This window comes from Herpailurus yagouaroundi, unplaced genomic scaffold, assembly GCF_014898765.1.
Source record: "Herpailurus yagouaroundi ecotype Mexico unplaced genomic scaffold, PumYag 190, whole genome shotgun sequence".
Lineage (NCBI taxonomy): Eukaryota > Metazoa > Chordata > Mammalia > Carnivora > Felidae > Herpailurus > Herpailurus yagouaroundi.
The window spans coordinates 25,128,988-25,190,234 of record NW_024412421.1 but is presented as its reverse complement, the minus strand read 5'-3'; the positions used below and the strand labels follow the sequence as shown (position 1 = coordinate 25,190,234).

Here is a 61,247-nt window from a genome sequence, read left to right as displayed (position 1 = left end):
AGACACCAGAAACTCCCTTTTCAGTTAGCAACAATAGAGAAGTGAGGTTCCTCCATCCCAACTAACCACCCATCAAAATAAACAACAGTTTCATTCCTCTCTTGCCTTTCCCCTTTCTTGGACTTAGAGGAAAGACAGAATGAACCTCAAAACATAAAGAATTGCTGGATAGGTGGCACTTTAAGAAATAGCCATTTTCGGGGCACCTGGGTGGCTCAGTCAGTTGAGCGTCTGAATTCAGCTCAAGTCATGATCTCACGGTTCGTGAGTTGGAGCCCTGCGTTGAGCTCTGTGCTGACAGCTTGGAGCCTGATTCGGATTCTGTGTCTGTCTGTCCCTCTCTCTGCCCGTCCCCCATCACACTTTCTCTCTCTCTTTCAAATATAAATAAACATTAAACAAATTCTTAAAAAGTAGCCATTTTTATTCTTTCACCCTTCACTAGATGATGTCCTAAGCCCCCTTAATATTTTGTGGTTACAGCACCTGCTTTTTGCTAGATCCAAAGATCAAGTAAAAATAAAAACATTCCTGTCTTTAAGGTATTTTCTTTTCCACCCAGCTTTTACTGAGGTTTAATTGACAAAAGTGTATTTTCATTCTAATAGAGGAGATAAGTCCTGCCTAATTTATAGTGTTTGATCAAAGTCCTAATAATTCTTTTTTTGAATTCTTTGCTTTCCCACTTCAGATTGCTAGGTATTTTGATTATACAGTGTGCTATGACGCCCCAGACTGTTTTCTGTTTAAAATATCAGACTTCCAGGGGCACCTGGGTGGCTCAGTTAAGCATCCAACTTTGGCTCAGGTCACAATCTCGTGGTTCGTGGGTTCAAGCCCCTTGTTGGGCTCTGTACTGACAGCTCAGAGTCTGGAGCCTGCTTTGGATTTCGTGTCTCCCTCTCTCTGCCCCTCCCCCACTCACACTCTGCTCTCTTTCTCTCTCTCAAAAATAAATAAACACTAAAAAATAGACATATATCAGACTTCCATCACAAGGAAATCTTGAATGTGAGGATGCATATCGGCATGTTGTGGTCCTGTGGCTCAAACATATCTTGTAACATAACTGATGCCTACCCACAGATGCTTTTCATTGCAGCCCTCCCACCTGATATTCTCTGTCTGAAGTGTGACTGCATCTCCCAGTATCTTTTAAAATTTCCTGTTTGTAATACACGAGAATGACAACTCAAGTGGTATTCTACTGAGAGAGTCTTTGTAATAAGGGCCTTAAGCAAACCCACAAATTATAATTCTCTCTAGGGATTATAATTAGGAGGTGTGGATTTTGAGCTGTTGTGTAACCAGGTTTTTTCTATGCTGTATTTATGGGACATTTTGTTTATTCTCACTCATTTAGTCAACAAAAGGAGCCCAGCAGAACAACCTAATGAAAAGGTCTTGAGTATGGCTCATTTCTCCCTACCTTCATTGGGGAGGCTCTGTTGATTCACAATCTTTTAAGTGATTTTCCTGACACTTTCCCCCCTTCTCCGTATTCTCCATTTAGTTGAGCAACTTGCATCTTAAGGAAGAGAAAATCAAACCAGATGCCAATGGTGAGTAAAAGCTAGTTTGAAAGCACATGTGATTTCCTTTAGTATTTCTGCTGTGACATAACAACTGTCTGGAAAAAAAATTATATATGTACCAGGAAGGGGGCTGACAGATACTGGCAGTTGTTTGATTTGGGAATTAAACTGGACTGTTTTGCTTTGTATTGTCCTTGATATAAGCATGAGGATGCCTAACTGACTTATAAATGATCAAATTGATTGCTGTCCATGAGAATATACTGCCAAAGATTATTTGTTGTTTTTTCAAAATATTCCTCAATTTGAGATGAGAGAGGCAAAGTATGAGCAACCTGAGAATTAAACTATTGTTATTATCTAAAACCATATCTACCAAAAATCCATTAAATTTTTGTTGATGTACTTAAAATTACTGGCAGGGTGGAGGGAATAGGAACATTAACCTCATTCCAAATTTACTTACAATCTTTTTCTGTATATTTTTTGATAACGACAACATTGTTTGAATATGCATTTCTATTAATCAATAGTTTATATACATAGAATCCTAATGGCATTATAGCGTGTATACATTGATGAAATATGATTTCCTCTGTTGAACATCAAGGTGGTTTGTGATCATTGCCTGCTGTGATCATCTTTCTATAACATTTCAGAAATATTGATGATGTGAGGGAAAGTCACATTTGTTTGAGGTATAGTGAGAGGACTTGGAATAGGAAAGAATTGAAATGTTAGAAACATTGTTTCATACCTTTATTTAGGAACAATAAAATGTTTTTATCTGTGGCTTGGTTTCCTCATTTATTTTTCTGCTCCCCAGGCCTTTACATTTCTAGTGTCTCATAGAATTTGAATTGTCTCAGCTGTTGGGTATGGGATGTGATACTGAATGACGGCCACTTTGTGTCTGATAAAGGTGCTGTTGTCAAGACCAATGCTAATTCAGAGAAGGCAGATGAAGAAGAGAAAGGTAACACAGCCTAGAGCTATACCCACAAGGTTCTACAGTCTTAAGAGAATAGATTGTTACATGGCTTTGTTTTTATGCCCAACTTGGTTTGACTTTAATGGGAGTCACAGTGCTAATAAAAGTTCAACATAGTTGTTGAAAGAATTTTCATTGTTTACATTTTAGGGAAATTTTGTTTTGAACCACTGATGGACTCCAGCAGCAGGAAATATTCCCTGAATGATTATCTTGTACAGGGTATTATAAAAGAAATTTTAAGTTGCATCCCCACCGTCTAATAAAGTTAATGATATTTGGACATATTAAACATAGATAACAAGATAGAAATAGCTTATATGATATCAAAATATAAACTTTGTTAATTTCTGGGGGTTTTTTCCTATTGCTGTGATGTGTTTGTTAAGCTAATAATTTTTAATTTTCTATTGAGCATAGATTGGGGAGTAAATACTTAGGTACACATAGGAAGAATAGATAACCTCCAGAAAGGAGAGTTGTTTGGAATAGATCCTGGAGAGGGATATGAGGCCGAATTGCACGATAAAGTCCTAGCACAAATACATGTTACTGCTTAAAATGCCAATGGCAAGTAAATTCAGATGAATTCATGGTGGATTTCATGGCCTTTTAAAATTCTTTGCTCTCAAAACAATGAAAATTAAAAATAAATAATAAAAAATAAAATAAAACTCTTTGCTCTTTTTTTCCTGACAGAAGACAGAGCTGCCCAGTCTTTACTCAACAAGCTGATCAGAAGCAACCTTGTCGATAACACTAACCAAGTGGAAGTCCTGCAGCGGGACCCAAATTCCCCGCTCTACTCTGTGAAGTCCTTTGAGGAGCTTCGGCTGTGAGTATTTGTTTACTTTCTGACTCTCCCCTTTGTGTTTAGATAGAGATCCTAGTCCTATTATATATGTATTTTTCATCACAGCAGAACATTTTTAGCTAATACAAGTTTAATAAAAGAATTTAGCTGCTTTGGGCTATTAAGTAAAATTGCCAGGTAATGTGAATTGTGCTCAGTTTCACATAATTCAAGTATTGTTAGTTGTAAATAAAATGTGTGTAACAACAGTAAGAAAGAGAAAAAGAAATCCCTTAGATATTTGGCTTCTTTCCTCAACCAAAGAGACAGTGACTTTCATCTTTAACTGTTTTCCTAGGAAACCACAGCTTCTCCAGGGAGTCTATGCCATGGGCTTCAACCGTCCATCCAAGATACAAGAGAATGCATTGCCTTTGATGCTTGCTGAGCCGTATGTGTCCTGATACAACTGTATCCCATTTTTAATTTTTTTTTTTCAACGTTTATTTATTTCTGGGACAGAGAGAGACAGAGCATGAACAGGGGAGGGGCAGAGAGAGGGAGACACAGAATCGGAAACAGGCTCCAGGCTCTGAGCCATCAGCCCAGAGCCTGACGCGGGGCTCGAACTCACGGACCGTGAGATCGTGACCTGGCTGAAGCCGGACGCTCAACCAACTGCGCCACCCAGGCGCCTCATCTATCCCATTTTTAATATTCCATTTTTTAAAAATCATATTATTTTTTAAAACTATACTAGTAATACATGCTTATTTGAGAAAAGCTAGAAAACAAGGAAAAATAAAAATCATTTGTAGTCTCCACCCCTCACTAACATTTAGAGACTTCTAGACTTTTTTATGTAAACTTACATATCTATAGCTATACCTTTTTTTAAATAATGTTTATTTATTTGAGAGAGAGAGTGCACGAGCAGGGGAGGGGCAGAGGTGGGGGGGAGAGAGAATCCCTAGCAGGCTCCACGCTGTCAGCGCAGAGCCTGATGTGGGACTCAATCTCATGAACCGTGAGATCGTGACCTGAGTTTAGATCAAGAGCCAGACGCTTAAGCGACCAAGCCACCAAGGCGTCCCATACCTTTTTTTTTTTTTATAGCTAGTTTATTTTTTATTTTATCATGTGTGCAGTTGGGTAAGGGGTAAAGGGGGAGAAGAGAGAGAATCCCAAGTCCCAAGCAGGCTTCACACCTAGTGCAAAACCTGACAGGGGCTTGATCCTGTGACCATGAGATCGTGACATGAGCTGAAATCAACAGACACTCAATTAACTGAGCTACCAGGTGCCCCTATACCTTTTTTAAAAAATGGAACCATGGGGCGCCTGGGTGGCGCAGTCGGTTAAGCGTCCGACTTCAGTCAGGTCACGATCTCGCGGTCTGTGAGTTCGAGCCCCACGTCGGGCTCTGGGCTGATGGCTCAGAGCCTAGAGCCTGTTTCCGATTCTGTGTCTCCCTCTCTCTCTGCCCCTCGCCCGTTCATGCTCTGTCTCTCTCTGTCCCAAAAATAAATAAACGTTGAAAAAAAAAATGGAACCATATAAAATCTTCAAATGCTTTTTAAAAACTTAATTAGGGGCACCTGGGTGGCTCAGTTGGTTAAGCGTCTTAACTCTTGATTTGGGCTCAGGTAATGATCTTAGGGTCATGAGATCAAGCTCCGCATCAGGCTCTGCACTGACAGCTCAGGGCCTGAAGCCTGCTTTGGACTCTCTGTCTCCCTGTCTCTCTTTGCCCCTTCCCAGCTTGTGCTCTGTCCCTCTTTCTCTCAAAAATAAATAAACATTAAAAAAATTTTTTTAGAAACACACAATTAAAAAAGAAAACTTAGATGATCATCTTTCTGTGTTGATAAATAAACATTTATCATTCATATACACTATGATTTCATTAGATGGATATATAAAATTTATTGTGTCAAATATAACAGGCAAAAACCAGTGTTCTGAAAGACCAGAATAGGGTAATTACCAAGGTTGTTTTCTGGTGCAGTGCTTTTCACTCTTGCATAGGCATATGAATCTCATAGGAATTTATTAAAATACAGATTCTCATTTCAGTCTCCATCTGAGGTGGGGACTAAAGTTCATCTTTTCTAATAAGCTTCTAAGTGATTATGATGATGCTAGTTTCAGGCCACATTTTGAGAAACAAGGTTCGAGAGCATGAGGAACTCTTTATAAAAATAAATCTCTACAATATATATGATTATGTAAAATTATGCTGCATATAATTTAAATCCTGAAACTCCTTTTCCTATGGTCTAAAAGTACATATTTTGGGGGTGTGCCTGGGTGGCTCAGTTGGTTAAGCGTCCGATTTTTTTTTTTTTTTTCTAATGTTTATTTTTGAGAGAGAGAGAGACAGAGTGTGAGCAGGGGAGGGGCAGAGAGAGAGGGAGACACAGAATCGGAAGCAGGCTGCAGGCTCCGAGCTGTCAGCACAGAGCCTGACGTGGGGCCCAAACCCACAAACTGCAAGATCATGACCTGAGCCAAGATCATGACCTGACTTTAACCAACTGAGCCACCCAGGTACCCCAGACATCCAACTCTTGATCTTAGCTCAGGTCACGAAGTCAGCGTTGTGAGTTCAGTCCTGCATTGGGCTCTGCACTGGGCATGAAGCCTACTTAAAAAATAATAAAATATAAGTAAATAAAAAAAAGATATTTTAGGTCTGTATTTTCTTAACATTTTCTTTGTTCCATGTCATAATAGTGACTTTTTTCATGATGAATAATGTTGCTTTTTAGCTTGACACTTTGAACATAGAGATGAATAAATGGAATATTTGTTTCACATTGGTCATTTGTGTTTAGAGATCTTTTTTTTTTTTTTTTAAGTTTATTTATTTATTTAGAGATCAGGGGAGGGGAAGAGACAGGAGAGAATCCCCAGCAGGCTCTGCAATGTCAGGTCAGAGCCCAATGTGGAGCTCAAACTCATGAACCGTAAAATCATGATCTGAGCCGAAGTCAGACACTTAACTGACTGAGCCAGCCAGGTGCCCCTAGAGATCTTAATGCTTTCATAGATGCTCAATTTTTAAATCATCAATGTTAGAAGAGACCTAAGAGATCTATCTAGTACTATTCTTCATTAACAAATATGTATTGAGTACAGGTATGTAACAGATACTATTGTAGATCCTTGGATACATTAGTAAACAAAGCAGACAAAAATTCCTGCCCTATATAAGGAGCTTACTCTGGAGTATAGATCATTTATTTTTATTAAAAATAAATAAAATATACAGTATATAGCATGTTAAAAGATATAAGTTGTAAATGTAATTAATGCCACTGAATTGTACATTTACAAGCTGTTTTTAAAAAAAGGTGATAGGGCGCCTGAGTGGCTCAGTTGGTTAAGTGTCTGACTTCGGCTCAGGTCATGATCTTATGGTTCATGAGTTTGAGCCCTGCATTGAGCTCTCTGCTGTCAGCATAGAGCCTGCTTAGGATCTTCTGTCCCCCCACTCGTTTGCTGGCTCTCTCTCTCTCTCTCTTGCTCTCTCTCAGTAAATAAACGTACTAAAATAAATAAAAGTTAAAACGGTGACAAATGCTAAAGAGAAAAACAGAGCATAGTAGGGGAGATGAGGAATACCAAGGAAATGAATTGCAGTTTTCCCCAACTTTATATTATGAAAATTGTCAAACTTACAACAAAATTGAAAGGATTTTATAGTGAACACCCATATGCCCATCATCTAGATTCTGTCACTAACATTGTATTATACTTCATCACATATCTATCCACCAATACATCATTCTTTAAGGTATTTCAAAGTAGGTTACAATTCTAATCAAGTGTTAGGGTCGGATCTCATCAAGTAGATGATGTGCGAGCAAAGCCTTGAAGGAGAGGAGAGTTGACATGTTGTCACCTGGAACAGTTGCTCCAGGCAGAGTATAGCCAGTGCAGAAACCTTGAGATGGGGGCATGGCTGGCATGCTTTTGGGGCAGCACTGAGGCCTTTGTGGTGGAGTAGGTGATTAAAGGAGCAGGTAGCAGGAGCTGAGAACAGAGAACCACTAGGGAGCCAGATTGTAACACAGAAGCGTTTTCACTTTTATTCTGAATGAAATGAGGAGTGACATAAGCAGTCTCACGTTTTAAAAGAATCACTCACTGGCTGCTGTGTCAAGAATAAAAGATACAGAGTGTGCTTTGAATCCCACCATAGTCTTCTCTCTGTGGTGCTTTGTTTGTGGAGCTAGGATGTGTAACTCCACTGCAGAAATCAAAGCCTCCTTCTGTAAACTAAGCCTTATTCTTCATTGTGCTTAACTAAGAGAATACTTGAGATTTACACTCCTAAACAGTTTGTTTTCTTGTGCAGCCCACAGAACTTAATTGCCCAGTCTCAGTCTGGCACTGGTAAAACAGCTGCCTTCGTGTTGGCCATGCTCAGCCAAGTAGAACCTGCAAATAGATACCCCCAGGTAAGGGCTTGGTAAATTTGGATTTTCTGCTAACATGTAGCTAGAAATTACATTTGATGGAATAAAAGCCAAGGTGCTTATTACTTTTTTTTTTTAATTTTTTTTTCAACGTTTACTTATTTTTGGGACAGAGAGAGACAGAGCATGAACAGGGGAGGGGCAGAGAGAGAGGGAGACACAGAATCGGAAACAGGCTCCAGGCTCTGAGCCATCAGCCCAGAGCCTGACGCGGGGCTCGAACTCCCGGACCTCAAGATCGTGACCTGGCTGAAGTCGGACGCTTAACCGACTGCGCCACCCAGGCGCCCCGGTGCTTATTACTTTTTACATAAACCAGAGCCCCTTGTGGAGCACAAGCAATATGGTTGATTTTCTAGTAGCCACATACATCCTGTTCTTTCTCCGTGGTTTGCCAGTTCTGGGATACTGCTGACAGACTTGGCACCTCTACTTGCAGGAAAGTATCATCCTTTGGAAAGTTCTGAGAACTTTCTGAGTAAGTGAAAAGGAAGCTAATGTCCAACTGGAATTTCAGATCCTTGCTCATATGGGGGGTTTTATATTCCTGTGGCCAATAGCTATTTTCAACGGTCTTTACCCAGCCAGAGGTCTGACCCTTCAGAATTCTAGCTTATGACTTTGCAGCTTAAAAAATCAAATGGTGTGCACTTTAATTTACATACCCTTCTTCAGCATCAGCTGGAGGAATAACTAAGTCCTGACGGTAGTTCCCCACTGCCCTTGAGATCTCACTGTACACTCTTTCCCTGCCAGTGTCTGTGCCTCTCCCCAACTTATGAGCTCGCCCTGCAAACAGGAAAAGTGATTGAACAGATGGGCAAATTTTACCCTGAACTGAAGCTAGCTTATGCTGTCCGAGGCAATAAATGTGAGTATGAATATGTGATTCTAATTCTTTAGGCTAACCACTTCTATTTTATTTAAAAGTTTATTTATTTTGAGAGAAAGAGCGTGCACAAAAGTGAGGGGGGTGGGCAGGGAGTGAGAAAGAGGGAGAGAATCCCAAGCAGGCTCTGAGCTGACACAGGGCTGAAACTCATGAACTGTGAGATCATGACCTGAGCTGAAGTTGGACACTTAACTGACTGAGCTACCTAGGCTCCCCTAACAACTTCCATTTTAAAAATTTCAAATCATACACAGTAGGTGAAATAATAAAGATAATTAACACATATGCCCTTTACGTACATTCAAAAACCCAGCACTTTGCCATATTTACTTTATCTGTATGTGTGTGTGTTTTGGGGGGAACCATTTCTGAAAGTATATTGCAGATGTTGTGGATCTTTATTCCTAAATACTTGAGCGTGCATCTCATAAGGACATTCTTCAGCATACCCACAAAACCCTTATCACAAGAGAGTTAGCAGATTCTCTAAGAACTGGTATCTAGTCCATTTTATTTTTCCCCAAAAGTGTTTCTTTGTGGCTGCTTTGTTTTTGAACCAAGATCAAATTAGTGGATATGCACTCTTTCAATCTAGAATAGTTCCTGTATCTTCTCCCCCAGTACATTTGACTTTTTGAACAGGCCAGACCAGTTGCTTATAAAATGTTGCACATTCTGGATTTAATTGCCTAGTTTCTTTTTAATGTCATTAGAAGAACAAAAAATGTTCTAGAATATGAACAATTAACTCTGGCATTTCATTTTTTTTTTAATTGATTGTAATTAACGTACAGTGCTATTAGTTTCAGGTATACAATATAAGGATTCAACAATTCTTTTTTTTTTTTTAAGTTTATTTATTTTTGAGAGAGAGCACACAAGTGAGGGAGAGGCAGAGAGAAAGAGAGAGAGAAAATCCCAAGCAGGCTCTGCATTGTCAGTGCAGAGCCCAATGTGGGGCTTGAACTCACAAACCCTGGGATCATGACCTGAGCCGAAGTCAGACGTTTAGCCAACCAAACCACCCAGGCACCCCTGTGATTCAACTATTCTCTATTTTTCTCAATGCTTATCAAGATAAGTGGATTAAATGTAAAAGATAACCCCTCTATCTATTTCACCTTCCCTCACTCACCACCTCCCCCCCACCAGCAAACACCAGTTTGTTCTCTGTATTTAAGAGTTTTTTTTGGTTTGGAGCTTTTTTTTTTCCCCCTTATTCAGGTTTCCTACTTTTGTTATACAACAAATTAACAATATTTAAGTAATTAAAAAAGTCTTGTTGAAAGTTTGGCTAAGTCCTGTGAATCTTTACCACTAAAGAAATCTACTTTCTGTGACTACAGAAATCTACTCAGCGTACAATGTCCTAATACCAACTTAAAATTGTTTCTAAAAAGTAAATAATATTATAAAATTTAGTGAAAGATAATAAGACATTTAAAATTTTTCAATTTGGGTTAGAATGGCAGAGGAGTCTGAATAACTTTTGTGGGGGGCTGTAATTGGTTTGTTGAACAGAAGTAAGAAGGGGCATTTGTTGGCTTTGAATTGACTCAACATTCACATTAGGGCAAAATTTTGGCTGTTTAGAGGAAGCTTGCATGTGTCTGGTCAAGACTGTAATCAAAGGGCTAAAAATTATAAGTGCCATCTAATTCAAAATGAAGAGCCAAATCTTCTAAGGTCCAGACTGCACAGTCAAGAACATGCTATGGTCCACCATGCCTTGTCTGGGGAAGCACTTTATCTAATAGAGGCATTTTGTGTTTCTTTGGGAAAGCAAAGCCTTTCATGATGAATCCTGTTTACTGACCTGGACAGACAGTGTGTAGAGGCAACCGGCTTGTTTGACGTAGATGCTAAGGTAGCTGAGGGACGGAGTGCACTGGAGAGAGTGCTGTGAAAGTAGTCTGCTTGGGAGAAGTGCCATCCTGGGCTGGGGGAATGATGCTGACAGAGAAGAAATAAAGATAACGACAGAGCCTCCTTGAAAGAGAACTGGATGACTACAGAGAATGGAAAAGAACACTACTGAAGAGGCTTTCATCTTTTCACTGTGTATATTCTTACCTTATCTGTTCAGCATTATTAAATACTGTAGTGATATCATAACCTTTCCTTAAAACAGTAAGGCAAACATAAAAACAGTTGCATTAAAATACATCATAGCTTTAGATTTTTCTCAGAGAGGAAAGCCGGCTTTTCCATGGAAATACCCACGGAAAACATCTTGTCTCCACAGTGGAAAGAGGTCAGAAGATCAGTGAACACATTGTCATTGGCACCCCTGGGACTGTTCTGGACTGGTGCTCCAAGCTCAAGTTCATTGACCCTAAGAAGATCAAGGTGTTTGTTCTGGATGAGGCTGACGTGATGATAGCTACTCAGGGCCACCAAGACCAGAGCATCCGCATCCAGAGGTAGGAACTCTTGAGCCAAGAGGAACGTCTCAGCCTCCTGATCTACAGCATCTTCTCCTTTTACTTCAAACACTTCTTCTTGCTCCTATCAGGTTCTTTACTTTAGTGCTTCCAGAAGTATTTGTTTGATAGGCCATTTGCTCCTCAGCGCTGACCATGGGTTGAGGAAGGAGACTTAGGGAATCTAACACCAGCCCCCTCCCTGCCCCATGGCTGCTCTTGCCTCCTCCCTGCCGTTCTCCTCCCCCCTTTTGCCTCTTTCCCCGGCGTGTAGAGCATCCAAGCCTGGGGTGGCTGTCTTCTGTTCCTTCCAGGGAAAGACTCGGGGTCATGCCACATACCTGGGTCTTCCCTTGCAGGATGCTGCCCAGGAACTGCCAGATGCTGCTTTTCTCTGCTACCTTTGAAGACTCTGTATGGAAATTTGCCCAGAAAGTGGTCCCAGACCCAAACATTATCAAACTGAAGCGTGAGGAGGAGACGTTGGACACCATCAAGCAGTATTACGTCCTGTGCAATAACAGAGATGAGAAGTTCCAGGCCTTGTGTAACCTCTACGGGGCCATCACCATTGCTCAGGCCATGATCTTCTGCCACGTGAGTAGCAGTGGCAGCAGCAGGCCTGCCGGGGGAGGAGCTCCACTGGAGGGTGTGCCTGGCCCTCCCTTCAGCCAGCTCCACCTCAGTGCTGAGGAGGACTCGGTGTCCTCTGTGTGGCCAGAAAGGAAATGATGGAGCACCTCCACCTGCCCCAGGGCATATTCTCCTCAGACTATAATGAGTTATGAGGGAAAGACTGTGAAGAATTGAACTTTTCTTTGGTCCCACCTCTTAGACATACCTTGGGAAAAACTCCAGATAACATCCAACGAAATGATTATATACCATTAAGAATATAGACTATTTGAGAATGAAGATATTGGCTCCTACCACACTCTTCCTAGCTGAACACTAAGATGATTTAAGTAATGCATCCAAAAAAAATTCACATGGCTAAAATTGTCTTTGTAAAATTGGTAAGCCTACCCTGGTGGCTGAACTCAGCAGGCTTTCACGTATTTTAATGGAAACAAGCCACTTTTTTGCAGGTTTGTTTTTGTTTTTATTTTTCCAGGCATCTCCATTTAAAACCATTCTTTTCACTCCAGACCCGCAAAACGGCTAGTTGGCTGGCAGCAGAGCTCTCCAAAGAAGGCCACCAGGTGGCTCTGCTGAGCGGCGAGATGATGGTGGAGCAGAGGGCTGCGGTGATCGAGCGCTTCCGAGAGGGCAAAGAGAAGGTGCTGGTGACCACCAACGTGTGTGCCCGCGGTGAGCAGAGAATGTGCCTGTTCGCCAGGCTCCGGATGGCGAGAGCAGGGCTCCCGTACGGGACGCTCAGATGGTTCGGGGGAGTCCAGCTGGGATTGGTGCTGACTTTGTTTTCTGGGAGAGGCTGGATTCCCCCAGCAGATGAGAACTTTCACAGAAGCCAGGAGTCCTGATGTGGTGGAAGGAAACAGGCAGTGACTGGTTTAGAGTGAATGGTGCCTGCTCCCCTGGGGCCCCCTAGTGAAGTTTCGGCCGCATCTCCAGATTCTTGTATCTAGCAGAGGCTCTTCTAGCGATGTCATAATTTTGTTAGCACCTGCCAGAGTTCTGTTTTTCCCTCTGGATTCTGCTGCGTGCCCCCGGTCCCCGAATCCCAGAGCTGGCCTGCCCCAGACTCTTCCTCCACCTGATGCTGGCGTGTGGCAGCCTCGCCTGGTGGGTGGTGGTTTTTGTTTCCCGTCCTGACTCCACCCCTCTTTCGTGCAGGTATTGATGTTGAACAGGTATCTGTCGTCATCAACTTTGACCTTCCCGTGGACAAGGATGGGAACCCGGACAACGAGACCTACCTGCACCGGATCGGGCGCACGGGCCGCTTTGGCAAGAGGGGCCTGGCAGTGAACATGGTCGACAGCAAGCACAGCATGAACATCCTGAACAGAATCCAGGAGCATTTTAGTGAGTGCCTGGGAGTGTCCCCTGCCAGGGCCCTTTCCTTAGAGGGGCAGGTTCTCCTGGGGCCTCCTCGAGAGGCCTTCGTCCTTGTCACATTCCCCTCCTTTCCTACAATATGGAAGTTCTCGAAGAGCACACCTGGTGAGTTCAGGTCAGGAACTCGAACAACAGCGCCCCCTTGGCCAGGCTTGAAGGGCCTAGGGCTCTGTCCCGTGCTCAGGCACCAGGAGCCCGTGGGGTTTCATGAAAGTTTGCTGTGGCCAGAGGCTTGGCATGGGGGCAGAAACCTGTCTGCCTCCTCCCTCCCTGCTGTGCTGTCCCTTCCCTAGGTGTGTGTGTTCATGATAGCCCCGTGTTGATGTCTCTGTGAATTCTCTTTTTTTCCCCAGATAAGAAAATAGAAAGATTGGACACAGATGATTTGGATGAGATTGAGAAAATAGCCAACTGAGAAGCTCCGTCAGTCACCAGTGCCCACCCCTGGTGCTCCCCCTGCACGGGAGACTGGTGCTTTCACGGCACAGGCCTCGACAGTCGCCACAAAGAAGAGGAGGCAGAGGAGAGAGAAACTACCTACCTCATTTTAAATTACGTTTGGACTAGACAAAAATTGTGCAAATGATGGGGGAAGGTAGAAAAAAAATGTTTACACAACTCTTGAAGATTAGGCGTGAATACACAGAAATTTACCTTTTGAAATTCTGTCTTGTTTTTTGGCCAGCATTTTCCCCATCTAGATGCTGTGGCTAATCACTTGTTCACGATCTTTGCAGCAGCCCCTGCCTATTCTCTGGCCAGGAACGTTAAGACCAGCCTCCAGACAGAATAGAGATGAAGAGGGACACAGATAGAGGCGCCTGGATGGCTCGGTCGGTTAAGTGTCCGACTTCAGCTCAGGTCATGATCTCAGTTTGTGGGTTCAGGGCCCGCATCAGGCTCTGTGCTGACAGCTCAGAGCCTGGAGCCCACTTTGGATTCTGTCTCTCTCTGCCCCTCTCCTGCGTGCACTCTGCCTTTTTCTCAAAAAATAAATAAACGTTAAAAAAAAAAGAGAGAGATAGGGACACAGACACAGAGAGAGAGAGAGATCCCAAGTAGGATAGGTGATAAGCCAGCCATCATGTTTGGAGTATGGCATGAGGCCTGTGAGCTGGGGGTGGGGCACCTTATCTGAGTGTTGTCAGCCCCGCCTGCCCTGTTGCCCACAGCATGGACCAAAATGCCAACCTGGGGCTTTTGGTGTATGCAGGTTTGTGTTGCAGGACCACGACCTCGTGGTTTTCATCAGCAGGTGCAGTCTGTATATAGTGCACATCTGATTACCAGTGGGTCCGTTGCCTGTGCTTGAGTAAGGCCTGTGGTAAAGTCATAGTGGAGAGTTGGTGGTGGCCCTAGCTTGCCACACAGCCTGGGCTTACAGGCACTTGCAGCATCTTTTTTACATCCCAGGTGTCACCTTGACCCCTTCATCAGGTCCCAGGCAAATAAAAGGTGATCTAAGGTTTGGATCCTCAGTGAAAATTATGGCTTCAAATTGCTAATGACCAGCCTCAAGGCAGTTCCACAAGTGATCAGCAATAGTGTGACAAATAACTGGCTTTGTCTCCAGATCCCAGAAGGCAAATTTGTCAGAGCTGGGAATGATTTCAGATATTTGGTGTCTTGATTGTAAAGGGATTCTGAAAGTCTGAGCTCACAGTTCTTGGAATACAAACAATGCAATAAGGGACTAGATGGACTAGCCATTTACCTGTGTAAGGCAGGAGTAACTGCCAAGGATTTGGCTTCCTTCTTACTGAGCATCTTTGTGTAGAACAGTTAGAGCAAATACTAGTAATTGACATTTCCTACCTGGCCAAGGCTGATGGTACCCACAGAGATACAGAGCAAAGATGAGATGAAACTGAAACTCCAGCAAAAAGGACTTCTCTCCAGCTCTTTGACCTTGATACAGAACTAGGCTAGGCCCAGGCTTGGAAGAAGGATTTTCTGTGATGAGAACTGTTCCAATCCCAGATTATCCTTTTAAGTGTTTCTTTGTTTTAGGACCAGATTGGTTACCTGGGAAGGGAAGGGGCCATTGCCAGCCTCCAGATGGTTCCCTTAATCTGACATTACAGATACTACAGAGACCAACAGACTGCTAATCCTACTACATTTCCCCAGTTGGCATTTGACTATAGAGTCTTCTCTGTGCTTCTGGCCAACTCTGACCCACCTTGGGAGTCTTCTTGTAAGAAGAAATTTTATGTCTCCCACCTCCTGCAGTGCTGTGGACCAACCCTGAAACAATTAAAAACAAAGGCAATAATTAAAGGAGTATAGACTCCTCACAAGGCTGCAGGCTGATTCCCTTCCCACCTTCTAACAACATGTATAACCAGTCTACTGTGTAGCCCTAAATCTAAACAAAATGGGAAGGGATATGGTTCAGATTCAAGAGTAGGAGTAACTAGTTATCTGGTAGAAATCTAGGTCAACAGTTCTTAATTGGTCCAAACCCCTAAGAATTCACTGGATGGGTTTCATGGAATCTATGAAGCATTTAAATGCATTTTCCTGCAGAGAGGTCTCCCAAAGAAGTGTCTTTTAAAAAGGTAAGACTCACTGTTATGGATTCCTTCACAATCCGTATTCATCCCTGCCAGAGCTTGGCTTCCAGGGCTCAGTGGCCAACAGCTGCCTCTGTGACCATGTGCTATCTTGAGCCATCAATGATCTGTTGAAAATGTACTGAGCCCATGGTAAGCTTCAGTCCACAGAGTTTCTTTTACTCATTTTAGTAAGTTCTCATGTATTGAATGATATGTCCTACAATACAGAAACAACCTTAGCAGAAAGAGATTTTTGGCCCAATGGAAGATTCTGGATATGTTCATCATCCATAAACAATGGATTTTATTGCTTTTTTTTTTTTTTTTTGAGTGTCATTCATTGTATGCATAAGAATTAGTCAATTGTTGATGTATTTGTTATTGATGTTAATTGAACTTAATTATGAAGTACACATTACTAGGACAACATTAATGAGTATAAGAAGACATTATGTTTTTGGTTGCTGGAATTAATGATCATGTCTAAGTGGAGACAACTATGATTTCATAGGCTAGTCATCACCTGATACTACTGTTCCATTTCAGAGTTGACACTGCTCCAGCACAAATAGTTGCAATGTCTCCATAGGCCAAGGGCCCTACTCACTTGCCAGAGGGCTCCTCACATTCCTTTCTTTCCTGCTGGTAAACCAGGGAATACTGGCTACCTAATTAGAAAGAAAGCAGCAGCCAATACAAAGTCCTTACATAAATTTTTCTCGTCCTAGGGAAGAAATACAAATAGGTCTTGGAAGCAGGTATTCTCCCTTTGTTCCATCTTGTTTATTATTTAACATGAAGGCAGTTTCAGTGTCATTAGTATTCAGAAGGTAAGGAATTCTGAGGCCAGAGAAGATTTCATAAAGAGTGGGGTTTGCTTCTGAGAGAAAAGTGACAGAGTGCCCTAGGCAGGGGAAAGTAATATTAAAACTAAGTTTCTCCAGAATAAACCTAGCATACTGGAAAGACAGTAGGGACAGCAGACTTGCCACATAAGCAGAGAAAAGTCTTGATACAAAACGAAAACTTGATTGAACAGTATTTGAGTTTAGTAGTGAATTAAAGGTTGTTAAATCACAGAAAGGCAGTTATGAAATTGATGGGGTTGGGAGGAGTGTCCAGCAGATGTACGTAGGATACATTGGAGCTGGAAAAGGCAGGCATCTGAGAACACAGTTTGAAGAGGATTGCATCGGTCCCATCACACAGCAAGTGCCAGGATACCATTGATTGTACTGAGAAAGCACAAAAGAAGAAATGGGACTGGAGGGATATCCCAGAGGAAGAATGATAGGGTTTCATGCCTACTTGTTATTCCAAAAAGGATTGTGGCTCTAAAAGATCCACTGTACAAAATAACTCTGGGGAGAAACCCAAAGGGAAGGTCTGGAAAGAACAGATGCATCAGGGTTGAGTCTCATACACAGCATGTAGGATTTCAGGCCTGTCGCCTTTGCAAGCAGGGACTTGGCCCCTCTTCATCAACTTGTAGATTTCAGGGGTCTTCAGGTTTTTCTTGGTCTTAGACATAGATGTCAGGTTCTTAGGAACTCCCTGTAGTTTTACCTAATTTTGCCTTTTTTTTTTTTTTTTTTTTTTTTTTGCTTGAGAATAAATGTTCTTTATTCTGTTGATTGACTCAGATTGTAGCATCTCCTAAAAATGAGCTGAGGGAACCTGAGGGGCTGATGCTAGGAGGCTCCAGTCCCTTGCCTTCCTAATCCTGAGTCTGGGACAGGGCTTTCCCAGAATAGCTTCAAACACCTAGTTGCAAGTCAGGCCAAGTGGGGATCTGCTTGGAGGATATTTGTCACACCCCTACATTATGTCTTCTCATTCTCCAGCCCCTGTTGCTAGATGCTTCTGCCTTGGCTTAGAAACTGTCCCACTGTTGAGTATTCATTGGAGCAAGGGGCTTCTCCATGGTAGTTCTAGTTGTAAGATGGGGGGATAGGAGTAGGTGCAGGAAAACATTAGATGAGGTCTGAGATAGGTGGCTGTTTGGGGGATCAGCGGTTCAGATCAATGTCATTTCTGCTTTAGTGATATCTCTCAGGCAGGGGTAGCAGATCTTTTGTTCATGCAGATCTATAACCCAGGGCTACAGTTGGCTTCTCTCATAAGAAGGGGTGTTTGTGTGTGTCGGGGGTGGGGTGTTTAGACGGAACTCTTCTGGAAGTACCAGTACACATTTTGTGAGTCTTTGCAACTAACTGTACTGTTCTATCCTCATCCATAGGCTTCCACTATACTGGAATTGTCCAAGTGGAGAAAAGCCAAGTCTCATTCTTATCCCTGAGAGCACACATCCCCATGCTTAGTCTTGAAAGGACTTGAATCTTGAATCAGCCCTGGTCGGGCATTCGGTCAAGTGTGCTAGGTGTGTTGTCCTCTGGTCTTTGTTCCCCTCAGACACCAACAGCTTCTAAATTTGCACAAAAATTGTCCTGATAAAACAATGTCATTTGAGTCCAGGTTTAACAACAGAACAGGTCCCAGTGTTCTGGCATTGCTTTAATTTCTAAAGCAAGTAGGATTATGCTACGTTGTTTGATTCACCTGATTTCATATTTAACGTCCATGGAGGGAACTTCAGAAACAGCAGCAGTACCTCTAACCTCATGGTTCATTAGTCCTTTCTGGTTAACTCTTCCACTCTGTCCAGTGACCATTTTAAGACTTCCACTCACCTCAAACTTCCAACCCCATTATCTCCCTGCTCAAGAGTAAACAACAGAAAACTGCCCTCAGCCCTCTGCCACCAGACCTTCCCCCAATCATACCTATCCTTCCCTCTCCCTCCTGTTACAATGGGAGAAGTCCCTATTGTCTAAATTTCTCTACCAGTGCACCAAATTCCCTCTCCTGTGACTGTTTAAGGACCTGCTCCATCTACGCCCTCTCATATTTTCAACCTCTCCCACCCCCATTAGCTGGTTCCCTCTCCCCTCAATTTTTCCTTGTGTGTGGAGTGGTAAAATACACCTAACAAAATTTACCATCTGAACTATTTTCAGTTGTACAGTGGTATTACAACATTCATAACGTTGTGCAACCATCAGCACCACCTATCTCCATAATTCTTTTGGATCCTGCAAAATTGAAACCATACCCAATAAACAATTCCCCATGACTCACTGCCCCTAACCCCTAACAACCACCATTCTACTTTGTTTCTAGGATTCTGTTCTTAAGTACTTCATGTAAGCAGGGTTATACTGTATTTGGCTTTTTGGGACTCGCTTATTTCACCACGATGTCTTAAAGGTTCATCTATTAACTCTTCTTGATATTTCCAACTGTTTATACCTATCTCCTATTTAAATTCAAACTCCCTCTATTCTTTATCTTCCAGCCTTACATTTTTCCCTGGTGGCCAAAAATCTAGGAGTTGCTTCTACCCACTGAGTCCCATTCCTTATCTCTCTGCAGTCCACCTTCTGCCTCCACTGCCCCTTGGGAATAGCCTTCACCAAGGGTACCAATGACCTACATGTTGCTAATTCAGAAAACACTTTTTAATAATATCTGACTCAACAGCATTTAACACCATAACAATCTCTTCTTTTAATGAGTCTTCTGGTGACTAAAGTGACACCACACTCACTGGTCTTCCTTCACTCTGGTCACTTCTCAGTCTCCTGGTTAGGTTCCTTTTTTATTTACTTCTTATATGTGACTGTTCCTCATAGGATTGTTTGGGGTCATTTCTTCCTCTTTCTCTCCTGTGGGCAATCTTGTTCACTTCTCTAGCTTGCTTTCTGCTGGCAACTCCAAAATCTATACCAAGACCCAATTTGTGAGCTCCAGGGTTACAAAAAACAACTGCCCACAGGACACTTGCACTTGGGATATCTTCAAGGAATCCTGTACTCAACATATCCAAAGTTGAACCCATTATCTTGTACTACCACCAAACACTATCACTCCAAAAAACTCATGTTCTGCTTTTGGCTCTCCCTCTAATGATCTCACAAAATGGAACTATAATTGTCTATTGCTCAAGCCAGAAATCTGGATTCATCAGGAATCTTCCTGCTCCCCAACCAATAATCCCAAGGTCCTTTTGTATCTATCATCCATTGCTATGTAACACATCGCCCCAAAACAGTGGCTCAAAACAACTTAGTCTGGGTAGCTCTGCTGGTCTCTCCCAGGCTCACTCATGCAGCTGCATGCCCCTGGCTGGTGTCTGGGCTCAGCTGACACAGCTGGGCCCCTCCACAGTCTTTCACCATCATAGCATGGCAGGTGGTCTGGGTTTCAAGAAAGGAGAGGAGAAGCTGTGAGTTCCCTTGAAGCTGTGGCTCAGAACTCCCCAGAGCACTTCTGTCACATTCTTTTAGTCAAAGAAGTCACAAGGCCAGTGCAGAGATGGGGGGGAAATAAAGATCTCTTGATGGGAGGAGCTTGAAGTATCTGTGGCTATTTTTAATCCACCACAGCTATCCATTCTAGCTTCTATCATGTTAAACCAAATGAAATGCGCTGTTTGACCATTGTCGACCTATAAAAGTGGCACTTTCATATGGTTCACTTGGTGTTTCTTGAATTCTCCCTGGTCTAGATCACCATTGTCATATCTACCGAACCAACTTCCAGCAGGTGCTCCTGCCTCCAGTTGGGTTTTCCTCCAGTTCATTTGTCACATGGCAGCCAATATGATCTAATACTTGAGTCTGAGCCCACTCTCCTGCCTAAGATCATCCCCTCCCATACACACTCCATGTTTCTTAAGATAAGCCCAAACTGTGTAAAATGATTTGTACTAGGCTCTCCGTATCTGCCTCACTTGTCTTACTTTCTCCCTCATACTTTCTGCTCCACTATCACTGAAATCTGCCCTTGTGCTGGGCTACGTCTCAGAAAAGATGGTGATCCTGTAAATTCCCTCTTTAATTTCTCAAAATCATATTTCCTCCCCTAGCCCACTTTAAAGCCAAAACAAAAGTGAAAAGATACTGCTAGGACTTAAGGCTGAGGTGGAAAGGTTTTCACCTCCAGCACTGCGGCTAAGATGAGCATGAGGAAAAAGAAGGTAACTACAAACAGGAGCCCTCCAATGCTGCAGGCAGCCAGGGAACCGTATGGAAGGAGCTCAGAGGACACTCCTTTTGCTTTACCCTGGGGCACTGCCTGGGGCCAATGTACTGTTCCACTCCTGATCTCTTGGAAGTCCCCCCTCAGAGCATAGGAGACTGGGATATCCTGCTTGGGGAGAGGATCCTGGAGGGGGAATCTTGCCCCGCCCCAAGTTGCTCCCTCAACAATCTGTGACCAGTTGCATCCGCTGCCATGGGTATACTTCTTGGAACTCCCCTCCCAATCCTTCCCTTTCTTCTGCCCCTTCCTGGTCCTTTCTATTTCAGTGGTAAAAACCATGTCTCCAGGAAGGCATGCCTCACTCCCCTGTCATTAACTTCCATCATGCCCTGTAGTTGTTTTATGAACATTGTGTCAGGTAACCTTTTAAAGGTCTACTTGGATTAACTGGGGCACCTGGCTGGCTCAGTCAGTGGAGCGTGTGACTCTTGGAGTTGTGAGTTTGGGCCCCACGTTGGGGGTAGAGATTACTTAAAATCTTTAAGTCAGTTGAGCATCTGACTCGTGACCTCAGCTCAGGTCTTGATCTCAGGGTTGTGAGTTCAAGCCCCACACTGGGCTCCATACTGAGTGTGGAGCCTACCATAAACAAACAAACAAATAAAATCTTTAAGAACAAAGGTCTGCATGGATTAACTTATTAACTCTTCATAACAAATATTGTTCCTACCTTACAGATGAGGAACAGACACAACAGAGAGGTTAAGGAATTTGCCCTACCACATACAGCTAGGAAGTAGCAAGCCAGTCCTCACACCTGGGCAGTCTGGCTCCAGGGCCACATTCTTAACTGCTAGGCTGTATTTGCCTCATATATAAATATGTCTAAGTTTGGGACCGCTTGCTTAGCACCTGTCTCCCTCATAGTTAAGTACAGTAAGAGTGGGAAGTGGTTTTACTCAATCACTGAATTCCTAGCTGTCTGCAGAATGTGTTTTATAGGGAAATCTGCTTTGTTAATGTGTCAACAAATGAAAACATGGAATATGTTTGACATATTTTCTTTTAAAATTATCCCCATTTTCGCCTGGGTGGCTCAGCCGGTTAAGCGTCCGACTTTGGCTCAGGTCATGATCTCACAGTTCGTGAGTTCGAGCCCTGCATCGGGCATCTAAGCTCTGACAGCTTAGAGCCTGAAGCCTGCTTCAAATTCTATGTCTCCTTCTGTCTCTACTTCTCCCCCACTCGTGCTCTCCCTCTCCTTCAAAAATAAATAAAAACATTAAAAAATTTTTTAATTATCCCCATTTTTTCATTCATATTTTTTGTTATTATAGTCATTAGACTTTTATGGGCCAAATACAGACTTAGTCTGGCTCCTACCATCATTCCTCTTATTTTCTGAATCCTTCTAGCATCCCTCCTCCCATTCCCCTCCCTTGCTTCCCACATGCAGAAAGAAAAGAAGTTCCCAGAGCAGAGCCACCATCCTATCAGGCTTACCCCCACCGCAGGCACAAGCAGGGAACATCCCTGCACCCATTCACTCAGAACAAATGATGATGCCACAGAGGCAGGCGTGTCCATGAGAGATGGTTACTTATTGATCACCAGTTCATTCACTGATTCGTTCGCTACCTAATTCAACAACTGTTTACTGTGCCCTTGCTCTGGGTGAGATGCTGGAGAACCACCGGTGAGCAAAGCAGATAAGGTCCCTGCCCACAGGACTCAGTGTTTAGTGATGAAATCAAAATAATCATGTGATCAGGCAATTCCATGTAAGATACAGTTCAAGCTCACCCAGGCCCAAAAGGCCAGTTAGAAAGTACCCCCAGGAAGGGGTCCCAGGAATGCTGGCCCTGCACTCTGCCCTTAGTTTTTGGTTTTATTGCCCAGTGCTTTCTGAAATTGGGTTGCCCTGAATTTAAATCCTAGATTTGCCACTTACTAGGCCATATATCTTGAAAAAGTTGACTTCCCTGCACCTCTATTTCTTTACTTGTAAAATGGCAATAACAATAGTAATGTGAGAATTTACTTAGCTGTTTCAAGTAGATTGTTGTAGGATGCATTTAAAAAAATGTTAATGCATTATGTTATCATTGCCCAGTCTAGTTGAATCTGACTCAGGGCAGGAGGCTGTATAGCCCACAGCTTCAGAACAATGTTCCCTTCCTATTGGTCTCTGGTCTGGAGAAGAGTGGGATTCTCAGTGGCTTCTTCCTGGAAGAATATAATATATTCTCCTTTTGGAATATAAATGCTAACTGAAGGGAAAGAGATAGCCCTGTTGCCCAGAAGTGCTCTAAAACAGCCTGGCTGATTTCATTGTTCCAGCTGGAGCCTCAGCCTAGACCTCCCTAAGAGCACTCACCTGGACTAAACAAATGTCCACCAGCCTTCCAATAGATATGGGTGGTAAACTAAAGAAAAATTTCAGTAAACACCCTACAAATCCAATGCAAGCAAAAATTCTAACTTCAATTCCCCTACAGACCATATTTAGCACAACGAATTGTGTCTCAGTGGAAGCAATGTAGGAATCACCCTCCCAATGCTAGAGCAGCAGACTTTGTAACGAAATAGCAATCAAAAGAGGACAGTGGGCACCCAGACTTCAATACGGCTCTAAGCAAGATCCTCTGCCTCCAAAGAACTTACAATTGAGTCTTATGGTGTTGCTCCTTTTGCTTCTCATGAGAGTTTTCTGTGTAGATGTTTGAGATAAAAAATCCTGAGGAAAGGGTGCCTCAAAATCTATTTGTTTCTTTAGGCAATTGTTAAAATAGTAGGACAGAAGGAACATTATTCCTCAGAAAACATATTAGCAGTCTCCCCCAGGGTTGCGCTGCCCAACATAGAGTTACACCATGGTTGTGGCTCCTCATTAACAATGCAGTTTGTCTCAACTCATTGGTGGTATAGTTGCTGGGAATTAGATCGGTCACTTGGGAAGACAATATGGCATTTGACATTCTCACTTCTGTAGCACAGTATGTGCATGCTCCGTTTCAATGAATCGTTAAGAGCTGAGAAAACATTCTAACCGCCCCCAAACCCAGCAACCACTGTTCTGATTTCTATCACTATAGATTAGATATACATACCTGTTTTGAACTTATATAAATGGAGTCATGTACTATGTACTTTGTTTCTGGATTCATTTGCTCAACATGTCTATGAGATGGCAAAGCTCTCATTTCTGTTGTTGTATTATCAGTACTTTAATTCCTTTTTTTGTTTTTTAAATAAATGCTATTGAAAAGTATAATGTGTATAGAATGAAGTGACATTTTAAATATACGATTCCATGAGTTTTAACACATTTATGTATCTATGTAACCAGAACCCCAATCAAGATATAGAACATTTCTATTACCCAGGAAGTTCTCTTGTGTCCTGCTCAACCTTCCCCGCTCCAGATGCAACCACTGTTCTGACTGTTCTCACTATAGATTTCATTTCTCCTATTCTTGACTTGCATATAAATGGATCCTACAGCAATCATCTCTCATGTCTGACATCTTTCCTTCAACACAATGTCTCTGAAATTCATCTACTTCATCATGTGTAGTTTATTCCTTTTTACTGCTGAGTCGTGTAACAGTCCATTGAATAAACATACTATAGTTTATCCATTCTTCTGTTGATGGACATTTGGGTTGTTTCCAATTTGGGGCCATTTTTACTAAGTCTGTTATAAACATTTGTGTACAAGTCTTTTTGTGGATATATGTTCCATTTCTCTTGGATAGTAACTGGGAGATGTGCTGGGTCAAAGAGTAGGTGTAGATATAACTTCCTGAGAAATTGCCAAACATGCAAACCAATCGTGCCATTTTACAGTTTCTGTAGGAGCGTATGAAAATTTCAGTTGCTCTTGACTAACTTTCTTTGCTTGACTTTAGTCGGGTTCTTGAACCTTCTCCTAAACTTAACCTGTGCAGTTCTTGGTAAAATCCAGTTTTAGCAAGAAACCCCTACAGGTGGCATCTGGTCACCCTCGATGTCTGATAGAGTCTTCATCTTTGCACCATCCCCCCCGTGATGTCTGATCATCCTGGCATTTTGTCAGCAAGAATCCTGTTAGGTTACTTAACCAGAATTCCCCTTACTCTTTATGTTTCTTCGTAGTAATTTTCCATCCACTGACCATGCATACCCTCCCTCCCCTGTCCTCGGCTATAAATTTTCTCTTGTTCATGCTGTATCTCACCCTCACTGAAAAATCCCACTGCAGTCGTCCCTATACCTATCCTCTATGCCTTACCATCTTTACCATGTTGTTGAATTTTTTTTTCTTTAACATTCCACATTTTTACCAACACATAGAAAGTTAATCTTTAATTTTAGCGATTCTAGCAGTGTGCAGTGGTATTTCATTGTGATTATGATTTGCCTTTCCTTAATAACCAATGATTTCAAGCTCTTTTTCACATGCTTACTGACCACTAGTTTCCTCTCTTGCAAGTGTTCAAGTCATTCACATATTTTGACATAAATGTTGCTATTAGAAATGTGTCCTTAACACATGTTGAACTAAAATCTCTATTAGTCTATTCATCTACACATTAAAAAATATTTATTGAGAGGCTATTATGTGCCGTAAACTTTTCTAGGCTCACAAATTGTGACTAAGAGATAAAATCTTTGCTCTTGTTTGAAGAGTTCATATTCTGCGAGCGGCCAGGAGACAGCGAAATGGAAGCAAAGAAGATGATTTTTGGTGGTATGCAGATGCTCACTGAGAATTAGTGATAAAATATTGGAAATAACCTACATCCCCACGGTGAAAGATGTAGGGGAGTCAGGTAATTTATGTGATAGGAGTTTGATGGAGTATAATGCCATTAAGTTAATAATTACAACATGAAAAAATACTTAACTATATAATAAAAAGGTCTAATTTAAAATCGTATGTGCTTTGTTTAGGACTATGTAAAATACCCGTACTTTGATGCATACAAAGACTGGAAGGAACCAGAAGAAAAAGAAAACACTGTTGTGTTTATTTTTCGGAGTGGTTGAATTATGGGGGTCCAAGGGCAATTGCTGTCGTTTTGTTTTCTTACACGTTATCGCATTGTTAACATGCAAAAACTGGCATCTACAGCACCTTCACGGGACTTACCTTTGTGTAAAGCTTTAGAATTCACTGAGACATGTGACGGGCTTAAAATAAAACTTGGGTTACTTCAGTGTAAAGTAAGGCAATAAAATGAGGACTAAGAGTTTGACTTCGCAGAGATTAGGGATTTCAAGAAAGCACGAGGCTGCTCCTGGAAAGTCCGAAGGAGACGCACGTCGGCGCACGACCGGCGCGGCGCAGAATAGTGACGTCTTGCGCCGGACGGGAACTGACGTCACTTTTGGCACCGCCGCTTCCGGTCCGCGTGGGGGCGGTTCTTGCGGAGATAGTGGACTCCGGGCAGGTGTTGGCTCGCGGTGCGGTGAATTTTTTCCGAAGTCAGCCTCCCTGCTCCCCGCATCATGGCCACCGACTCGTGGGCCCTGGCAGTGGACGAGCAGGAAGCGGCTGTCAAGTCGGTCAGTGGCTTCAGCTCTCGCGGGGCGAACGTAGCAGGGGCCCGAGCCGACCCTGATTCGAGCCCCGGGAGCTGCCCGGGTTGGGAAGGGTTGTGGCCCACACCTTCCTAGACTTTGCGGCGGTGAATCCCGTGGCCCTGATTTGTGCCTAGGGCGATAGAGACCAGTGTCAAGCTTGTTCTATTCATCTGGGCCAGTTAAAGACTTTTTTGTCCTGTAGCAAATTTGTTCCCGCTCTGTATGTTTTCTTTCCTTGTATTGCACTTCCTCACTGGGGATTGTAGACACAGGAAAATTTAGATGCTGATTCTCTCTTTGATCTGTTTTTCGGATGAATCGGTGCTAAACCCCTTTTTGTTTGTTTGTTTGTTTTTGGATTTTTCTTAACGTGGCTGGCATTTGGTAGCTTTTTGCAGGATGCAGATTCAGGTTTAGATTTCGTGTTTCAGTCTACTGCAAATGTTGGCGGGAGGGACTACAGATTGTTTCGTTGATGTTTAAAAGGGATATTTAGATTCACATCCTGGTTCTTTTATAAATGAAGATCTATTCAATTGTAAGGTAATTAGTGTAAACTGGCTTTCTGTTCTTATATGTAACCGTAGGTTTGTTTAGTGATAATTCACTATTGATTTTAATAGTTTTGTCTGGTCGTCTGGAAGTCTTATGTAACTTTTTAATGCTTAAGTTAACATTTCTTCTGCAGTCATCCTTGATTGCCTTGGGAAGATTGTGAGTTTGTCAGCAAATATTGTGGTCTAAATCCAGTGGAATACAGGATGAATCTTTACAGTCTAGTTGGGAAGGTGAGAATGTGGGAAATGCTGTGAAAATGGTAAGAATAATGCGGTAAGTGATGTCTGAAAAGAGAGAGGACGTTTATGAATAGGGAATAAGAAATTGCTTGTGGAGAAGTTTCAAATGGATAATAGAGGATGAGTCATGTAAGATAGAGGTGAATAACATTTCAGGAGAAAATGCACAAAAGTGCTGAACTTGTCTAGAGAGCAAGAATCAGAACTCATTTTTGCTGCAGCTTAAGTGTATGGGTTGTAATAGAAGCTGTACAGAAAATATAGAGTGTACTTTGCAACCTCAACTGAGAACTTCAAGAGGAGAGACTTTTGTTAGTCGGTTTGGGGATTTTTCAGGGTACTGACAAGATTAGATCTGAGAGCTGGCAAGATTTATTGAACACCTAGAATGTTAGTGATGTCTACAGGAAAGGCAGTCAGTGTGGAAGTTACTGTAATAGTCCAGAGAAGGGCATATGTTGTTGGGTGGTGGAAGTGACGATGAACAGATGGATTTAAGAGATAATTGTGGCAATATAATGTGCGGGATTTAGGAAAAAGGCAAAGGTTGTTGTTTGCAGGCGGCATCCCAGAGGTGGTATTAGTAAAATGCTAATAACAGGACTAGAGAAGAGGGAAGATGGGCAGATTTGATTTGGAGGTCTCTGAATTTTAGACAAGGAGGACATCTTGGTAAGTACCTGTGTTGTGAATCCCCAGGAATTGTCTAGGTTCAGTGATTTCCTGGGAGAACTCATAGGACCCAGCACATAACTGTACTCTCAGCTCTGATTTATTACACCTCTCCTGGTGGATTTACACACAGCTTAATTAAAGTCCTATACCAGCTAATTGTAACATCACATGTGAAGTATTGTCAGAGAAGCTCATTAGAGACTCAGTTCTTAGGGTTCTTATTGGAGAGTTGTCACAAAGTCACCCTCTGCTTAGCATGTACCAAAATTCCAGACTTACAGAAGGAAAGCAGATGTTTAACATAAATCGCATGTTTTTACAATTTAGGTATAGCAAACCCCTCAGCAGTTCTGGGAATGGTGGGAACCCTTCTGAAGTCCAAGTTCCCAGGGGCCAACCAGGGGCCAACCTTGCGAGCTGGTTTTTCTAAGGATAGGAAACGGTTAACTGTGTTAACTTTTCTACAGAGCATGTATCTCACATTTGGAATTGTGGCATTGGACTTCAGAAGAAGAATCAGGGCAAGCAATGAAACTCATTATAGGGGCACCTGGGTGGCTCTGTGGGTTGTGTGTCGGACTTTTGATTTTGGCTCAGGTCGTAGTCTCATGGGTCATGAGACTGAGTCCCATGTTACGCTCTGTGCTGACAGTGTGGAGCCTGCTTGGGATTCTCTCCCTCTTTCTCTCTGCCCCTCCCGGCTCGCACTCTCCCTCTCCCTCTCAAAATAAATAAACATTAAAAAATAAAATAAAGTGTTAACAATAAATAAAACTGGCTATTATCCACAAAGAAATCAGAGTATTACAAAGGATGAGGTTCTGGCACCGTAGCATTTAAAATCCAATGCTTCACACAAGATCTTTTCTAAAAGATAGTTACTGAGAATTGTTTTCAAAAAAATTTTTTTTAATGTTTATTATTTTGAGAGAGAGTGTAAGCAGTGTGTGGGGAGGGGTGCGCAGAGAGAGAGGGGGAGAGAATCCCAAGCAGGCTCCACACTTGGTACAGACCTGAGCCAAAATTGAGAGTCGGACGTTTAACCACCTGAGCCACCCAGGCACCCCTCAAATTTTTTTTAAACCTATGACTCTAATCTAGCTGTGATATTATGAATATTGTACATATAGACCTAAACATACTTGGCATCTGGTTTTAACCACTCTACTTCTCAGAAGGCTGATGTAAATAAATGTGTGAAAATATTGCTTCCTGATAGCTGGGGAAAACCCTCCTCCCCCACCCCACCCCTTTTTTTAAAATTTCCATGTAGTCTTGTGTATCTTAGTTTAATAACTAATTCATAGTATTAGGTTATCATATGGCTGTGCTCTCAAGTGTACAGGTAGTAAATGGAAATGACAGAGACGAGGACAGAGAAAACACAAAGACAAAGATCTTATATTTACACACAGGATTTTTGTTTGGTTTACGCTTATGTGAGCAAAGGTGTGTCTTCAGAGTCTTCCTTGCATACAAAAATGGGTTTGGAGGGGAAAGAGAGGTATGTCAGGGAGTTTAGTTTGGATGCAATTTTAGGATCCCTAATAAAAGATTCTGAGAGTTTGAATTAGTAGAAAGGACCTGATGTCAGTTCATTTGTTACTGTCATCTCTTCCAACACAAATGGCTTCCTTTGCTGCCTCTTTTGGTTGTATGACCAGTTTAATATCTTTCCTTCTCTTCCCCGGATCAGCCAAAACCAAAAAACCAAAGGCAACCCTAAGAATCTTTTGGAGACATAATTTGACCCTTTTGCGATTAGAATTGTCATAGAGGTAGATCTTGAAGCCTTTCTGAAGTGTCTTTGAGTGCCAGAGAGTTCACCCCTCCACAGATCAGGGACTCTGGGATTGATGGAAGGTTGGCCACCCTTCAGGAGCTACTCTTTTTTTTTTCTTTTTTTTTTTTTTTTAACACTTTTTAATCTATTTTTGAGAGCCAGAGTGCCAGTGGGGGAAGGGCAGAGAGAGAGGGAGACACAGAATCTGAAGCAGGCTCCAGGCTCCGAGCTGTCAGAATCCCATGCAGGGCCTGAACTCATGAACTGCGAGATCATGACCTGAGCTGAAGTCAGATGCTTAATCAACTGAGCCACCCAGGTGCCCCCAGGAACTACTGTTAATTTGGATAGGGAAGGGATGCTTCTGTCATAACTGAAAGCCTGTGTCCAGGGTCAGGGACGCTGCCTTCTGTTGGATGCATGACTAATAATTGGAAGGTTCCTTGGTGAAGATGAATTCAGAATGAAGGAGAATGGGAGTCAATTGGCCTGCCTCTTTCCCATGATGCAGTTACCTCTCAAGACAGGAATACCAGTCTGCAGGTAGTTTTACCCTTGAATGCAGCTGAATAAATCCTGACAAATTCATAGATCTGACTATCCCCTAAGCCTGTCATCTTTTGTTACCACATCTCTTTGTCAAATTATAGTACATTAGATTTGGTTATTGTTTTCTTTCTCATCAGTCAGGCTTTGAGACCACTCTAATCAACTTGGTTGGATTGGGGACTCTGGACTGTTTTATTTGTGTTTTTCAGCCCATCCCAAGAGTAGTCTTCTGTGAATCCCTGTGTATTCAGCCTAAAAATGAGGTTCATCAGTGGATACGTTCTAGTATGAAATACCTTCTGTTAGGTACCAACATTCCTCTTAGCCTTCAGGGAAAGGGTGTCCACCTCCAGTAGTATGTTGGTCTGATTTTTCTCTGGACAACCTGGTTTCTAAAGAGATCAGATAAATATTCCTACAGTGTGAGGGTGGACTTCCAAAGACCATGAGCAGGGTCAGTTGAGGGGAGGGAGAATGGTGGAAGAAATGGTTCTCAATGCCCTCAGGAAACACTGGTGGTCATTATAAGGATAATGAATGATTGCATCAATTCAGGGATCTTGTTGGGGACAGGGCTTGGGGTCTAGGGCTTGATTTGGGGTACTCCTTAGAACCTGACAACACACCTTTATAATACCACTTCTGTGTCACACCCTTACTCTTACCAACACTTTGAACATGGGAAAATAATTCCCATGAGATTGGAGACTTCATTATGAATGTATAAATTACTGTTCTGCTTGCACTTTAATCTGCAACTTATAAGCAAGTTTTCACTGACCAGGTCTAGTGGCCAAAATCAATAAAAAACCTGTGTTCAGGTTTCTGATAAATTTAAAAAAATTTTTTTTAACGTTTATTCACTTTTTGAGAGACAGAGACAGAGTATGAGCAGGACAGAGGCAGAGAGAGAGGGAGACGCAGAATCTGAAGCAGGCTCCAGGCTCTGAGCTGTCAGCACAGAGCCCGACAACGTGGTGTTTGAACTCACAAACCGTGAGATCATGACCTGAGCCTAAGTCGGACGCTTAACCGACTGAGCCACCCAGGCGCCTCCTGAAATATTTTAAATCAGGAACATGAGTTTGTTCTTTGATCATAATAAATAACTTTTTTTTACCTAACTTGTAGTGGAGGTGGTTGATAAGACAAGAAAGAAGGCTGTAATTTATTTGCTTAGTGTTGCGTGAATACAGTGTGGGTTTCGTGACTAACAAAGTTGAAATACTTAGATGATACTTTTTTTTTTTAAGTTTACGTATTTTTGAAAGAGAGAGGACAGAGCTCAGGGGAGGACACAGAGAGAGGGAAAGATAGAATCCCAAGCAGGCCCCTTACTGTCAGCGCGGACCCCAATGTGGGGCTTGAACTCACCTGTGGGATTATGATCTCAGCCGAAATCGAAATTGAGAGGCAGACACTTAACCAACTGAGCCACCCAGGCGCCCCTGGATAGTGTTGTTCTTCAGTGTATCTACAAGGGAACTGTGTGTTTGCCATTGATAGGCTATCAAAGGCATTTAATGAAGGTTAGATGTTCTAGAAAGAGCATAAGTTGGAAGAAAATTAGAGGTTTGAGACTGTTGTCAAACTTTTCCCCCCAACTACTATGTTTAGTCCACCCCACTCTCCTTTTTGAGGTTCTTGAAGTTGCCCAAAATGATGTCTTCACCCAAGCTTTTAGGACTCCTGCTTGAGCAGGATAACTCCCTGAGTAAAGGTGCTGAACTAGTTCTGCTGGACTTTCACTAGGGAACTTCTCTTGGCTAAGGGACTTCCTTTGGGTCCTCTGCTTAACTCTGTTTCCTTTTATTCCCATTCAGATGAGTAATTTGCAAATCAAGGAAGAAAAAGTCAAACCAGATACCAATGGTGAGTCACTTGTAACTATTAGCTCTTCTGCTTTGCAGTAGCAGCTGCAGTGTGAAAAGGAGTTTTCATATAGTATTTGGCGAATGACAGTACGGTATTTGAGAGCCAGTAAATTCAGTTTCGTTACTAAAGAGGATACATTAGTTTTCCAGAGTTTATCTAGTCTCTAACTCCTGCCACTGTTCGCTTGATGTGTTTCTTTAAACTTTGTATTTAATTTTTGAAAAGTTAATCTGGGTTCAAAACTCAAAGTATTAAACAGGTGAAAGGCTTCCTTTCTGTTCTGGACTGTCATTTACCCAGTTCTCACTCTCTGTCTTTATTAGTTTGGTAGGCTGACATGCCAAGTATCACAAACTGAGTGGTTTAAACAACTGAAGTTTACTGTCTCCTAGTTCTTGAGGCCAGAAGTCTGAGACCAAGGTGTCAGCCTTCCTTCTGAAGGCTTTAGATCTTACATTCAAGTCTTTAATCCATTTTGAGTTAATTTTTGTGTATGGTTAAGATAGCGGTCCAGTTCTGTTCTTTTACACGTGGCTGTCCCGTTTTCCCAATACCATTTATTAAAGAGACTGTCCTTTCTCTGTTGTCTATTCTTGGGTCCTTTGTCATAAATTCATTGACCAAATATGTGTGGGTTTATTTCTGAGCTCTCTGTTCTGTTCCATCGATTTATGTGTCTGTTGTTAATGCAAGTACCATACTGTTTTAATTATACAGTTTTGTAATCTAGTTTGAAGTCGGGGAGCATGATGCCTCCAGCTTTGTTTTTCTTTCTCAAGATTGCTTTGGCTGTTCGGGGTCTTTTGTGGTTCTGTACAGATTTTAAAATTGTTCTATTTCTGTGAAGAATGCTGTTGGGATTTTCACAGGGAGTGCATTGATTCGTGTTTTTGGTAATAATGGACATTTTAACAGTACTCTTCCAATCCATGAGCAAGGAAAACCTTCCTATTTGTTTGTGTTTTCAGTTTCTTTCAATAATGTCTTATGATGTTCAGTATACATGTCTTCTACCTCCTTGGTAAATTTATTCCTAGGTATTTAATTCTTTTTAATGCAGTTGTAAATAGGATTATTTTCTTAATTTCTCTTTCAGATAGTTCATTATTAGTGTATAGAAACACACCACATTTTGTGCATTGATTTTGTATTCTGCAACTTGACTAAATTCATTTATTAGTGCCAACAGTTTTTTGATGGCATCTTTGGGTTTTTTATATATATTATGTCTTCTGCAAATATTGACAGTTTTCTTCCTTTGAATTTGGATGCCTTTTATTTATTTTTCTTATCCATCTACATTTAATATAATTGTTGACATGGTAGGTTTACTTAAGCAGTTTTACTATTTGATTTGTTTGTCTCATAGTTTCTCTTCCTTTCTTTTGCTGCCTTCTTTTAGGCTAATTGAATATCTTAGAATTCCACTTTAATTGATCTATTGTCATTTTAGCTATACTGTTTGCATTATTTTATTAGTGTTTTAAAGTTTTCTTCATTTAAATCTTGTGTATTTATTTAATTTTATTAATTTTATTTCTTGGTGAAGTATTTCATCGTTTTAGTTGCTGTTATAAATGGGAACTTTTCAATTATATGTCTGTATTTATGAAAACTACTGATTTCTATTTATTTTGTACCTAGTTTTTTTGTTTTTCGCTAAAATATGTTATTTTGTAAGGGTTGTTTTTTTTTTTGTATTTTGTTTTGAGAGAGAGAGAACACGAGTGAGGGAGAGGGACAGAGGGAGAGAGAGGAAGAGGAGGAGAGAGGGAGAGGGAGGGAGGGAGGGGGGAGAGAGAGAGAGAGAGAGACAGAGAGAGAGAGTGAGAGAGAATGAGAGAGAATGAGAATCCCAAGCAGGCTCCATGCTGAGCAGGGCTCAATTCCGCAACCCTGGGATCATGACCCGAGCCAAAATCAAGAGTTAGATGCTTAACAGACTGAGCCACCCAGGCGCCCCTATAATCGTTTTTAAGTTGATACTTAATCCTGCAGGTTTACAATCCTGTAATCCACCAAAAGTGAACATTTTACCTCTTGCTTTTATTTATTTTTTTATTTAAAAAAATTTTTAACAATTATTTATTTATGAGAGACAGAGAGAGACAGAGCATGAGCAGGGGAGGGGCAGAGAGAGAGGGAGACACCGAATCCGAGCTGTCAGCACAGACTCTGATGCGGGGCTCAAACTCACAAACCGCGAGTTCATGACCTGAGCTGAAGTCGGACGCTCAACCGACTGAGCCACCCAGGCGCCCCTCTTGCTTTTAATTTTTAATACCTGTTTTCTTTCTTATGTATGATTGTGTTTGCTAATATAATAGTATATTTTAAAATAGGATAAGCAAATCAGAGGTGACATATTCTGATCCACTGTGAAGTCAGCCAACATTCCTAGAAAGTTGAAATTTTCTTGTGTGCTTTCTAGGAATAAAAACCCATTAAACATAAAGAAATACCAAATATTTACATTTTGATCACCTAACTAAGATTTAGTTTTTATGTTGTCACACCTTTTGGGTGGGTTTGAAATTTGCCTTTCTTACTATGATAACTGTTTTCTTTTGTAGGTGTTATTAAAACCAGTGCCGCTGCAGAGAAAACAGATGAAGAAGAGAAAGGTAATTTCTCTTTAAAACTTTGTAGCAAGAAATAGAATATGACCCAAGATTTGCCCTCCTGGAGCCAGAGGCACTGGATCAAGGAGATGAGGAGGAATTACAGTGGAGATTGAGAAGAAGCAGTCAGTGAGGTAGAAGGAGAATGAAAGAGAGTGGTATCCTTTTTTTTTTTTTTTTTTTAATTTATTTTGAGAGAGAGAGCAAGTGAGGGAGGGGCAGAGAGAGAGAGAGAATCCCAAGCAGGCTCTGCACTGTCAGCGCAGAGCCTGATGCGGAGCTCAATCTCATGGACCATGAGATCATGACTTGAGCTGAAGCCAGGAATCGGACCCTTAACCGGCTGAGCCACCAGGTGCCCTCAAGAGGGTGGTATCCAGAAACCAGAAGAAGGAAGTATTTCAGAAGTAAGTAGTTAAATATAAGTAATAAGTTGATTAAGAAGATATAAATATTGGGGCCACCTGGGTGGCTCAGTTGGTTAAGGGTCCAACTTCTGCTCAGATCATGATCTTGTGATTTGTAAGTTAGAGCCCAGCGCTGGGCTCTGTGCTAACAGCCTGGAGCCTGCTTCGGATTCTGTGTCTCCCTCTCTCTTTGCCCCTCCCCCAGTCCCTTTCTCACTCTTGCTTTCAAAAATGAATAAACATTAAAAAAAAAAAAAAAGTTACAACATGTTCACATGCTGGTGGGAATGTTCCAGTGGAGCAGGAAACTGATCACGCAAAACAGAGTCAGCGTCAGGAGAAATACCCTTGTGGGCAAAAGGGGCTGGGACCTGTCGTTCCAGTGGAGGGGTTAGCCTTAGGAGCACAGGCTGTTCATCCCAGGTTACCAAAGGGAATGTAGAGAACATGGGCGCACATGCAGGTAGATGTATAGGAATGTCACGACAGAATGGGGAAGTGTTTCTGATCACTGGTACTTTTCTGTGAAGGAAGACGAGAGGTCATCAGGTGAGTGAGGATGTGAGGGATTAGAAGTTTGAGAAGAGAGGAGGAGGTAGAAGTGGAGGTCTGAGAAGAGTGAATGAGTGGAGAATAGAAGCATGAAGACGAATAGGGCAGCTTAGCCCTTTTGGGTTTCCCAGTCACCGTTCTAAAGGGAAACCGGTGGGAGTGACTTGTTCTCCAGCCAAGCCTGGCCGCCTGGGTGCTGGTGCAGAGATGGGGAGAGAGATTTCACGAGGGTGAGTTTGCCAAACGAGCGTGAAGACAATCTGCTGGTTTCTTCCGGACAGAGGACAGAGCTGCCCAGTCTTTACTCAACAAGCTGATCAGAAGCAACCTTGTCGATAACACGAACCAAGTGGAAGTCCTGCAGCGGGACCCAAGTTCCCCGCTCTATTCTGTGAAGTCCTTTGAGGAGCTTCGGCTGTGAGTATTTGTTCTTTGAACAGCTGCTCCTTGTCAGGCCCTCCTTTGTAAAACTTAGCATTTCCAAGATCTTTGGGGAATTTTACTTTTTACTTTTATTTTTAAGAATCTTAATGTATTTGCTTCTTTGATAATTCACATGACTCAAAAGTCAGAAAGTATGAAACAGTTTACAGTGACGGTTTCCCTCCCACCCTTGTCTCTTGGCTACCCAGTTCTCCTCCTCTTGGGAGGGATTTTTAAATGCCACAGATTTATTCATCATAGCTGAAAGTCTTTTTTCTTTTATGCTCTTAGAACTTTCAATAAAATATTGGCTGACAGGTGATTTCTGGATGTCAGGAACATTTCTTATTAGGTAAGCCCTTTTGTTAGACTATAGGGTTTACGGTTAAGAACAGTTTATCTGCTTTTATATAATCGATCAAAAGAGCCTTTGCAGGATTTCCAGTACCTACAGTGGAAAGTAGTTTTCAGTATTCCAGAATGCAAAACAAAAACCAATCCAGAACCCAGAATTAAGCTGTAAGGGAGCATATTCATGTCATTGTGCTAAGAATGACTTCCAATATCGCTTTATTTTAAAAGCAGAATTATGGAAGGTCATACCAATTTTTTTGTTTACTTCAATATATTAGTAAAGAAATGTTTATGAATCATTGGTTTATGTACCTGGTACTGTGCTGGGTGTTATGAGTAACAAGACATAACCACCGTTCTTGCTGCCTGCCAGGACCTGAATCATAGACAGAAAGCAGCTGGTGAATAAGAAAGTGGTGGAATCACCTTTATCAGCAAAATCTTTAATATGCCCACCGTGGGCCAATAGGGGCCACATTCCTGCCAACTGTTACCACTGCTTTAGAATAAGAGACACTTAAAATATAAGAGCTAACTTAAACCAATTCAAGTCATTAATGAAGTAACAGTTAAGAACAACTTTTTTAAAGCGTTGTTGTTTTTTAATGTTTTCAGGAAATTATTCTTTTCTTTCTGTATTTCTCCCATTGGGGGCTTCATTCAGCAATTCTGCCATCTCTGCTTCTATTCGTAAACTATATCAGGACGGCTAGATGTGCTCTTTTGTTTCCTGAAGTGACAGTTTTGCTTCCCCAAGTATAGATGGTTTTTAAACCCCCTTTCATTTAAAGGACTTGTGCTCTCAGTCTTACCAGTGAGGAATTGTCCTTTCTGAAAAATCAAGCTCTCTCTGATTTAGTAGTTGTTGGCTAAAAGAAACAAAAAATAAAACCTAAGTTGCCTAATATAATATATTTGTTTTGTACTTAAAAATTTTGAATTAATCTGCAAAATAAAAGGAAAATAATGAACCGCTGGAAGCTCTTGGATCATTTGGATCTTCATTCAGTTGTGACTTTGTTTCCTTAGCAACCAAATCACAATCTGTTGAGCTTCATAGCCTTTTCTTCTAAACAGAAGACACCAAAGATTATGCTTTCACATGTCTTTGTGTCTGAGAACCAACATATGCCAGACGAATGTGCCTTTTAGAGAGCCTGTTAACTCCAGGGAAGGCTCAGAGAACAGAAGGCTTGACTTGGTTTGGCTCTTCTTTACAAATAGTGTGGTGGGATTTTTGTCGAACACCCTGTCGGTGGTAGAGGTAACAGAGAGGTTATTGTAAATGCAATGAAAAAGCAACTTTAATATGTATTTGTTGTGTAGCTACTTATATAAGCTGGTGCTTTCCTATGCTTGATTTTGACTAAACATAATAACCAAATATGAGCATTCGTGAAGTTCAGTACAGGTGATTGAACACTCCTCTTTACCAGAAACTGGCTAAATCAGTTCTCTTACCTCTTGATTGTCCTGAGTGTTTGTATAGCTGGCTTTGGAAGGACCATGAAATACAAAATGACCGTGGTTCATTTTAACATCTGCACCAAGAAATTAAACGTGAATCTTGTTTTCTAAAGGGACTTCTATAGTGATACAGTTAAGCAGTGTTTATTTTTAGGTACGCCTTTTATAATTCATTTTATGTAAATTATACAATTTATACAATTTAATAAATTCCACTCTTGCAGTATCCAGGGAACATTTGCCATCCAAGACCAATCATATTTGTGGGGGTCTGCTGAAAGCATGAATTTCTCCAAGAAAGAAAACTTGTCTGTATTCTATGAATTGTGTGATAGTTGTAGATTAAGACTGAGGAGGGAAGGATGATGGTTTGGTTTCATTTTAGATAATATTTTTTAAGGCCTAGGAAGATATGTCTGACAGAGATAGGAAGCGTTACTCTTTGCTAGATACAGGGAAAGAGATTTAGGCCTTTAAAACAATTTGAACTAGGAAACGATCCTTTCTCTCCCTGGCCTCCTAGGAAACCACAGCTTCTCCAGGGAGTCTATGCCATGGGCTTCAATCGACCCTCCAAGATACAAGAGAATGCATTACCCATGATGCTTGCTGAGCCGTGAGTATGCAGATCCCAGTGCACCTCTTCAGAATTTGGTTTAACGTCCTATACCAATAACTTACTGTTCTTGAGAACAAGATGGGACATTTGGGACAGCATGTTTTCCTCAGGGAAACAGCTTGAGCAAGTACAGAGAGTCAGATGGAATTTGATACAGCTTCTGCCTTTCCCACTTAGCAGTAAAAACTAATGGGGGCACCTGGCTAGCTCAGTTGGTGGTGTGGGTTCAAACCCGCATTGGTTTGTAGGGGTTACTTAAAAAATAAATAAAAATCTTTAAAATAAATGAAAAACAGATAAAGCTAATGTTATTCTGTGCATTTTTTAAAACAGGGTTTTTTAAAAATAGGAAATTTTGGGGGCACCTGGGTGGCTCAGCTGGTTAAGCATCTGACTTCAGCTCAGGTCATGATCTCGCAGTTCATGAGTTCAAGCCTTGTGTTGGGCTCTGTGCTGATAGCTCAGAGCCTGGAGCCTGTTTCAGATTCTGTATCTCCCTCTGTCTCTGCCCCTCCCCCACTTGTGCTCTGTCTCTGTCTCTCAAAAGTGAATAAATGTTAAAAAAATTTTTTTTAGTATGAAATTTTTGGAACTTGCAAAAAAAGGTGTCAAGAACATCTGTAACCCTATCTTGTCAAGAAATCTAGTTGACAGTGGAAGCCCCCATGCACCCCTCTGCATTCACATCCCCTTCCCCAACCCAAGTAATGTCATCCTGAAACAGGTCATCATTCTCTTACATTTCTTTATACTTTTACTACATATCTACACATTCCTAAGAATCTAAGAGTTGTTTACATATTTTAAACTGTAGATAATTGGTATCCTACTTTATGGAGCAACATTTCCCATTCAATTCTATTATTTTTCTTGCTTAATGACAAAAAATTCCACCTATTTCCATGACTGAGTTACAGGAAGTAAAATGTGAAAGTTCCCTCTAAAGCATCTGCCTGACTTGGTGTCTTGGATTTTCATAAAGAAGGGAAAAGGGGAGGGGCACCTGGGTGGCCCAGTCGGTTAAGCCTACAACTACAGCTCAGGTCATGATCCCACAGTTCGTGGGTTCAAGCCCTGCACTGGCCTCTGTGCTGACATCCTGGAGTGTGCTTTGAATCTTCAGATTCTATGTCTCCTTCTCTCTCTGACTCTCCCCTGCTTATGCTCACACTTTCTCAAAAATAAACATTATTAAAAAAAAAAAAAAGAAAAGGAAACACATGGGGAGCCGAGTGCTGGAGACCTATTACAGCTTGGCAGAAAATGTCTTCAGGGATTTTCCTTGGCACAGATTTTACTCTGCAGTGTTAATTTCCATGCAGCCCCTAGGGTACAAAACTAGGGCACCCTGGCTGTGCTGGAGTCTAGAGTGAGGATTCTTGGTATAAACCCATCTAAAAGAATCATTTTTTCCCTTAATATTTAAGCAGTTTTTTAACATCATATAAAAAATTTATCATTGTCCTCAATGCAGAAAACTTGGATTAAAGGAAGAATATTCTGTATTCCTACCATCCAGAAAGAACATTCTGGTACTTTATTGTGTTTAACCAATATTATTTTCCTTTCTGTTCCTGATCCAGCCCACAGAACCTGATTGCTCAGTCTCAGTCAGGTACTGGTAAAACAGCCGCCTTCGTCCTGGCCATGCTCAGCCGAGTGGAACCAGCAGAGAGATACCCCCAGGTGAGGGTTGGGGGATCCTGAGGGCCCTGGCTTGCCTGCCGGTCCTCAGACTGTGGATCTGGCAGAGCAGGTTCATGTACTAGGCCTCTAGGTAGAGTTCATTCAGAAACAGCAGCTTTAAACAGTGGCTTCTGAAGGCATTCACCCAGCCAGGGCTCCCTGCTGAAGGCTTGGGTCTATAGCTGAAAAGTGGGCCTGGTTGGAGAGGATGTGGTTCCCTGCCTTTTTAGATGGTAGTAAGATCAGGGGTGACTCGGTGGCTCAGTCAGTTAACCATCAACTCTTGATTTTGGTTCGGGTCATGATCTCACAGTTCATGAGATCGAGGCCCGAGCTGGGCTCTGTGCTGACAGCATGGAGTCGGCTTGGGATTCTCTCTCTGCCTCTCTCTCTCTCTCTCTCTCTCTCTTTCTCTCTCATAGATAAAACATTTTTAAAAAAGTGATAATAATATAAGCATATTTGTTGCATTAGCACCTGTTGTTTTTTACTAAAAGACTCTCTTAAACTCAACCTTTATGATTTCCTTGTTCAGTGTTTGTGCCTCTCCCCAACATATGAGTTGGCACTTCAAACGGGAAAAGTGATTGAGCAGATGGGCAAATTTCATCCGGAACTAAAGCTTGCTTATGCTGTTCGAGGCAATAAATGTGAGTATAAAGGGCCGAAACCTAAGCAGTGAGCAGGATAGGGTAGTTGGGTGTTTGAATTTTGAAGATGTGATGATGACATTAAACTTTCTGGTTCAATTGACCTTAGGGCCCACTGCATTGCTTTCAGCAAATCTGTTTTAAACTTGTTATTTAACAGTCCTTTCTACTCTTAAAAGATTTAGAGTTAAAAAAAATCTTTGTATGGGTCATGGAGTTCTTAAAGTCTGTCGTTCTTCACTATGATAACAGGGTTTTGAATTCAGCATTCAGAGTTCTGGAAGCTGCTTATTAACAAGGGATTAGTAGGTCTAGGATGGCAGGTTGGGGTCATATCCCTTTGTTTCAAAACAAGCCCAGCTTTAGTAAGAGTAAACTAGGAGCAGATAAGACCAGATAACTTGGTCTTATCGAAACCAGAAATCCTTCCACCAATTATTTCTCCCATGTGTTCTATGGTATGTAGTGTAGAGAGTATGGACTAAAATGGTGAGGAGGGGCAGGTAGAACATGGTCGTTAGGAAGTTATCAGAGTAGGGAGCGCCTAGTTGGCTCGCTTGGTTCAGTGTCCGACTCTTGGTATCACTCAGGGTCTTGATCTCAGGGTCATGAGTTCAAGCCCCACATTAGGCTCCACGCTGGGCATGACGCCTACTTAAAAAGGAAGTTAACAGAGTATATAAAACTGTAATTCAGTAAGAAAAAAGTAGGCAGTCTAATAGGCAAATGGACAGAAGAGGCCCAGTTGAACAGACACTGCACAAAAGAAGGGAATTCAGACGGCCAGTAAATATGAGATGATAAGCCTCGTTTGTCATCAGGGAAACGTAAACCTAAAACCACTGTGTGCTTCCCAGATGGGCAAAAATGAAGTCTGACAATGCCAAGTGTTGATGCAGACAAACAAGAACTGGCATGCCCGGGACACCTGGGTGGCTCAGTTGGTTGAGCGTCCAGCTATTGATTTCAGCTCAGGTCATGATCTCACGGCTTGTGGGATTGAGCCCTGTGCTGGGCTCCGCACTAACAGTGAGGAGCCTGCTTGGGATTCTCTCTCTCCCCCCCCCCTCCTCCACTTGAGAGCTCACTAATGCTCTTTCCCTCTCTCTCTCAAAATAAATTTAAAAAACCACAAAAACCAAACTAGAATGCCCATACACTTCTGGTGGGGAGTTTACATTGGTACAGTTACTTTCTGGAAGCAGTTTGGCATTACTTAGAAAAACTAAAAACAGGGGCACCTGGGTGGCTCAGTCAGTTGAGCATCCGACTTCGGCTCATGATCTTGCCGTTTGTGAGTTCAAGCCCCTGTGCTGACAGCTCAGAGCCTGGAGCCTGCTTCACATTCTGTGTCTCCCTCTCTCTCTGCCCCTTCCCCACTCATACTCTGTCTCTCTCTGTCTCTCAAAAATGAATAAACGTTTTAAAAAAACTTTTTTTTAAAAGAAAAACTAAAGACAGACATTCCTTTGACCCAGCAGTTTGTAAGTGCCTGGAACAGTGGTTCTCAAACTTGTTGGTTTCTTTAATTTTTTTTTTTTCAACGTTTATTTATTTTTGGGACAGAGAGAGACAGAGCATGAACGGGGGAGGGGCAGAGAGAGAGGGAGACACAGAATCGGAAACAGGCTCCAGGCTCTGAGCCATCAGCCCAGAGCCCGACGCGGGGCTCGAACTCACGGACCGCGAGATCGTGACCTGGCTGAAGTCGGACGCTTAACCGACTGCGCCACCCAGGCGCCCCTATTTATTTTTTTTTAAAGTAGGCTTCACACCCAGTGCGGAGCCCAGTATGGGTCTTGAACTCACGACCCCGAGATCAAGACCTGAGCTGAGATCAAGAGTCAGATGCTTAACTGACTAAGCCACCCAGGCACCCCTAAATTTTGCTTTTAAAATAGTTAACACATTCGCATGTGTTAAACTGAAAGGATATGTGGTTGAAACTTTGTCTCATCCCCCCCAACCACCTAGTTCTCCCTCCTAAATTTAGGCAGTCAGTACTAACTAGTTTCTCATGTGGCACACCAGAGATGTGGCTGCAGGCACACAGTGTGTATGTAAGTGTGTGTGTATAAATATGTACTCACACACATGTACATTTATTACATGTATTCTTTTTTGCCTCTTGTGCTGTACAAACTGCTCTGTAAATTTTTTTCACATTAAAAAAAATTTTTTTTTCCAACGTTTACTTATTTTTGGGACAGAGAGAGACAGAGCATGAACGGGGGAGGGGCAGAGAGAGAGGGAGACACAGAATCGGAAACAGGCTCCAGGCTCTGAGCCATCAGCCCAGAGCCTGACGCGGGGCTCGAACTCACGGACCGTGAGATCGTGACCTGGCTGAAGTCGGACGCTTAACCGAGTGCGCCACCCAGGCGCCCCTTTTTTCACATTTAATAATGTATTTTGGAGATTGTTCCCTATCAGTTCCTAAGCAGTTTTATACTTGGATTGGCAACATCCATTGGGTGTATCATATTTTGCTTAATTAGTTACTTTTTGAGGTGTGTATATCTTTGCATATATGTTATTTCACACGTTAATACACATACAGGATTAATTCCTAATAGTGGAAATACTGGTCACAGGCTCTGCATTAGCAATTTTGATAGATGGTTGTACTGGTTTCAACTTCCACCAGCTATAATTTGAAAGTAATGTGTTTTTTGAGTCAGAGAATTTGTACTTAGGAAAACTGTCTACATGTCAGAATGTCTCATGAAACAAAAACTCATTGGGCCAGGATCCTGGTAGTCACAACTACCAATTTAAGAGAAAATCTGTGATCATGAGTGAATGCATGATATGAAATGTTGAGGGGAATGAGGGGGACAACGCTGAATCAGGAGGAAGTAGGAATGAGAAATGACACTGAGGGGTCACTGCATGGGATTTAATCCTGAGCACAATGCAGTTAGATAGGTGCCACTGTGCCTGCTTTACAGTAGAAGAACCCAAGACTTTTGGATAAGAATCCTGTGTGTTTTGACATCTGGAATTAACTAGTTTTACAAACTCTGAAAGGATGGGCAAGGCTTTGATTTCCAAAGCTGGTTTTGCCATGGAAATACCCACGGAAAACATCTTGTCTCACAGTGGAAAGAGGTCAGAAGATCAGTGAACACATTGTCATTGGCACCCCTGGGACTGTTCTGGACTGGTGCGCCAAGCTCAAGTTCATTGACCCTAAGAAGATCAAGGTGTTTGTTCTGGATGAGGCTGACGTGATGATAGCTACTCAGGGCCACCAAGACCAGAGCATCCGCATCCAGAGGTAGGAACTCTTGAGCCAAGAGGAACGTCTGTCTTCTGACTTGCAAGTAAAGATCTTCTTGTTCACTGTGTTTCCTCCTGCTGTATTTAACTCCTCTTCTTTCTCCATCTAGGTTATTTGCTTTTAGGACCTTCAGGAGCATTTTTTGGATGGGCCATTTGCTCGCCAGCACTGATCACGGGTTGAGGAAGGAGACTTAGGGAATCTAACACCAGCCCCCTCCCTGCCCCATGGCTGCTCTTGCCTCCTCCCTGCCGTTCTCCTCCCCCCTTTTGCCTCTTTCCCCAGCGTGTAGAGCATCCAAGCCTGGGGTGGCTGTCTTCTGTTCCTTCCAGGGAAAGACTCGGGGTCATGCCACATACCTGGGTCTTCCCTTGCAGGATGCTGCCCAGGAACTGCCAGATGCTGCTTTTCTCTGCCACCTTTGAAGACTCTGTATGGAAATTTGCCCAGAAAGTGGTCCCAGACCCAAACATTATCAAACTGAAGCGTGAGGAGGAGACGTTGGACACCATCAAGCAGTATTACGTCCTGTGCAATAACAGAGATGAGAAGTTCCAGGCCTTGTGTAACCTCTACGGGGCCATCACCATTGCTCAGGCCATGATCTTCTGCCACGTGAGTAGCAGTGGCAGCAGCAGGCCTGCCGGGGGAGGAGCTCCACTGGAGGGTGTGCCTGGCCCTCCCTTCAGCCAGCTCCACCTCAGTGCTAAGGAGGACTGGGTGTCCTCTGTGTGGCCAGAAAGGAAATGATGGAGCACCTCCACCTGCCCCAGGGCATATTCTCCTCAGACTATAATGAGTTATGAGGGAAAGACTGTGAAGAATTGAACTTTTCTTTGGTCCCACCTCTTAGACATACCTTGGGAAAAACTCCAGATAACATCCAACGAAATGATTATATACCATTAAGAATATAGACTATTTGAGAATGAAGATATTGGCTCCTACCACACTCTTCCTAGCTGAACACTAAGATGATTTAAGTAATGCATCCAAAAAAAATTCACATGGCTAAAATTGTCTTTGTAAAATTGGTAAGCCTACCCTGGTGGCTGAACTCAGCAGGCTTTCACGTATTTTAATGGAAACAAGCCACTTTTTTGCAGGTTTGTTTTTGTTTTTATTTTTCCAGGCATCTCCATTTAAAACCATTCTTTTCACTCCAGACCCGCAAAACGGCTAGCTGGCTGGCAGCAGAGCTCTCCAAAGAAGGCCACCAGGTGGCTCTGCTGAGCGGCGAGATGATGGTGGAGCAGAGGGCTGCGGTGATCGAGCGCTTCCGAGAGGGCAAAGAGAAGGTGCTGGTGACCACCAACGTGTGTGCCCGCGGTGAGCAGAGAATGTGCCTGTTCGCCAGGCTCCGGATGGCGAGAGCAGGGCTCCCGTACGGGACGCTCAGATGGTTCGGGGGAGTCCAGCTGGGGTTGGTGCTGACTTTGTTTTCTGGGAGAGGCTGGATTCCCCCAGCAGATGAGAACTTTCACAGAAGCCAGGAGTCCTGATGTGGTGGAAGGAAACAGGCAGTGACTGGTTTAGAGTGAAGTTTCGGCCGCATCTCCAGATTCTTGTATCTAGCAGAGGCTCTTCTAGCGATGTCATAATTTTGTTAGCACCTGCCAGAGTTCTGTTTTTCCCTCTGGATTCTGCTGCGTGCCCCCGGTCCCCGAATCCCAGAGCTGGCCTGCCCCAGACTCTTCCTCCACCTGATGCTGGCGTGTGGCAGCCTCGCCTGGTGGGTGGTGGTTTTTGTTTCCCGTCCTGACTCCACCCCTCTTTCGTGCAGGTATTGATGTTGAACAGGTATCTGTCGTCATCAACTTTGACCTTCCCGTGGACAAGGATGGGAACCCGGACAACGAGACCTACCTGCACCGGATCGGGCGCACGGGCCGCTTTGGCAAGAGGGGCCTGGCAGTGAACATGGTCGACAGCAAGCACAGCATGAACATCCTGAACAGAATCCAGGAGCATTTTAGTGAGTGCCTGGGAGTGTCCCCTGCCAGGGCCCTTTCCTTAGAGGGGCAGGTTCTCCTGGGGCCTCCTCGAGAGGCCTTCGTCCTTGTCACATTCCCCTCCTTTCCTACAATATGGAAGTTCTCGAAGAGCACACCTGGTGAGTTCAGGTCAGGAACTCGAACAACAGCGCCCCCTTGGCCAGGCTTGAAGGGCCTAGGGCTCTGTCCCGTGCTCAGGCACCAGGAGCCCGTGGGGTTTCATGAAAGTTTGCTGTGGCCAGAGGCTTGGCATGGGGGCAGAAACCTGTCTGCCTCCTCCCTCCCTGCTGTGCTGTCCCTTCCCTAGGTGTGTGTGTTCATGATAGCCCCGTGTTGATGTCTCTGTGAATTCTCTTTTTTTCCCCAGATAAGAAAATAGAAAGATTGGACACAGATGATTTGGATGAGATTGAGAAAATAGCCAACTGAGAAGCTCCGTCAGTCACCAGTGCCCACCCCTGGTGCTCCCCCTGCACGGGAGACTGGTGCTTTCACGGCACAGGCCTCGACAGTCGCCACAAAGAAGAGGAGGCAGAGGAGAGAGAAACTACCTACCTCATTTTAAATTACGTTTGGACTTTACAAAAATTGTGCAAATGATTGGGGAAGGTAGAAGGAAAATTTTACATTTTGGAAAATTTAGTTCTCCCCCCACCTCTGCCCTTTTAAGCTATGGTTTTCCCCATCTTTATAATAATCTGGTTGCTGTTGGTAATGGCTGAGCCTAGGGTCCCCTGCTTGTTTTGTTGTGGGGTGTTAGGACCCATTTCCAGTCTCTGAAGAAATGGTCGATGTAGGTGCAGGAGAGGCTCAGCAGCACAGGCATGGGAGCCCCACTGCATGGATGGAGTGTGGGGAGCAGCAGCGGGGAGACCTGGGAGCGCTCTCCCTTCTCTGTCCCTGACCGCAGACCTGCCACCAATGTCTCCCGCCCTTGAGGCCATCTTCCTTCTCCTAAATCCAGAGATGTTCTGGCTGACCCCTTTTACCCCTGTTCTCAGTACCAGAGGATGTCCCTGCTTCTCTCTGGGTGAGCACATTGTAAACCTCCGATTTGGAGAGAGACATGGAAATCAGCGAATCTTCAGAGGACTTGTCTGGCAAGGGTAGACGAATCCTGTGAGAATCTGGGACTTCCCTTTCCTGTGGTTGCTGTGTCTGCTCAGGCACTGGGAGTCAGTCATGGCAGCCAGGGGAGACCAGGTGCGTTTCTGACACGCACCTGGCCAAGTGAGTTGATTCTTATCGGTGGGTGTCACACCGTGCCTGGAGATGAGCAGGAGAAGTTGGAAAGGAAGTTATGACCAAGTTAAAACTCTGCTCTTTCTTTATCCATAATACTGGGCCTATTGGTTACTTTAATTCATACATCACCTATATGAATAAGGACAGAGAAATTCGAGTTATACCCATCATTATGTTAAGAAATTTTAAAGTAATTATGAAAGGCTTTACTAATCATGATTTGTTTTTATTTGTATTTTTCTGCTTATTAGACTAATATATGCTCATTAAAAAAGGTGTGTGTGTGTGTGTGTGTGTGTGTGTGTATACACACATATATAAAGTACAAGTGCTCTCTGTCTCCACCTCTCTGGGACAACCATTGCTAGCATTTTGGTGAACATTTGATATATTTCCTTCTGTTTGCATATCCACTTTAAAAAAAATTTTTTTTTAACGTTTATTTATTTTTGAGAGAGCGTGAGCAGGAGAGGGGCAAAGAGAAAGGAAGACACAAAATCCAAAGCAGGCTCCAGGCTCTGAACTGTCAGCAGAGATCCCATTGCAGGGCTTGAACCCACGAACCGTGAGATCATTACCTAGGCCAAAGTTGGACACTTAACTGACTGAACCACTCAGGCGCCCCATCTTTTTTTTTTTTTTTTTTAATGTTTATTTAAAAGAGAGTCTGAGTGCAAGTGAGAGGGGGTGGGTGCAGAGAGAAAGAATCCCAAGCAGGCTCTGTGCTATGCGGGGCTCGGTCCCACGAGCCATAAGATCATGACCTTAGCCAAAATCAAGAGTTGGACGCTTAACCAACTGAGCCACCCAGGCGCCACATATCCACTTCTCTTGTACAAAAATGTGAACATTCTATTCAGGCTCTTGTGCAACCTACCACTTCACTTACCGGTATGTTGGACATGTGACACGTGCAGCACGCAGATCTATGTCTCTTTGGATGATGGCGTCATTGAGCATTAGCTGCCCCAGCATTTATTTCATGGCTTCTCTAGTGACAGGCATGGCAAGGTTCCACTGTATTGTGCTGCCCACAGTGCCACAGTGCCCAGCCTCGCTCACCTCTGCCCTGTGAAAGTCGCTGGAGGATCTATTCCTGGAAGTACAGTTGCTGGGTCAGAGAGTGGGGACATTTAAAATTTTAATACCTTCCCGATGTCCCCTGCCGAAAAGTTTTTACCAACTTACATTGTTGCAGTGATCTAAAAACACCTCTCTGTTCTTACCTGCTTGCCAATCCTCTATATTCTCAATTTTTACAAATTTGCCAGTCCGAATAGCAAAAAGAAATTACATCATTGTTTTTTGTTGTTTGTATTTAGTGAGGATTGGCAAGTGTTCAGTTTCCTGGGTATTTGTCTTTTGTCTTTTGGGGTTGCCCGCTCTTGCCTCATCGTTTTACTATCAGATTGTCAAATCCTTAATGATTTTAAACCACCGCTATTTTAAGGAAATTAGACTTCGGTGAATGTTTTCCTAGTTTGTCTTTACAAATTGGGGTTTTTTTCTAATATTGCATGAAAGTTTAATGTTCCTCAGATTTCATTTTTAAGAAACCTGGATTTCTTGTCATGGCTAGGAGAGCTTTCCTCATCCCAGGAACATAAATCCCAATTTATCCTGTACTCCTCCCTGTATTATTACTTACTCATGTTTCCTGTAGTGGCAGTAAATTTTCTAAGTTCTTGTAGGTCTTTAAATATTTTCCCCTGCTTGCTGCCAAGTGATTATGGTTGCCTTAAGAGCAGTTGGGTGGCACAGCTATGGATATGGGCTGTGGGTATGGGTGTCCTCGCCACTGAGGGGTTCAGAATACAAAGGGTCCATTAGGAGTGGATGTAAGTGAATGAAAGGCTCGATGTCCGTGCAGGTGTCACCAGGCGCAGGCACAGAGTGCCTGCAAATGTGTGAGGGGCGGATGCAAGCTGGGGTTCAAAAGAGAAAGGTGGGTGAGAAGGGGAGCAAGATTCCAGAGAGGTAGGGGACAAGAGGGCAGAAGAGGTACTCAAGGGAGATAGGGCAAGGGAAGGAGGGAAGGGTGAGGAGGTGGAGGAGTCCAGGTGGAGCACCAGTGTTCCAGTTAAGTGATGCCCACTTTGGCCCCCAAACAACAGTGATCTAGAAAAGGTAAAAGCCAGAAAACAGAAAACACACTGACCTCAAAACAAGATGAATATTTCTGTGGACCAGCAATGGAGTAAAAATGCAAAGTAGTGAGGCAGGGCTGAAGCCAAAAGCTTGCTGGGCTCCACTGCAGAAACAAGCTACTGGCTGTTAGGGCTTATGGAGTAGAGAGTACTGGAAGCACCGCATGCAAGACCGGAACCAAAGTCAGGCTCACTGCTGGGAGGGAGCCGGACCAGAACCCAGCCTGCACACCCGCTGGATGACAGACTTTTATTAGGACCCAGACCCAGGCAGACGGCGGGAGGACTTGGACTACCCACCCACCCCCAATTTAGAACAGGTAATTGACACAATCCTGTTGACTGCCTGCTCTGTGATATTCCCAGATTACTGAATGTCAGCAGACCTGATTCTAGAATAAAGACCAAAGCGGCAGGAGCTGCATGGAGCCAACTGCTAAACTCACCTGTGGATTGTCAGGGGAAGAAATCTATGCTAAGAAAGAGTGCAAATAATGTCAAAACAGATTCACCCCGGGTGAAACTACTTTTTTGGAATACCCTGATAAAAGACTTCAAGTATGTTCGAAGGCTCAAAGAGAAAGAATACATTACACTAAAAAAGACCATAAGATTAAGAAGTAAATTTCGGGGTGCGTGGGTGGCTCTGTTGGTTAAGTGCCCGACTTCGGCTCAGGCCCATCATTTCACAACTTGTGGGTTTGATCCCCATGTCGGGCTCTGTGCTGACAGCTCGGAGCCTGGAGCCTGCTTTGGATTCTCTGTCTGTCTCTCTGCCCCTCCCCTGCCCCCTCTCTCAAAAATAAATAAACATTAAAAAAAAAAAAGTGGGGCGCCTGGGTGGCTCAGTCGGTTAAGCGGCCGACTTCAGCTCAGGTCATGATCTCGCGGTCCGTGAGTTCGAGCCCCACGTCGGGCTGTGTGCTGACAGCTCAGAGCCTGGAGCCTGTTTCAGATTCTGTGTCTCCCTCTCTCTGACCCTCCCCTGTTTGTGCTCTGTCTCTCCCTCTCTCTCAAAAATAAATAAAACGTTAAAAAAAAATTTTTTTTTTTTAAAAAGTAAATTTAGACAAAAACAGTGGCATGCTGAAACTCACACAAGCAGTAAGTCACTGTTAATTTGAAACTGGCCATTTTGGGTGTGTTTACCACAGAAATGAGCAAAAATTACAAATTGCTTGGGTTGACTGGTTGGCTCAGTCAGTAGAGCCTGTGATTCTTGGTCTCAGAGTCCTGAGTTCAAGCCCCACGTTGGGCATGGAGCCTACTTAAACAAATCAGGGTTTTATTTGTTTTTAGAGAGACAATTCACCAGCATACCACTGGACAGCAATAAAAAAATATTAGAAATTTGGGAAAAGAGGAAGATAGTCATTGAGATAAATTCAATAAATGGGAATCCTATATTTAAAATCCTAATTATATTGGGGCACCTGGGTGGCTCAGTCGGTTGGGAGTCCGACTCTTGATTTTAGCTCATGACATGATCCCAGGGTTGAGGTATCGAGCCCTGTGTCAGGCTCCACACTGAGCCTGGAGACTACTTAAGATTCTCTCTCTCTCTCTCTCTCTCTCTCTCTCTCTCTCTCCCTCTCCCCTTCTCTCCTACCCTCTCTCTCCCCGCCCACCCATCTCCCCGCTTGTGTTCTCACTCTCTAAAAAAGAGAAAAAAAGATATATATATATTTAACTTAAAAAAAATATATATATACACACACACACACTCTTGAGGACACCTGGCTGGCTCAGCTGGTGAAGCATTCAACCCTTGGTCTCAGGGTCATGAGTTCAAGCCCCACATTGAATGTAGAGATTACTTAAGAATAAAATCTTAAAAAAGTAAAAAAACAAAATCTTAGTTATACTCTCATTTTAAAGCAAGAATAAAAACACAAACCAAGTTTCATTAGAGTCACATAATAAAATGATTTCTCTTTAAAGTCTAACATGGAAGTCTGAAGGAAGACCACAGAGGTAAATTTTCATTTTCATCACATAACAAAGGCACAATCAACATGACATCAGTGTCAGCAAGGTCGCTAATGTTGACCTTGATGACCTGGCTGAGGTAGTGTTTGTCAGGTTTTTCCACTGTAAAATTACCCTTTCTCCCCTCCTTTCCATACCTTAGTCTTTGAAAGGAAGTCACTATGCACATCTAAGGAGTGGGGAGCATGCTCCCCCTCCATGAGGGCACAGTAGCTACATAAATTATTTGGAATTCTACATGGGAGATTTGTCTCTTCCCCATTTATTAATATATTGAATCGTGTATTTATGTAAGTATAGACTGGTGATGTTAATCTTGATCACATGGTTAAGGTGACTTTGATATTTAAAAAAAATTTTTTGATGTATGCTCAAGTCTTAAAACTTAGTTATTCTTCATAGCAAAGAAAGCTGAGATTCCAGACCCTTCCCTTGAATGGAAGGGCATATGGAAATGGGTTGCACAGGAAGAGCTCTGGAGACAAAGCCTGAGAGACTAGAACAGTGGTCCAAAGTGGGCAGGGTTCCCTTTCCTTCTATGGTTCCCTTTACCCATTTTATGACAAGTTATAAGTACAAATGAAATACTGCAGGAAGTCTTCCATGTTTTACTTTATATATTTATGAAATGTTTGAATTATTTTTGTAATGAATATATTATTTTTTTATGTAAAAAAAAAAAGACAAAGAGTATATAGCAAAGGGAGGATTAAACTCTGATCCCTCTGAATGCAGACACCAAATGTTCTCTCTACCTTCTCCCTGGAGGGAAACCATGCTGCCATAAAGAGCCTGTATTATGCTCAAGAACAGAATCCGTTGTTAGATGAAAGGTGTTAATTCTGTATTCTCAGGAACAGGCTGGCCCTGATAGCCATGGTTCAGCAAGAGTGGGAAGAGGGGGCATCTTCTTGCAGTTTTGTGGGTTGGTTGTCACCCAGGCATAGACTTGCTGCAGAAGCTGTGATTTTTCTGGAAGGGTGGTGAGAAGGAGCACTGATTCCTAAATCACACTCAGAAAAGAATGTTTTGATTTTCATTTTCCTTGCAATATTTTGATTTTTCAATACAGTTTTAGGATCCGATCTTTTCTCTCACCTAGCAAAGAAGGATTGTTCCTAACCTTGCCAAACATGTTACAGGAAGGAGCTCCTAGCCTGCATTGAATGGCAGCCTGCAGCTGTTCCCTGGTGGGTAAAACACTTAACCCCTTCCTTCCCTTCCCAGGCATCCATCCGCCCCTGTCCAAACCATACATCCAAGCACTTCTCTCTGAAGAGCCCTCTGTGTTATAGACTGTATTATTGCTCATCCACACACGGTACTTCACCTAGAGAAGAGTTTCACATCTCAGCTAAACTCAGGCATGGCCATGGGACTCCTTTGGCATCAAGGAATTGTGAGTAGACATTAAGAGACAGTTTGTGGTTCGCCAGATTCTCTTTTCCCTGCCCCTGAGACCACAAATCCACCACAGATGGTATCACTACCCATCTGGGTCCTTGAGTAACCATGATGAGTGAAGATCCCTGGGATGGAAATGTGGCTTGAGTGAAAAACAAACATTTCTGTTTTGAGCCAGTGGGAGTTTCAGGGGTATTTGTTACCGTAACATAACCCAGCTCATCCTTACCCCTTCACCCCCATGGAATGTCTGGTTCCCTGGCCAGCCACCCAGATAGCAGGTAAGCCCCATCCATATACAAAGTTCCCAAGCAGTTTCTTGATCTACTATTTCTGAAAACAATCTTCAATTCCGAATTATTTCAAAAGCCTCCATCATGACAGAGAGGAGTTAAATAAGCAATCACGAAGAGCCTACTCTGTGGAGACAGAGGGAAACCAAGGAAGGAAAAGGTGTCTACTAAGTATATGATTAAACATTGCACGTAACCTAGCTTTCCCACAACCCCTATAACCTATAAGGAAAAAATGAATAAGGGATAAACTCCTATGGACAAATGAAATGGGGGCAATTACATCAGTAGAAAAGGAATTTAACAAAATGTTTGGAACACACAAACAGCATGAAAAAGTTCCCATTTTTAGCAATACAGGGAACTATATAGAGCATGAAAAAAAATCCCAATCCAAAACCAACTACAAAGCTGAAATTTATCTGTTTTAGTAAATCAAAGAGCAACCATATTTAGGGTTTTATTTTTTTACATTTAGTTCTGATTCACTTGGCATTTTGGTGAATGGTTTAAGGTATGGACTGTAATTGTATCTTTTCCCAAATAGTTATCTAGTTATCCTGATAAAATTTATGTAAGCATCCCTCTTTTCCTAAATGATTTGAGAGGCCATATTTATTATTAACCACATTTCCATATGGGCTTGGGTCTAGGCAATCAGGCTAATGAAACAGAGTATCCAGAAATAGACTCAAGTGAACATGAATGTCAGGGCAGTGATCACCTTCAGAGACAGGAAGGGGGTTGTGCTTGGCAAGGAAGATGGAGTGGGGAGGCCTCTGGACTACTCCCACAGCCTGGGTGGTGGCTATGAGTGTTCATCTGAAAATGACTTGTTAAAGAGCCTCCATACTGTTTTGCATAGTGGCTGCACCAATTTGCATTCTCACCACAAGGGCTCCCTTCCTCTTCACCCTCACCAGCAATTATCTCTCATCTTTTTGATAATAACCACCCTAACAGGTGTGAGGGGATAACTCATTGTGGTTTTCATTTGTATTCCCCTGAGGATTAGTGTGTTGTGCACATTTTTATGTGTCTCTTAGCCATCTGAATATTTTCTTTGGAAAAATGTCTATTCAGATCCTCTGCCCACTTTTTAAATGGTCTATCTATCTAAATTATTTGCTATTGAGTTGTAGGAGTTCCTTATATATTTTGGGTATTAGACCCTTATCAGATATGTTTGGCAAATATCTTCTCCCATTCCAGATGCCATTCATCTTGTTGATTGTTTCATTGGCTGTGCAGCAGCTTTATAGTTTGATGTGGTCCCACTTGTTTATTTTGCTTGTGCTTTCAGTATCATATCCATAAAACCATTGCCAAGACAAATGTCAAGGGGCTTTCACCCACATTTTGTTTTAGGGGTTTTATGGTTTCAGGTCTTACATTTAAGTCCTTACTCTATTTGGAATCATTTTTGTGACTGATTTAAGACAGGGATCCAGTTTCATTCTTTTGCATGTGAATAGAGAACTATTATACAACCTAACAATTCCACTTCTGGGTATTTATCTGAAGGAAATGAAATCAAAGAGGTATCTCCACCTTCATGTTCAATTCAGTATTTTTTACAATATACAAGACATAGAAAAACCGAAGTGCCCATTTTTCAACGGAAAAATGGGAAAAGAAAATGTGGTGGTGTGTGAGGGTGGGGGTGGGGCATATAAAATAGAGTATTACTTAGTTATAAAAAAGGAAATCCTGCCATTTGTAACAACAAAGTCCATGGATGGACTGAGGGCATTTTGCTAAGTGAAATAAGACAGAGAAATACTATATGATCTCACTTTGGGTGGAATCTTTTTTTTTGTTTTTAATAGGTGGAATCTTAAAAAAAAACAAACTCATAGAAACAGATTGGTGGTTCCCAGGGGGAGGAGGTGGTGGGGTGAAGGTGGTCAAAGCTACAAACTTCTAGTTATAAGATAAATAAGTTGTGGGGATGTAACGTACAGCATGGTGACTATAGTTAACAATATTGTATTGTATATTTGAAAGTTGCTAAGAGAGATTTTAAAAGTTCTCACCACACACACACAAAATGTTAATTATATGAGATGACTGATGTGTTAACCTTATTGTGGTAATCATTTTGGAATATATACACATATAAAAGCATGATGTTGTATACCTTATACACTTACACAATGTTATATGTCAGTTATATCTCATTGAAGCTGGAAAAATATACAACATTCTAGTTTTTCTAATTCTTCCAAATAACATGTTCAACCACCTCTCTTCTCCTTTTCCTCAGTCCATTTTGATAATGAAATGGCAGTGGAAGTTGCTTTTCTTTACCATAGAAATGTTATCTATTTATCTATAAATTTTGCCAAATAAATTCCCATTATGGAGCTTTAAAAAAAATAATTCATGAAATTATCTATTTTAGTACGCTGATCTTTATGCTCTTTTCTGCATATTGATGATATCCCACATCAAAAATGGTTTAAAAAATTAAAAAATGCATTAGTGATTGGTGTGCCATCTTTGATGAACTCTGTTGGCTGTCATGTGTAAGTCAGAATGATGTGATCCCAACATGATAAAGTCCAAAAAGACGTGCCTACTACTTGTGGTGGTGGGCACATTACCACAACAGACCACAGGATGATAATTAGAGTTCTGACCTACAAGGATTTGGGACAATAGTTAATGGACCATTAGGATCTCTAGGAATTAGATGCCAAGCAGGCTACTAAGGTTCTGCTTAACATGCATGGGAGCAGAAATTCAAAGATTGCTGAGGAGCCTGGGTCACAGTCTTGGGGATTCACAGCTTCTCACCCAGTTCCCAGACCTAATTCAGGTCACACATGGAGCCTCTTTTTCAAGAGGATTCCAGGGTCCTTTGAGGAGTGACTCTCTGACATAGCTCAGGTGCGGAACCTGAATCTTCCCCCATGTCTTTCCTGAGGGACCTACTTCCCAAAGTGACAGTGTACTAGGGAAAGGGAAATACCCAGAGCTTCAGGAGTTATCAGATACAAGCTCTCACATCCAACCAAAGTGGTCCACCAGTTAGAGTCAGGCTTATTATGGCAAATGATAGATGGAGCTCTGACCCAAGTTCATCTAATGGTGGGTCCAATAAGACCACAGACCCATTTTAAGGTACAGGCATACCTCTGAGAGATTGCAGGTTGGGTCACAGACTGCAGCAATAAAGTAAGTATCACAATGAAGCTAGTGTAATGAATTTTTTGGTTTCCTGGTATATATAAAAGTTATGTTTACACTATACTGTAGCCTATTAAGTGTACAACAGCATTATGTATAAAAATGTTTATGCCCTAGGGCGCCTGGGTAGCTCAGATGGTTAAGCCAACTGCCTCCGACTTCGGCTTAGGTCATGATCTCACGGTTTGTGGGTTCAAGCCCCGTGTTGGGCTCTGTGCTGACAGCTCAGAGTCTGGAGCCTGCTATGGATTGTCTTCCTCTTTCTCTGTCCCTCCCCCACTCACACTCAGTCTCTTTCTTTTTTTTTTTTTTTTTTAATTTTTTTTTTAATGTTTTAGTTTTGAGAGACAGAGAAACAGAACCTGAGTGGGGGAGGAGCAGAGAGAGAGGGAGACACAGAATCTGAAGTGGGCTCCAGGCTCTGAGCTGTCAGCACAGAGCGCGACGTGGGGCTCAAACCCATGAACCGTGAGATCATGACCTGAGCTGAAGTCGGATGCTTAACCAACTGAGCCACCCAGGCACCCCATACTCAGTCTCTTTCAAAAATAAATTTAAAAAAATTAAAAACAAACAACTTTATTGCTAAAAAATGCTAACCATCTTCTGAGTTTTCAGCAAGTTGTAACCATTGATCACAGATCACTATACCAAATATAGTAATGAAAAAGTTTGAAATACTGTGAGAATTACTAAAATGTGACACAGACACAAGGTGAACAAATGCTGTTGGAAAAATGGTGCTGATAGACCGGCTCATTGCACGGTTGCCACAAACCTTCAACTTGTAAAAAAACTCAGTATCTGCAAAGGGCAATAAAGCAAACTGCAAAAATATTAGTCATGCCTGGAATTTCCTGTCCCAAAAGGGAAGAGACATTCACTACCTGGCGAAATCCCCAGATTGACAACCTTACCCATGGAATGGGGGTGACTACGATAGATGGACCAAACAGAAGTCCCTGGGACCATGTCCAAAGTAGTAAGTGGAAAAAAAAAAAAAAAAAAAAAGCCAACACCACACTCTAACAGCATCTACAGAAATTGGTGCTACCATCAAACTCGAGTTATACAGGGATGGGTGATTTTTTTCCTCATCCCATTTACTCACCATTTGACTCTTAAAAACTGACAGTTTATTGAAAATGCAATCGAATGGTAATGCTGACCTGTTGTTCTAGGTATGATATCTTTGTGGGATCAAAGCAACACAGCCCTCGGCCAACATTAAAAAAAAAAAAAAGATACACAATTTGGTGGAACTCTTGATTGTGGAGGCAACAGGTACAACATTGGGGAGTGCTGCTCCAACCAATTAGTGACCTGGAAGGCAGCTGACTTTGAGTTGAGTGGGACCCAAACAAGAAATGGTTCTCGGAAGTCTAGCCTATGCGTACACTGTCCTGCCACCGGGCTTTAGGACCCAGGCAACCAAATGCTAACAGTGTCTGTGGTAGAGAGAGAAAGATGGAAGGAGTCTCTGACAACTCCAAGTAAGAGAACTATAGCCCCTGTTCTAGGGTTTTAGAAAAATACCAATACACTTCTCTACCAAAAGTTATTCTCCAAGTGAAAAGCAACTCCTGGATTGCTCTTGGGCACAGGCAGAAAGTGAATTGCAGGACACCAAATGACTTTAGATTCAAAGCTGTCTGTTGTGAGATCCATAGTAGTTGGTCCATTGAACTAAAAAATTGGATGTTTGGTGGCATTCCATTGCACAAAGTAGACTCTCCAGATGGTCCAAGGAAGTGCCTCGGATGCCTGTGCAACCTGCTCCTCCCATTCTGTCAATTTCCTGCCAACCCACACCTACAGCATCACAGGGAGTTCTGCAGAACCTGGAAATGTTGTGGGAAACCCCATCCTGGTGCCTGCTCGATCTGCATGCTGTGGGGCCCCTGGCAGTGGACAGTCTCTGCCCTGCTGATCCACTCACGTGTCCCAAAGGACAGTGGTTAAGAACCACTATTTCAGAGGGCACTGCTGGTGGACTGGGTTGGGAGGCCTCGTGTATACGGGGGCAGGTGTTTGGAGTCATGCTCTTTTCTCCTTCAAACTTTCCACCCAATGTTCTTAGTCATTACTTGGTCATAGCTCCCGGCTGACAGAGATTTCTTCTTTCCACAACCATACCCATTTCAAATAGACAAATGACTATATAGTTCTTTTGTTCTTTTTAATTCAGAAAGAGAGAGAAAGGGAAGAAAATAAAAAACATTTGTTTAAATAACTATTGCAGAAAAGGAGATCTGGGCTGGATGCTGGGACCTACCTCTTCCAGAAAGGGGATTTATTAACGTTTTAAACAAAACAAAACAAAAAGAAAAAGGAACAGAAAAGAAATAAATTATTCTGCTCAATACTGTTTGGCATAATCGCATTTTTTTTATCTTCTAAACACTCCAAACTGCCTCTTCAGGAAGCACTGAGCTGAGACTGGCAAGAATGGCTGGTGCCTTGACTCTCTAAAATGATGGGGTAGGCCCTGAGAGAGGCATTCCACTAAAGGCCCCCCAAATCCACCCTCATGCTCTACTCCTCCTACTTTTGGAATTGGAAAGGAACAGACTCTAGCTACGTTCTCAATATATTAACTTTTAGGGGTGCCCACTGCCCTGCCCCAATCCTCTTCTAAAATACTCCCTGCTGGTCCCTGTTCCCCCAGCCAGCTGCAGGAACTACACCAATGGCCAGGAGGCTGCTTGGTGGTATTAACTCACTAAGATAAAGGGTGGTATTTGTGTTCCTCACTGTTGGGAAGGGGGATCCTATTAGTAGTTTGGAAACTTCACAGAAGCCCTTTCCCCCCCTCTGAAATTTCCCCAGCCTTGTAAGGTGAGAATACCATCAACAGCTTCCTTCAGAGCTTTAGCTGGGTTCAGTCATGCAGGTAAATTCCAGTTGTAACCCGTTTGCTGGTTTCCCTGCCCTTCTAGATTTGGAAATGGAAAGTGGGTTAGAGCAAGGAGGCAGGAAGTGAGCATGGGGGAGAGGGGACACAAGGGCAGGAGAGGAGGCATGCAAGCGGGCAAGTCTACTCCTCCCCAGCTAGAATCCCAGCTATTTGCATGGCCAACGTAGAGTTTTAAAAAAATCTTTGTTGGTCAGCCATCCCTGGTAACCTCAAGTTAATTAAATTACGAGACCAAAGCAACTTCCACCCCCAAGCAAAGGTTTCCTACTCCTCTTTGGGGTGATGGATGAAGGAAGAAGGTGCATGCACCAGGCAAGCTGGGTTCCCCAACTCCAGCCTTCTTTCCCACGTGTTGCTCCCTCTCCCTAGAGCAGGCCAAACGCGCGCGAGTGTGTGCGCGCGCTCGATTATTCGCGCGAGCGGGCGGGGGGGGGGGGGGGGGGGGTAGGGAGTGAAGATGCAACAGTGCCCCCCAACCCCCAGGGCAAGTTTTGATTTTTTTTTTTCAGGACAGGTAGGCTGGTGAGGAGGCCCAGGGCCTAAGAAGAGCCACTGAAAAGGTTTTGGGTGAACAGTAGGGGCCGAGAGTACACGAGAGTGAGAAGCACCTTACATCTGAAGTGACTGGGCTTCCTTGTCCCCTGCCGTGTTCCTTACACCTGTGTTCCAGAGTTAGGCCCTAGGCGAATTCCGCCCGTTAGCAAAGGGTGAATACAGTTCTAGATTTATGGTGAGATGCTAAATGCCCTGGTCAGAAAGGCCATTCCATAGGGTGGCCAAAGGTGGGGATGGGGAGAAAGAGGAGGGGACCCACAAGCCACTGCATTTCTTTGGTGGGTTTACACTCACCCATCTGGGCCTGACAGAAAAAGGAAACGTGGGGTCCAAAATTCTCTGGAGTCTGAAGAGGTTTGAGAGGGCTCCAGCTTTTACCCTGGGATGAAAGCGCGCTCCCCAGAAACCATCTGATCTCCCCTAGACCACCATATAGGAACGGCTAACGCCCCACCGCCCACCCGGAGGTCAAGAGGGACACCCCCGTCCCCCACCAGCCCCGGCAAGGGAAGCCGAGCCGCCGCTGCCCCGCACCTTCCCCACCGTCTCCTTCTCGGCGCCCCTGACCGAGTGAGGTCGACGAGCGGCGGGCAATGCTCCTACAGACACTGAGGAAAGTACCTCACTGAGGCCGAAACCAACCTCTGTTCCTTAAAAATCGTGAAATAAAATTCTACCCAAAGCATAGGGGAGAGGGGATTCAGCGGCCGCAGGCCCGCCTCCGAAGGCCATTGATTGGAAGAGACGGGCCCAGTGCCGGCAGTTCTCCTTGAGTCGCATGATTGGCTGGGAGAAAAAAAAAAAAAAAAAAAAAAATCCTCCGCTTCCACTGCAGCGCTGATTGGTGCCTGGCCGGCTAGTCCCCAGTCTCATGATTGGCGAGGGACAGCCAGCGCTCGCTGGACTTGCAGCATGATTAGTCCAGACCGCGCCCTGACGACGCTCCTAGGGCCTGGAAACGCCCAATGGGGCGCCGTGCCCACGCCGAGGCCACCGCCCTCCGGCTGGCCTGGAGTCCCGGCTAGGAGCCAGCGCCCGGGGTTCGCGCCTGGCCCGGAAGGGTCGTGGGTTCAATTTCCTCGGTAGACCTCGATCTTGCTGGCCTTGGCCAGCATGTCGATGATATGGGCCTCGAAGTCGGCGTCGTGCACCCCCGTCTTCCGGAACTCCCCCGCGTACCGGTTATTCTCCCAGTAGTGGTGCCAGTTGCCCCGGCTGTCGGCCCCGAACCCGTACACGTTCACCTGCAGGGGAGGGCGGCGCAGGTCACCCCGCGTCGGAGAGCGGGAGGACAGGGCACGGGAGAGCCTCGGGTCGCGGTGGGCTAGGAGAAAGGGGCTGCAGCGACCCGACTACAGCTAAGAGACGCGCAGTTCGTCAATTCGCAGAGCGCGGGAGGCAACGGGAATACGCGACACCCAGGCCTGGAGCTAAGGATACCGACTGGCAAGACTGCTGCTC

General features: G+C 43.1%; 3 protein-coding genes and 1 long non-coding RNA gene across 6 annotated transcripts in view; 2 read left to right on the top strand and 2 right to left on the bottom strand.

The window, feature by feature from the left end:
* The first annotated feature begins 1,013 nt into the window (after positions 1 to 1,013).
* Positions 1,014 to 13,803, top strand: LOC121009781 (ATP-dependent RNA helicase DDX19B). The gene is made up of 11 exons (XM_040443096.1): positions 1,014 to 1,562; positions 2,458 to 2,511; positions 3,226 to 3,361; positions 3,678 to 3,770; positions 7,683 to 7,785; positions 8,560 to 8,674; positions 10,941 to 11,118; positions 11,478 to 11,715; positions 12,267 to 12,429; positions 12,916 to 13,107; positions 13,494 to 13,803. The coding sequence occupies exons 4-11, from the start codon at positions 3,709 to 3,711 to the stop codon at positions 13,553 to 13,555; spliced, it is 1,113 nt and encodes a 370-aa protein (XP_040299030.1). The 5' UTR covers positions 1,014 to 1,562; positions 2,458 to 2,511; positions 3,226 to 3,361; positions 3,678 to 3,708; the 3' UTR covers positions 13,556 to 13,803.
* Positions 13,804 to 14,387: 584 nt separating this feature from the next.
* LOC121009782 (uncharacterized) lies at positions 14,388 to 26,083 on the bottom strand. The gene is made up of 2 exons (XR_005780828.1): positions 25,876 to 26,083; positions 14,388 to 15,387 (listed from the first exon to the last, which is right to left on the bottom strand). It is a non-coding gene; the product is annotated as an uncharacterized LOC121009782 (long non-coding RNA).
* A 55-nt stretch (positions 26,084 to 26,138) lies between these two features.
* DDX19A (DEAD-box helicase 19A) lies at positions 26,139 to 47,575 on the top strand. Of its 2 annotated transcripts, XM_040443094.1 has the most exons (12): positions 26,139 to 26,291; positions 31,937 to 31,985; positions 34,562 to 34,612; positions 35,850 to 35,985; positions 38,336 to 38,428; positions 40,015 to 40,117; positions 40,653 to 40,767; positions 43,870 to 44,047; positions 44,428 to 44,665; positions 45,217 to 45,379; positions 45,834 to 46,025; positions 46,412 to 47,575. In XM_040443094.1, the coding sequence occupies exons 1-12, from the start codon at positions 26,235 to 26,237 to the stop codon at positions 46,471 to 46,473; spliced, it is 1,437 nt and encodes a 478-aa protein (XP_040299028.1). In that variant the 5' UTR covers positions 26,139 to 26,234; the 3' UTR covers positions 46,474 to 47,575. The 2 variants fall into 2 exon arrangements, with proteins under 2 accessions (XP_040299028.1, XP_040299029.1); XM_040443095.1 differs by lacking the exons at positions 26,139 to 26,291; positions 31,937 to 31,985; positions 34,562 to 34,612; positions 35,850 to 35,985 and adding an exon at positions 36,283 to 36,343.
* A 10,899-nt stretch (positions 47,576 to 58,474) lies between these two features.
* The window catches only part of ST3GAL2 (ST3 beta-galactoside alpha-2,3-sialyltransferase 2), a 49,228-nt gene continuing 46,455 nt past the window's right edge, over positions 58,475 to 61,247 (bottom strand). For both annotated transcript variants that reach the window (XM_040443091.1, XM_040443092.1), the window contains exon 7: positions 58,475 to 61,030. In XM_040443091.1, coding sequence (XP_040299025.1) covers positions 60,857 to 61,030 — 174 coding nt within the window. In that variant the 3' untranslated portion in view covers positions 58,475 to 60,856. The remainder of the gene's footprint in view (positions 61,031 to 61,247) is intronic.

Excerpts from the sequence above, each read along its gene's own strand:
- LOC121009781 (XM_040443096.1), top strand. The coding sequence starts at position 3,709 with ATGGGCTTCAACCGTCCATCCAAGATACAAGAGAATGCATTGCCTTTG. Across the intron at positions 3,771-7,682 it reads CCTTTGATGCTTGCTGAGCC|CCCACAGAACTTAATTGCCC; the intron begins GTATGTGTCCTG and ends TTTCTTGTGCAG. Across the intron at positions 13,108-13,493 it reads CAGAATCCAGGAGCATTTTA|ATAAGAAAATAGAAAGATTG; the intron begins GTGAGTGCCTGG and ends TTTTTTCCCCAG.
- DDX19A (XM_040443094.1), top strand. The coding sequence starts at position 26,235 with ATGGCCACCGACTCGTGGGCCCTGGCAGTGGACGAGCAGGAAGCGGCT. Across the intron at positions 26,292-31,936 it reads AGGAAGCGGCTGTCAAGTCG|ATGAGTAATTTGCAAATCAA; the intron begins GTCAGTGGCTTC and ends ATTCCCATTCAG. Across the intron at positions 46,026-46,411 it reads CAGAATCCAGGAGCATTTTA|ATAAGAAAATAGAAAGATTG; the intron begins GTGAGTGCCTGG and ends TTTTTTCCCCAG.